Source organism: Salmo trutta, chromosome 18 (assembly GCF_901001165.1).
Source record: "Salmo trutta chromosome 18, fSalTru1.1, whole genome shotgun sequence".
NCBI lineage: Eukaryota > Metazoa > Chordata > Actinopteri > Salmoniformes > Salmonidae > Salmo > Salmo trutta.
Window position 1 is genome coordinate 33,154,722 of NC_042974.1, and position 72,089 is coordinate 33,226,810.

Genomic DNA, 72,089 nt, shown 5'->3' on the forward strand with positions numbered 1-72,089 from the left:
AAAATCGGTATCGGCATTGAAAAATCATAATCGGTCAAACTCTAAACCCAACCCCCAAAAATACCATCACAAATCAATATAGCCTACTACAGCCCGCAAAGACCAGCAAACCTTCATGCACTATAGGGCTTAAACAAACCAACCAAGTCTACCAAACCCTACACACTAACATCACAGAGACCAACAGGGAGGAAGAAGCCGTATACACAGTTCCCTGATACTGTGCAACTCATCTTGGGGAAAAAAGCTTAAGCTGGAGAAAAACAAACAGTTCCGTGAGTCTGGCCCCCTCTGTCACACAGAGATGTCACCAGCCAGCCCGACAGCTGCCTTATTAACACTACAAAAGACATTGATAAAGCTGCCACTGTCTGGAGTTGTGTGTCAAGACAGCCCCGGAATGAAGGAGAGACGGAGAGAAAGAGAGAGAGAGACTTTACGACTTTAAAATGCTCTTTAGTAAAACTAAAAGACAATGAAGGGCATTATGAAATAGGAGAGGACTGACACTGAAGCATCAATGTAAGGAAAAATAAGTCTTCATCAAAAGTAGTACACACAGCTCCATAGCAACACTGTACATAACATTGAAGCTTAAGTCGAAACACAAAACAGCTCTCCAAATCATGGACTGACTAGAAACCTGTTCTGAAACACACCTGAACCCAAGCATTATTCATCAAGCCCAGGGCATCTGCAATGTTTCTCAGGGCTGGGAATCTTGGTTGTTTGATGTATGTGTGTGGTGGCGTTTGGGGGTGATGGAGCCTTACTGTGGTGAATGGTTCAGAACTGCTGCAGCCTGACAGACTTTAACAGTCTCTGACAGGCTCAACACACACACACACACACACACACAGAGCTTCTCTAAGAGGTTTTGTCACAGAGGGAAGATCCTAAGCTGCCACACAGGAGTGTTTCTTCCAGAGCTAAATTAATCTGACAGTCACACACACACACACACACACACACACACACACACACACACACACACACACACACACACACACACACACACACACACACACACACACACACACACACACACACACACACACACACACACACACACAAACAATGTTCACACCCCCTTGAGTCTACCTCTAGATTGTTGGAGAAAGGCCAGGGCCAGTGTTTGGGAGTTGATGTGAAAAAAATGAATCAAATCAAACACACACACACACACACACACACACACACACACACACACTCTTTGTACACGCAGACGCACAGAGCTGATGAGGGGACCATTCAGAAACAGGAGTCAACACGCGTGTGTGCGCACGTGCAAGTGTGTGTGTGTGTGTGTGTGTGTGTGTGTGTGTGTGTTGTGTGAAAGCCTGCCACTGATATCTGTACAGTTCCACACCAACAATGCAGAAAGCTTGCAAATGTGAAAACTGCCAGACAGTGGCTATAAAGCTGGGCTTTAGAGAACTGTGTGTGTGTGTGTGTCTTTTAAGTGTAGCTGCTTGGCTTGGAGGTGAGTTGTTTAGACTGAGCTCACACTAAAGCTACCTCTCTCTCCATCTCTTTGCAGATTCCCACATTAAAGACCTCCGTGATAGGCTCACAGGGCACTGTTCAACGCAAGCGAATGCAGCCCTGTTTTCCAATTTTGCTCTTATTATACAACATTATTCAGCCACCTCGCATAAAGTAATTCGATTTATGTTTTTTTACACCCCATCCCAGCTCACCCGCACAGGGGGGTCACAGAATACTTTCATATAAGCCTGAATTAGAGACTCTTTGGTGTGTTTGTGTGTAATTCGAGTGTGTCTGTGTGTATTGCGATGCTATGTGTGCTATCGCACAAAGGGCAGATACGTGGTCATTCGCTCCCTGTCTGCGAGAGATAAAGTTTTAATTGCGAGTTTTTACACAAAAGGCTTTATAAATGCTTATCTCTTGGCTTCGCAGGAAAAGAGCGAACACAGTTTGAGTCAGTCATGGTGAAAGACCAAACGAGCTCAATGCTGAGCTGACTGTGGTTAGACAAGTCACACATTCAAATCCACACACACTCAGAAAGGACAGAAGGTAGAAATGTAAAGTTCCTGGAAATTCAGCTCTCATTTTTACTGTATTTTCCCAGGGTGTGCTCTGGTTGAGAGCGTTTGAGATATAGCCTACACAAATCTCACCTAGGGCCCCCCAAAAGGCTAGGCCAGCCCTGTTTGTTTGAGTGGGCAAGCAAGGAGGTAAGCTGTTAGTCACAGGGTACTTCTGCTTTCACACCATTTGCTCAAACCAACTCCCATGGACCAGAGATGTGGTGTAGCATGTGTATGGGACGTCTCTCCGTGTGTGTGTACAGTGCCTTCAGAAAGTCTACACACCCCTTGACTTTTTCCACATTTTGTTGTTTTTACAGCCTAAACTAAAAAATGAATTACATTGAGATGTTGTGTAACTGGTCTACAAACAATACCCCATAATGTCAAAGTGGATAAATGTTTAAAAATTAATAAAAAATGAAAAGCTGAAATGTCTTGAGTCCTTTGTTATGGAAAGCCTAAATAACTTCAGCTGTAAAAATTAACAAGTTACATAATAAATTGCATTGACTCACTCTGTGTGCAATAATAGTGTTTAACATTATTTTGACTTGACTACCTCATCTCTGTACCCCACACATACAGTTAGCTGTAAGGTCCCTCAGTTGAACAGATTCAACCACAAAGTCCAGGGAGGTTTATCAATGCCTCGCAAAAAAGGGAACATCAAGTAGGGCCTTTAAATTGTTTTAATAAAATCAATAACTAGGGTACGGGCAGAGCTCAGGGATCACTAACATTTTGAAGCTGTGCCATTTGCTCGTGCTATGCTGCGCAATACAGTCTTATCTGACTAAGATCATAACATTGTCAGAAGTGCTTCAACCTCGTCAAATATAAGACAGGACAGATGATTACACAATAAATAATAATGTTTCTTGAGTTTTGTTGGGGTTTAGAGTGACGAAAAGTAACTGCTGTCTCATGTCTCTTCATTGAGCAATGTTTGGAATCAAACATGCTTTTCATGTGTTTGAAACCATTCCATTTCAGCCATTACTCTCCATTCTAGCCATTATTATGTGCTGTCCTCCCCTCAGCAGTCTCCACTGGTTGCTATGGATACTCACCAACTCAGAGCCACCATGAGCAGCGCGCAGGGAGCGAGTGACAGACAGAGAGAATCTAATGGATTTACTAATGGAGGAAGTGATTTCTGATTTCAGGCCGGGCCTTGAATTTGGCAGAAGCAACCGGGCTTGGGTAGGGTAGGCATGAACATTGTAGGCATGGTAGGGCTAAAATGTTCATGCTGATCTTCCTTCTCCAGCAGTGTATATCCAGGCTATTGATTAGCCTCCCTGTGGCTATGCTATCGATCCATGGCCCGCTATCCCCCCACTGAGAGAAGAGCGCGGTCTCTGTGTGTGAGTGTGTAAAGAGGGGGAGGCAGTTATTAGTCACCTGGATGCTGCTCGTTTGGGCTGCCAGTACATGTGTGTGCATGTGAGTGTGTGTGTGTGAGTGTGCATGCAAGAGGGGTAGGTTGTTAGTCACAGGATACTGCTGCTTTGAGCCCCATTCAAACCATTTGCACAAACTAACTCCCATCAACCAGAGATAGCACATGGTGTATGTGTATGTGACGTCTCTGTGTATGTGTTGCATCCTATCTCCCTCTCAGAGCCCATCCCTGCCCAGATGTGCTGTGCCCCCCTGTCCCTGATACAGTACCCCTAAATCCCCAGACTGTTACAGTAGCTGTCACACACACACACGATCGATGCAGGGAACAGCACTAGTTCTCCTTTGATATTTATTTAAGGACTGAAAAAAAGAAAACATACGCTTCCGCTCCGATGGGAGGGAGACGCCTTGTTGTTTGGCAGGAGGGAGGGAAACAGAGAGCGAACGAGAGAGAGACGGTGAGACAGAAACTGAGAGAGCGCAGAAAATCTTGTGAATGATAGAGTGAGTGGAAAGGATAGATAGAGGGACTGCCTTGTGCATGGCTGTCTATGCACAAGGTAACACACCTGTGTGTCACCCGAAATCACACCACTGTTGTATATGCCATTACCTCAAAATGTACTGCAGTTTGTGTACATGTTTTCCCCTCTCCATCTCTGTACCCTTCCCCCTCCCAATAAAATACACTGCCTCACCACCCCTCTTCCCTCACATCCTACACACTATCACACGCACACACTCACTGCAGGTGTCACACTCTGACTTTGCACTCAGCCAATGAGAATTGACACAGAGAGAGGCCAGCAGATGGCCAGAATCATGGCTAGAGCTTAATTAGGCCTACAGCCCAAAGGCAGTGGACATACAGGGGAGGTGGGGGGGAGGGGGGTTAATAGAGATAGGAGAGAGGAAAAGAGAGTACAGATGGAGAGAGAAAAGGAAGGGCAAAGGGATGAGAGAGAGGGGTGTGATGGATAGATGGAAAGGAATAGGTGAGAAAGCATCTGTGCACGTTGAATTTGTTTATCAAAATGTAGAACTACATAGCCTTCAATAGCGAAGAGAATCATAATAATACTAGTTAAACCCAGTCAGTAGGCTATCCAACTAATCAGATGCTGAGGGAGGATCACTCTGATGCAAGTAAGTTACCTAACAGCAGCCAGATGTTATTCCATACCACTAGTCCACGGATGGGCAACTGGCAGCCTGGACGCGGACCCAATGTTTTTTTGGAACTCAGCCACGGTCTCAATTTACTGTTGAGAGAGAGAATACACAAGTTGCAATTTTGAAATGTGCTTGTGCATCAGCAGTCACTCAATTAGCTCATGTCAGCGATTTTGTTTTTTTTATTGGTAAATTAGTCTTGCGGCCAGCTATCTAAACTTCTAGTAGGCATGGCCAAATTACTGACCAACGTGGGGCCCATGAATCATCAGTTATCACATCACATGGCAAAAGGCGGGGAATTTCATCAAATTAACTTTAAAACGTACATTTTAAAAGGGGGGGGGGGGAATGCAAACCAACGAGCCACTGCGGACCCTCATGACAAGTTCTGGTCTTTTGTGGCCCCCACTCCCATCAAAGTAGACCATCCCTGCTATAGTCTATACAGCTGAGCCTAGGTCTATACGTCCTCATCTAACGTCTTCTATACGTTATCACCCCATCAAAACATTATCTAGTATCTATCTGCTAGTGCTCCCTAATGGAAAAGCATCTAAACCATAGACTGTGCAACGCTTACTGCATCTCATAACATTGATTATACCATATATCTCCCCTATCTCTGAATCATCCTAGAAGACAAAAGTATGTGGACACCTGCTGGTCAAAAATCTCATTCCAAAATCATGGGCATTCATTTGGAGTTGGTCCCCCCTTTGCTACTATAACAGCCTCCACTCTTCTGGGAAGAGTGCTGCGGTGACTTGCTTCGATTCAGCAATAAGATCATTAGTGAGGTCGAGCACTGATGTTTGGCAATTAGGCCTGGCTCGCATGTCGGCTTTCGAATTCATCCCAAAGGTGTTCGATGGGGTTGAGGTTAGGGCTCTGTGCAGCCCAGTCAAGTTCTTCCACACCAATCTCGACAAACCATTTCTGTATGAACCTCGCTTTTTGCACGGGGCATTGTCATGCCTGAAGCAGGAAAAGGCCTTCCCCAAACTGTTGCCACAAAGTTGGAAACACAAAATAGTCTAGAATGTCACTGTATTCTGTAGCGTTAAGATTTCCCTTCACTGGAACTAAGGGGCCCGAACCATGAAAAACAGCCCCAGACCATTATTCCTCCTCTACCAAACTTTACAGTTGGAACTATGCATTCGGGCAAGTAGCGTTCTCCTGGCATCTGCCAAACCCAGATTTGTCCGTCGGACTGCCAGATGGCGAAGCGTGATTCATCACTCCAGAGAAAGCGTTTCCACTGCTCAAGAGTCCAATGGTGGCGAGTTTTACACCACTCCAGCCGACTCTTGTCATTGCACATGATGATCTTAGACTTCTGTGCAGCTGCTCGGCCCCGGAAACTCATTAAAAAAAATCTCCCAAAGAACAGCTCTTGTGCTGACGTTGCTTTCAGAGGCAGTTTGGAACTTGGTAGTGAGTGTTGCAACCGAGGCCAGACGATATTTACGCACTTCAGCACTCAGCGGCCCCATTCTACGAGCTTGTGCGGCCTACCACTTCACAGCTGAGTCGTTGTTGCTCCTAGCCGATGACAAGCATACATATAACATGATGCAACCACCACTATGCTTGAAAATATGAAGAGTGATGTGTTGTGTAAGACATAGTGCTTTGTACTCAGGACAAAAAAGTGAATTTCTTTGCCACATTGTTTTAAGTATTACTTTAACGCCTTACTGCAAACAGGATGAATGTTTTGGAATATTTTTTTGTCTGTACAAGCTTCTTTCTTTTCACTCTGTCATTTAGGTAAGTATTGTGGATAACTACAATGTTGTTGATCCATCCTCAATTCACCTATCACAGCCATTTAACTCTGCAACTGGATTAAAATTGGTGGTTTCCTTCCTCTCAAGCAACTGAGTTAGGAAAGAGTCCTAGATCTTTGTGATGACTGGGTGTATTGATACACCATCCAAAGTGCAACAACTTTCCCATGGTCAAAGAGATAATCATTGTCAGCTTTTTTATTTTTTACCAATAGGTGCATTTCTTTGTGTGGCCTCCCTGGTCTTTGTAGTTGAGTCTGTGCTTGAAATTCACTGCTCGACTGAGGAATCTTAGATATAAATGTATGTGTGGATTACAGAGATGGGGTAGTCATTCACAAATCATGTTAAACACCATTATTGCACACAGAGTTAGTCAATGCAACTAATTATCTGACTTGTGTCATGGCCATGACACTTATTAAGCACATGTTTACTCTTTAAGTTATTTAGGCTTGACATAACAAAGGGGTTGAATACTTATTGACGCAATACATTTCAGCTTTTAATGTATTCATTTGTAAACATTTCTAAAAACATAATTCCACTTTGACATCATGGGGTATTGTGTGTAGACCAGTGACGCAAAATCTAAATGTAATCAATTTTAAATTCAGGCTGTAACAACAATATGTGGAAAAAGTCAGCGGGTGTCACGTCCTGGCCAGTATATAAGGTTAATTGTTTGTAGTTTGGTCAGGGCGTGACAGAGGGTATTTGTTTTATGTGGTTCAGGGTGGTGTGTTTGGTTTAAGGGTGTTTGTTTTAGTAATTCCGGGTGTTGGTTTATGTTTAGGTATTTCTATGTGGAGTCTAGTATGTCTGTTTCTATGTCTGGTGAATTGGTGTTGGGACTCTCAGTTGAAGGCAGGTGTTTTCTATCTGCCTTTGATTGAGAGTCTCATAAATGAGGGTGTGTTTGTGTTTGTGTTTTGTGGGTGATTGTTCTGTGTTCAGCCCTAGGCTTTGCCAGACTGTTAGTTGTTCGTTTGTTAGTTCTAGTAGTTTTGTTATTTTGTATTCAGTTGTTTTTTGTAAGTTAATAAATCTAAATATGAGCATACACGTACCTGCTGCATTTTGGTCCTCATTCACCAACGACAACCGTGACAGAATCACCCACCTCTCAAGGACCAAGCAGCAGAGGAAGGAGCAGACGGTTTTCGAAGAGGACAAACGAGAGAGATGGACTTGGGAGGAGATCTTGGAGGGAGAAGGCTCCTACACTTGGGAGGAAATCCAAGCAGGGAAAGATCGCCTTCCTTGGAAACAGGTGGTACGCGAGAGAGAGGAAAGGAGTAAGGCGGGTATGGACCGGGAACGTTTCCGAGGGACAAGACTGGCGTTGAAGCACGAGAGGCACCCCCAAGAAAATTTTGGGGGGGGGCACACGGGTAGTTTGGCTAGGCCTAGGAAGAGCCGGAGGCCAGCTACCCGTGGTTATATGGAGGAGCGTATGAGGTGGGGAGCGCCATGTTTCGCTGAGAAGCGCAATAGCTCACCCATACGCACGCACAGTCCGGTGCGAGTTATTCCAGCCCCTCGCAGGTGCCGTGCTAGAGCGGGCATCCAGCCTGGTAGGAGGATGCCTGCGCAGCGCATCTGGTCGCCGGTACGCCTCCGAGGACCAGGCTACCCAACTCCCGCTCTACGCACGGCTACCATCAAGCCCCTGCACAGCCCAGTCTGCCCTGTACGAGCACTCCGCTCGTGCAGGGCTACTAGTTCCATCGAGCCAAGGCGGGTTGTGCAGGAGGTAAGATCTAGACCGGCTGTGCACCTCCATAGCCCTGGGTTTCCAGCTCCTGTCTCTCGTGCGGACCCGGAAGTGCGTCCACCCAGTCCGACTCGTCCTGTTCCCGCTCCCCGCACTAAACGGCAAGTGCGTAAACCCAGCCTCGCCAGTCAACAGTCGTCGGAGCTGCCCGCCAGTCAACAGTCGTCGGAGCTGCCCGCCAGTCAACAGTCGTCGGAGCTGCCCGCCAGTCAACAGTCGTCGGAGCTGCCCGTCAGTCAACAGTCGCCGGAGTGGTCAGACTGCGCTGAACCGGGCACCTGAACTGCCGGAGTGGTCAGACTGCGCTGAACTGCCGGAGTGGTCAGACTGCGCTGAACTGCCGGAGTGGTCAGACTGCGCTGAACTGCCGGAGTGGTCAGACTGCGCTGAACTGCCGGAGTGGCCAGACTGCGCTGAACTGCCGGAGTGGCCAGACTGCGCTGAACTGCCGGAGTGGCCAGACTGCGCTGAACTGCCGGAGTGGCCAGACTGCGCTGAACTGCCGGAGTGGCCAGACTGCGCTGAACTGCCGGAGTGGCCAGACTGCGCTGAACTGCCGGAGTGGCCAGACTGCGCTGAACTGCCGGAGTGGCCAGACTGCGCTGAACTGCCGGAGTGGCCAGACTGCGCTGAACTGCCGGAGTGGCCAGACTGCGCTGAACTGCCGGAGTGGCCAGACTGCGCTGAACTGCCGGAGTGGCCAGACTGCGCTGGAACTGCCGGAGTGGCCAGACTGCCCTGAACTGCCGGAGTGGCCAGACTGCCCTGAACTGCCGGAGTGGCCAGACTGCCCTGAACTGCCGGAGTGGCCAGACTGCCCTGACCTGCCGGAGCGGCCAGACTGCCCTGACCTGCCGGAGCGGCCAGACTGCCCTGACCTGCCGGAGCGGCCAGACTGCCCTGACCTGCCGGAGCGGCCAGACTGCCCTGACCTGCCGGAGCGGACAGACTGCCCTGACCTGCCGGAGCGGCCAGACTGCCCTGACCTGCCGGAGCGGCCAGACTGCCCTGACCTGCCGGAGCGGCCAGACTGCCCTGACCTGCCGGAGCGGCCAGACTGCCCTGACCTGCCGGAGCGGCCAGACTGCCCTGACCTGCCGGAGCGGCCAGACTGCCCTGACCTGCCGGAGCTGACAGACTGCCCTGACCTGCCGGAGCTGACAGACTGCCCTGACCTGCCGGAGCTGACAGACTGCCCTGACCTGCCGGAGTTGCCAGACTGCCCAGACTGCCTGGAACGGCCAGAACCTGAGCCGCCTCCAAGATAGGTGGGTTGGGGAGGGGGGGGTGTAGCACAGTGCCGTCGTTGACGGCAGCCACCCTCCCTTCCCTCCCTTTAGTAAGGGGGAATTTTTCTTTTAGGTATTGTTTGGGGGTATTTTTTTTTAGTTTAAGGTGCTTCTGGGGTAGCACCTTTAAGGGGGGGGTACTGTCACGTCCTGGCCAGTATATAAGGTTAATTGTTTGTAGTTTGGTCAGGGCGTGACAGAGGGTATTTGTTTTATGTGGTTCAGGGTGGTGTGTTTGGTTTAAGGGTGTTTGTTTTAGTAATTCCGGGTGTTGGTTTGTTTAGGTATTTCTATGTGGAGTCTAGTATGTCTGTTTCTATGTCTGGTGAATTGGTGTTGGGACTCTCAGTTGAAGGCAGGTGTTTTCTATCTGCCTTTGATTGAGAGTCTCATAAATGAGGGTGTGTTTGTGTTTGTGTTTTGTGGGTGATTGTTCTGTGTTCAGCCCTAGGCTTTGCCAGACTGTTTTGTTGTTCGTTTGTTAGTTCTAGTAGTTTTGTTATTTTGTATTCAGTTGTTTTTTGTAAGTTAATAAATCTAAATATGAGCATACACGTACCTGCTGCATTTTGGTCCTCATTCACCAACGACAACCGTGACAGCGGGTCTGAATACTTTCTGAAGACAAAGCAGCAGGATTAGCTATGGAACAGAGGTAAAACATGTCATGGAAATGTGTGTGTGATTGATTGGTTGATTGATTGATTTGTCGATTGATTAACTGATGCACATACATATCCAGTGCTTCGTGTGACGGTGTGAAACGATATGACTGCATATTCATTCTAAAAGCAGCGTAAGGTTGTTTCTAAGTCCCATCTCTAGGAAATACAGGATGTGCACATCTCCTCCCATCCTCCTTTACCTTGAATTCCTGCTGCTTTGAGAGGAGCAATTATTCTAAAAGTCCCATCTTCCTTTCCTCCTCCCCCTCCCCCTCCTCCTCTCCCTCATTCCCTCCCCCCTCCTCCTCCTCTCACCATCCCTCATTCCCTCCCCCTCCTCCTCTCCTCTGCTCATCCCCCATTCCCTCCCCCCTCCTCCTCTCCCCATTCCTCATTCCCTCCCCCCTTCTCCTCTCCCCATCCCTCATTCCCTCCCCCTCCTCCTCTCCTCTCCTCATCCCCCATTCCCTCCCCCCTTCTCCTCTCCCCATTCCTCATTCCCTCCCCCCTTCTCCTCTCCCCATCCCTCATTCCCTCCCCCCTTCTCCTCTCCCCATCCCTCATTCCCTCCCCCCTTCTCCTCTCCCCATCCCCCATTCCCTCCCCCTTCTCCTCTCCCCATTCCTCATTCCCTCCCCCCTACTCCTCTCCCCATCCCTCATTCCCTCCCCCCTCCTCCTCTCCCCATCCCCCATTCCCTCCCCTTCCCTCATTCCCTCCCCCTCCTCCTCTCCCATCCCTCATTCCCTCCCCTCTCCTCCTCTCCTCTCCCCATCCCTCATTCCCTCCCCCTCCTCCTCTCCTCTCCCCATCTCCCATTCCCTCCCCCTCCTCCTCTCCCCATTCCTCATTCCCTCCCCCTCTCCCCATCCCTCATTCCCTCCCCCCTCCTCCTCTCCCCATCCCTCATTCCCTCCCCCCCTTCTCCTTTCCCCATCCCCCATTCCCTCCCCCTTCTCCTCTCCCCATTCCTCATTCCCTCCCCCCTACTCCTCTCCCCATCCCTCATTCCCTCCCCCCTCCTCCTCTCCCCATCCCCCATTCCCTCCCCTTCCCTCATTCCCTCCCCCTCCTCCTCTCCCATCCCTCATTCCCTCCCCTCTCCTCCTCTCCTCTCCCCATCCCTCATTCCCTCCCCCTCCTCCTCTCCTCTCCCCATCTCCCATTCCCTCCCCCTCCTCCTCTCCCCATTCCTCATTCCCTCCCCCTCTCCCCATCCCTCATTCCCTCCCCCCTCCTCCTCTCCCCATCCCTCATTCCCTCCCTCCCCTCCCTCCTCTCCTCTCCCCATCCCTCATACCCTCCCCCTCCTCCTCTCCCCTTGCTGGTGTGTTCTATAACTGGATTCAGTGCGTGGGAGTGCGGACGTTGGGACGATTAGAGTGAGTGAGTGTGTGTGTGTGTGCAACCACTTGGAGATTGTGTGTGTGTGTGTGAGTGTGGACATTTAGAGAAAGGGCTCGGACGGAGTCATAAAATGACACACTCAAGGAGGGGGATGAACAGAGAGAGAGAGAAGAGCCAGGCTGTCAGCATGTTCCCTCTGCTATCCTCTCTGAGATTAGCAAGCTTTTAGCGTGTCAGCACCACACACACAGACCCTTGAGCTTATACAGTATACGGAAAGAAACACGTAAGCACACACACACACATACATATTTCCCAACAAACACACAGCCTCATAAACATACAGCCCCACACACTAAAATATCTCCTAGACTCCGGGTCCGATCGACAGCAGGAGCCCAGTTGATAAGCATAAGTGAGGAACAGAGATGAGCAAGTGACAGAACTGCAAATCCACTACACACACTGCTGCGTCACACACACACACAGTTGTCATCACATAGACACACACACAGCTGTCATCACACAGCCGGACACACACATATGCACACGCACACACACACACACACACACACACACACACCGTCAATCAATCTGCTCTCAGACTGCAGGTCAGCACAGAGGGCACATTCTCCTGCTTTCTGATTCCCAGCATGCTTTGCCTTGAGTCTGGGTCTCTGACAGGGTCGGGTGGAGTCAGAAAAGGACTAAGCCGGGTCACTCACTGTTGCGTCATTGAAGTTGTTGAAATAAAGCTGTGGATAGCTGGTGTGTGTTCAGTGAGTTGTTTTGGCAGTCTGAGTCACAATTTAGGATCCCTGTGTGTTCAGCAAGAGGGTTGGATGTTCCATGTTCAGTAAGAGCAGTTTATGTTCAGTAAGTGTTCAGCTAAGACTAAGAATACTTAGAGTAGTGTTTCAGACTGTGTTCAGTTTGTGTTGAGTAGCGGGTGTTAAGCAACAGAACTAGAGAATGTTCAGTGTGTGTTCAGTATGGGTAGTGTTCAGTAAAGCCTGGGTACAGTACAGTGTTTTTTTCCAGGCAGTCTCTGTTCCCTGTGGGCAGTGGAGCAGAAAGCCCCATCATCACTATATAAACCAAGACAGAGCACACTATTCCACAGGCCATGGAATTATTCACATAACTAACCTTGACCCAGCAAACACACACACACACACACACAAATCAAATTGTATTTGTCACATGCTTCGTAAACAACAGGTGTAGACTAACAATGAAATGCTTACTTACAGGCCCTTCCCAAGAGTGCAGCGCACAGTCTGTCAGGAGCCTGTCGAAGAATGGCGTGGACGCGCGCAGACACTGCATTATTCACCATGGCCTAGAGCCACTCAGTCCGAACAGGAAAAGCTCCGCAAGCACACGTGCGTGAGTGTGCACATAAAGACATGCACGTGACTCACCATGACATCAAACTACCGTCTTGTCTTTACCTTCCCAGAGGAGTCCTTTCCTCCCTTCTTTTCCTCCTTCTTCTTCTCTCATTCCGTCTATCAAGAAAGAGACACTGGAGGTTAGGTCAGCAATGACAACACATAAAATAACACACCTGGATGGGGCACACTCAGTCTTAATTAAACACACACACACACACAAACAAATTAATCAGAGGTTGAAAAACTCCCTAAAAATAGGTTTACCCCTTATTCACTTTTACACAGTGGCACACGCACGGCAAGAGAAGTGATTCAGCTGCACTCACACCGACACGTGTATAAACTCTCACACCTTCTCTTTCAGACGATTTGCCCTCTTGTGGAACAATTTAGTGTAGCTATGAGCAATTCAAATCTCATATGGAGTTACCGTCTTCTCTTTCAGAGCAAGAAGAGCTTGATGGTTCCCTGTCTGAGTCATTGTGCTTAGTGAGGGGCAGTGGGCTGGTGCCTCCATTAGCAGCCTCCATTATTCAGCCATTCAACCTCTTCACCATGGGGTTCATTCAGGATTGAGGTAGTCGGGGCGGCAGGTAGCCTGGTGGTTAGAGCATTGAGGCCTGTAACCGAAAGGTTGCTGGATCGAATCCCCGAGCTAAGGTAAAAATCAGTCGTTTTGCCCTTGAACAAGGCAGTTAACCCACTGTTCCCCGGTAGGCCGTCATTGTAAATAAGAATTTGTTCTTAACTGACTTGCCTAGTTCAATAAAGGATAAATAAATAAATACAAATTCCCTCATGTCATGCACGTAGGGCTGGCACAATTACTGTATAACCGACGGTTACGGATGAAGATCGCCGTCAAAATGTTTTATTAGAACGGTTATTACAGAGACCGTGGTCAATTGGCTGGCCAATTACCTCCATTCAAAATTCCATGCCCGTCACAGCCCTACAAGCATGCTGCAAACACTCACACACACACACTTGGAAGTGTACTGTGATGGCGCTGTATGTGATGAGGGGGCATTGGAAAACCATTACAAGAAAGAGCACCACAGCATAGCAGAGCCCAGCACACAGAAAGGACCAGCACTGCACAGGTAAGCAGCACAACACAACACCAGGTGGCATGACGGTAAAACGTCAGACCTCCTGCCTGTTCTTGTCAGCAGCATTTGAGGAGGGAGAGGCTGCAGCTTCAGAACACTTCTGCAGGGAGGGAAAGAGGGAAGAGGGACAAAAAAGAGATAGGATTGGGGGGCAGGGGAAGGATGTATGGAGAGAAAGAGAGGGGTATATAGAAAGAGGTGGTTAGAGGCGGAACAGGGAGAGAAAGAAAGAGAAAGAAGAAAGGAGGGAGGCATTAGAGGACATGGAAAAGAAGGGAAAACGCAGGGAGAGCGACAGCAGGGGGGATAGATAAAAAGAGGAGGATTAGTAAGCAGCCAGTTGTGTAAGCTAGGGCATTGTCACTACCCAGCCTAGCAGAGCCTGAGACAGACAGTCGTCATCACATTCACCAGAAGGTCACACACACTCCCACAAGATCTAGAAGCAGAGGACAAACTCATATGGTGAAGGATATGGGGAAATCACACACATGCGCAGGCAAACACACATGCCAAAGGCTAGAACAATTCTGCTGTGATTGAAAGACCTCTGTGGGCCAGAGATTTACTGTGTGTGTGGGTGTGTGTGTGTTGGACACCACAAAGGCCCTTTCTGCCTGGGCCAAGTCAAGTGGCTATATCTGATCACCTGAGTGACAGCCTTACTCAACCTCTACCCTCCCTGAGAGAGAGAGAGCACCTAAAACCCTTTACTATTCACTGCCAACTAGGCTTCTCCTAGCTTCTCTTGGCCAACCTCAGTAGGTCACTGACTACCTGAAGCTGCACTGAGAGCACTTCAACACAGGGGAGCAAAGCTAAGTTATGCTACCTCCCTAGCCAGATCAGCCCTGCATACAGTGCTGTTTAGGCTGTTAGGAAAAAGCCACTAGTGCTCGTTAGCAATCGGCATCTGGGGGTAGGCAGAGTGTGTGTTCAGAGAAAGTGAGAGAGAGCGTGCATCATTTTCCAAATCTGTGTTTATATCCCCCGTCCCTCTCTTTCCTCCTCTCCCCCTCTCTAAACTACCTAAGGGGAAAAACACACACGGAGCAAGTCTTGTTCTATCTGAAGGGAGTTTTTAGCTCTGTCCATGTCTGTTATTCATCAAACCAGCCTTTCTCTCGCTTCTGGATAAAAAGAGGGCCTAGGAGAGATCTGAATTCAGGGTATTTTCTTGAGTGTGACTTTTGTTCTGTCTTTTTTCCCTTCTCTTACTTTGATGCTGAGAACGGAGACGGAGAGGCAGAAACAGCAGTAACAGGCACATCTAGGATGAAGCTGAGGAGTGGTGGAGAGAGAAAAGAAAATAGGGGGTAAATGATAGACAGAAAGCGAAACACAAGATGCAGAGAGAGAAAATAGAGTAGAGGAGACAAAGAGAAAAAGAAAGAGGGAGAGAGGGGGGGGGGTAAATGATAAAAAGAGAAACATAAGATCCTGAGAGAGAGAGAGAGAGAGAGAGAGAGAGAGAGAGAGAGAGAGAGAGAGAGAGAGAGAGAGAGAGAGAGAGAGAGAGAGAGAGAGAGAGAGAGAGAGAGAGAGAGAGAGAGAGAGAGAGAGAGAGAGAGAGAGAGAGAGAGAGAGAGAGAGAGAGAGAGAGAGAGAGAGAGAGAGAGAGAGAGAGAGAGAGAGAGAGAGAGAGAGAGAGAGAGAGAGAGAAGAGAGATAGAGAGAGAGAGAGAGAGAGAGAGAGAGAGAGAGAGAGAAAAAAACTGTGGAGAAAAAGAAAGAGAGGGGAGTAGATGACAGAAAGAGAGACAAGATGCAGAGTGAGAGAAAAGGGGAGAGAGAAAGAGACAGGGATATAGAGGAAGAGACTCAAGAGAGTGTGTGAGAGAGAATGTGAGAGAAAGGACAGTGCTGGTGAAGGATATAAAATATGTTGGTATCAGAGGCAGGTCAGGAGTGTAGTGTTAAAATGGTGACCCATGTGACAGCCTGTTCCCTGCTGAGGGGTGGAACACCAAACTGAGGAGCCCATCTCTAAAGACACCCGGTTTGTTGTTGATTTCATCTAGCTAGGACAGCATGACATTTTCACTATATATAGAGGCTGATTTTGGGATTAGGTGGAACTCTTTATCTTGTACCATTATCTCGTTCTCAAGCCCCTTGTCACTATCTTCTTCTGGGCTTTTGGAGTGAACTGATTGGCCAAGTAGTGTCAGGTGGTCTTAGACAGCGAGCTTGTGAGGTCTTGTTGACTTCAGTAAAATTGACGTAAGGTGACGTGCGCACTTGCCCACTCGCACAAGCACACAGAGGCCGTACCATGTTACTCATGGCAGAACAATGGGCTCATGCATGGACTGCTACATCAGATGTGTTCACCCACAATGCATCATTGTTTTCTGAGTGATGTTGGACTTGACACAAGGGCTCTATTCTCTCTCTCTCTCACACACACACACACACACACACACACACACACACACACACACACACACACACACACACACACACACACACACACAATATAAATTCACATATTCGCAAACGAACACATTAACATGCACATACAGTACACACACTATTCACAATCTATGTACACAACTAGACATATTTTCCGAGCTCTCTTAACACGTACCCTCAACCTCCATCTGTGAAAAACGACTTAAAGGGGAAGTTGACCCAAAAACACTTCTGGGCACTGCTGGCTGTTTGTCAGTACCCAAGACAGTTTTTAGGTCGATTGTTGGAGTATTTATAGTTCTGTATTATTATATCAAAATGCTGAAATTCTAAAATTACCTAAAAAGCATAAAAAACAGTGTAGTTATTATTACATAAAAAATGATTGATGTCTAGGCATTGATTTGCCAAATAAATGTGTTGTTTAATGTAAAAAGTATAAAAAACAAAGACCTACAAAGGTCTTTGCTAGTGCAAAGGTCTTCCATATGGTTTGTAATCTGGTACATACTCTTCTTCGTGGTTCTAAGATGGATAATTACTGGAGGCAGGGCGAATAAATGTCTTACTATCGGTCTTCAAGAAAGGAAATCAGAACTGAAGGGAGTAAAAAACAAAGATGGTAGCTAGCTAGGCTAGCGGTTAGTAATCTCTGAAGTAATGTAAGTGTAGGCGAATAGCGTTAGTAGTCGAGTAGCTGAATGACGTTGGCCAAATGACGTTGGCCGGTTGAAACCTGGTTCTGTTCCCACTGTCTTTCCACCATGGACAGAAAAGCTCCAACCATTCAAGGTACACTACATCACCAAAAGTATGTGGACACCTGCTTGTAAAACATCTCATTCCAAAATCATGGGCATTAACATGGAGTTATTCCCCCTTTGCTGCTACAACAGCCTCCACTCTTCTGGGAAGGCTTTCCACTAGATGTTGGAACATTGCTGTGGGTACTTGCTTCCATTCAGCCACAAGAACATTAGTGAGGTCGGGCACTGATGTTGGGCGATTAGGCCTGGCTCACAGTCGGTGTTCCAATTCATCCCAAAGTGTTTGATGGGGTTGAGGTCAGGGCTCTGTGCAGGCCAGTCAAGTTCTTCCACACAGATCAACAAACCATTTCTGTATGGACCTCACTTTGTGCACGGGGGGATTGTCATGCTGAAACAGGAAAGGGCCTTCCCCAAACTACTGCCGCCAAGTTGGAAGCACAGAATCGTCTAGAATGTCATTGTATGCTGTAACATTAAGATTTCCCTTCACTGGAACTAAGGGGCTTAGCCTGAACCATGAAAAACAGCCCCAGACCATTATTCCTGCTCCACTAAACTTTACAGTTGGCACTATGCAATCGGGCAAGTAACGTTCTCCTGGCATCCGTCAATCCCAGATTTGTCCGTCAGACTGCCAGATGGTTGTTAATATGTGTATGTGAATAACTCACGTCAGAGAGTTAGATAAGATACAAGCATAATCCTTTACTCATGTATTAATGTTACAGGTCACTACACCCTAATCAGACACTCATAATGCACCTGTTTATCTATCCTAGATCGGTGCCCCACTAGCGCCAACTCTAGGTTGGCATTATGTCCATTATCAACATCTTCCTTTTCATATAGAATTAGCTTGAGCACTTTATACCATTTTAATACCACAGTGAAAATACCTATTTACATTATCAACACCTTCTTTTTTTAAATTTTTTTAGATAAAAGAAATTGGCCATCTCTTAAGGGACATAGACAGGGGTGGTCTTATGTTAGCCCTTGTCCTAGTGTGGCACACTGGTAGCATATTGGGCACCTCTGGGAGCTTCAGGGCCTCTCCTTCCTCTTCCACATCCTCCTGAAATTGTCGAGGCACAGTCGGCAGAGATAACTGCCCTGGTGGGGTCTTCCCCTGTCCTGCCCACACCATCCAGAGGATATTTACAGTCTTCCCATGTGGACCTCCTGTGCCCTATGCTCTCCTGAAATGGGCGTATGTCCCTCCGGTTCCTTCGATACTGTCGGCCCTTTACTTCCACTTCATATGACCTATGCATCAGGGATGCAAACTGCTGAGGGCCCAAAAAGGTGACACTTTTTTATTTTTGCACTGAAATATGCAAAAAATCCCTGCTCGGTGGAAATGCAGGTTTTAACTAATTAAACAACAAAGAATATGATCTACATGATCAGTCTCTGTGTGTAAAATAAAAAAAGTGGTTAATGTAAACTCAACTCACAGCTAAAAAAATGTAAAGAAAGCAATCCAATGTGTTGCCTAGACTTTACTGCAAATGACACTCAAGTCTTGAGAATAAACAATACACTAATATTGCAGTTAGCCATGACAGCCTTTATAATAGAACACTTGTTCTATTATACACACACATCTGAATATTGCACTTGGGAAAAAACATCTTAAAGTAGAAATAGAATGAAACAAACAGGCATTCTATTTTTGCTCTATTATAGTGGCCACTATAGACATCGATAAAGTGCACAAGACTACATGTGTGCAAAAGTAACGTTTACCGAGTAAAAGAAAAGTATAATTCCCCCTCAGTCACACGTGTTACTGTCAAGTTCAACACAACAAAAACAATATCTTTGGGCTACAATGCACATTATACACTTTCTGCCTGTGGACATCTGTTCTACAATGTGCCAGCAAAAGTGAGAAAGAGGGAAAGTGTGCGGTGTTCCTTTCACCTCTATAGTGGCTAGAGGTCGACCAATTAATCGGCATTGTCGATTACTTATGGCCGATTTCTAGTTTTCATAACAAATCGGTAATCGGCCTATTTGGACGCCGATTATGGCTGATTACATTGCAATCCACGAGGAGACTGTGTGGCAGGCTGACCACCTGTTACACGAGTGCAGCATCAAAAGGATCTTGTGGCTGCAAGGAGCCAAGGTAAGTTGCTAGCTAGCATTAAACTTATATTATAAAAAACAAATCAATCTTCACATAATCACTAGTTAACTACACATGGTTGATGATATTACTAGGTTAACTAGCTTGTCCTGCGTTGCATATAATCAAAGCGGAAAATCATTGCACAAATGTACAGGCTGGCAGGAACATCAATGCCCTTCATAAAATCAATACACAGAAGTATATATTTTTAAACCTGCATATTTAGTTAAAATAAATGCATGTTAGCAGGCAATATTAACTAGGGAAATTGTGTCACTTCTCTTGCGTTCAGTGCAAGCCGAGTCAGGGTATATGCAGCAGATTGGGCCACCTGGCTCGTTGCGAACTGTGTGAAGACCATTTCTCCCAAACAAAGACCGTAATTAATTTGCAAGAATTTTACATAATTATGACATAACATTGAAGGTTGTGCAATGTAACAGCAATATTTAGACTTAGGGATGCCACCCGTTCGATAAAATACGGAACAGTTCCGTATTACACTGAAAGAATAAACGTTTTGTTTTCAAAATGATCGTTTCCGGATTTGACCATATTAACGACCAAAGGCTCATATTTCTGTGTGTTTATTATAATTAAGTCTATGATTTGATATTTGATAGAGCAGTCTGACTGAGCGGTGGTAGGCAGCAGCAGGCTCGTAAGCATTCATTCAAACTGCACTTTACTGTGTTTGCCAGCAGCTCTTAGCAATGCCTGAAGCACAGCGCTGTTTATGACTTCAAGCCTATCAACTCCCGAGATTAGGCTGGCAATACTAAAGTGCCTATAAGAACATACAATAGTCAAAGGTATATGAAATACAAATGGTATAGAGAGAAATAGTCAACGGGTCATAATTCCTATATTAACTACAACCTAAAACTTCTTAACTGGGAATATTGAAGACTAATGTTAAAAAGAACCACCAGCTTTCATATGTTCTCATGTTCTTAGCAAGGAATTTAAACTTTAGCTTTTTTACATGGCACATATTGCACTTTTACTTTCTTCTCCAACACTTTGTTTTTGCATTATTTAAACCAAATTGAACGTTGCATTATTTACTTGAGACTAAATAGATTTTATTTATGTATTATAATTAAGTTAAAATAAAAAAGTGTTCATTGTTCATTCAGGATTGTTGTAATTGTCATTATTACAAATATATTAAAATCGTATTAAAAAGGTATCGGCTTTTTTTGGTCCTCCAATAATCGGTATCAGCGTTGAAAAATCATAATCGGTCGACCTCTAAAACGGCACCAGCTTAAGTCAGGCCCAGCTCCAGCTACACTTGATCCATGAATCCACTTGTTTAACAAGCAATGCCTCATTTTCACCTAATTCTCTCATTCGGAAAATTAACCACATACTGTAGAGGGAAAACATTAGTTAACAGATAGTTGTTAGTTCGTTAGCTAGTTAACATTTCACAGATTGCCAGGTTCCAGTAAGCAACTAACATGTTACAACTTGAACTGCAAGGCCAGGCACTCCTTTCCAATTTGGGTATATCCTTGCTCCGTGGGTGTCAATGTCCAAATGCAATGGGCTGCCCCTTCTGCAGGAGCGCTGCCCCTAGGCCTTTGTCACTTGTATCACATTGTAGGGTAACTTCCTCAGGAGGTCATAATACCCCAGCATTGGTTGGTTGCTTACCAATTTCTTGATTTGCTCCAATGCAGCATCATGTTGAGGAAGCCATGCCCACAGCACACCTTTATTGGTCAGCTGACGCAATGGCTCACATACGTCAGACAGATGAGGTAAGAATTTGGCTAAGTCATTTACGAAACCAAGCAGTCGCTGCACTGCTTTTGCGTCTGTAGGTGGCGGAATTTTCTGTACTGCCTCCACCTTCTTCGGGTCTGGCTTCAGGCCTTCAGCTGTCAAAATATGTCCCATGTATGTAATACTTGTGACCTGAGCTTAACTGTCTTTATTCATCTTTAGATTAATCTACCTTGCTCTTTGTAAGAGCTGAGTCAGGTTGTGGTCATGGTCCTGCACTGCTTCTTCCATTGTATCCCCACCGCTGTATACCATGATGTCATCAGCTATGGTGCTTATTCCTGGCTGTCCCTGAAGTGCATCATGTCGCCTTCGCTGATATTCCTCTACAGCTGGTTTCACTCCAAAAATGTAACCTTGTCCACCGGTATCTACCATAGGAGGTCCAAAATGTGTTGAGCCAAGTACTCTCTTCATCCAAACGTACCTGCCAGGACCCATTTTTTGCATCCATAACAGAAAATATTTTCACTTTTGCCAGGCTTCGCAGTACCTCTTCAATGGTAGGCATTTGGTAATGTGCCTACATAAGGCTTTGTTCAGGGCACTTGGATCTAGTTAGACTCTTATTTTGCCAGGCTTTTCCACCACAACCATCTTGCTTATCCACTTAGTAGGTTTGGTGACCTTCGTAATGACACCCTGTTATTCCATTGAATCAACAGCCTTTAGTATCTTTTATTTCAGTGGAATGAGGATTTGGCAGGGAAGCTGTTGAACTGGTCTGACAGACTCATCCACCACCAGGTGAAGCTCACATGGCAGAGCCCCCATCCCTTCAAAAACATTCTCAAACTGTCTCAGTATTGCCTCTCAGGTGTTCAAGTCTGATGGGACCTATTGTTTTTCTTTAGTGCTGACATGATGAACGACATGTTGGTGGTTGAGCTGTAGCAACTTAAGCTTTTCACACGTTTCTGCTGAAAGGAGAAGCTTTTGCAAGGTTTTTACCACTTAGAACTTTATCACATACGTTTCCCAATCATGATTGTCTTGTAGTTCACACTCACCTACTGGTGTAATAACCGTGTCTTCGTACAGCCTTAGCCTTGCCTTGCTTGGTTGTGGCTTTGCATCTCCATCCTACATTACTTACATAAAGTCTCTGTAGCCAAGTATATTAACAGTTGAGCCACTGTCTAGCTGGTATTGGATAGTGCTGATTGGATCATAATCACAGTTATCACATGTCAGTGGGTCAAGCTTTAAGTTTGTAAACCATTTATCTTTGCCACTTCGAACAGAATGTACATGTGTCATGTATAGCATGTCAGCTTCTTCATCATCATTATCATCACTGCATCTATCCTGTTGTAGCAGATTGACAGTCTTACTTTGTCTTTGCCTGCACACTTTAACAACATTTTTATTTTTCCCACAGAATTTGCAGAGAACCCCATATGCTGGGCATTTGGTTCGTGTTTGTTGATCCACAGTACATGCACCCATCATTAGTATTTTTCCGTCTTTCATCACTGTCTGACAAATTTTGTTTCCATTTTTTGTCAACATGGTCTTTGTATTTGTTCTGAGTGGCATAATTGACAGATTCTGCCTGTTCAGGGACAGTGTTCATCCAGTTCGAGATGAGTAATCGCTGTTCTGATTTCTAGAAGCTCTTTTCGGTCATAAGAGACGGTAGCATCAACAAGGTGAAAAAAAACACACAAAATAGCACAATTGGTTAAGAGCCTGTAAAATAGCAGCCATCCCCTCCGGTGCCATTCTTTCGCAGAACAGATCTCACCGATCACCATTTCTGGTTATACCCGCCTGGGAGGGAATGGAAGAAGGAGAGGAGTGGTGGAACAGACATGAGGATAGAACAATTAACCATATTGTCTCTGATTTTTTTTATTCACTTTCATTTTCACACCCTTTTCAAAGAGGGGACCCAATGTTCCTCCACTCATGCCTCCTCCAATAATTTTTCTGTTATACATCTTTCAAGAGATCCGAGAAGCCGTGTGGAGTATTCCAAACAGGCCAAGAACTGGGTAGAGAAGAGCGTTTCCGAAGAGAAGACATTCAACTTTAGAATCTGATTGGTCCAGCAGGCTGTCAAGCGGAAGGAAGTTAACAGATCATATACAAAAGACCCAGACTTCAAAGTTGACACACCAGACCTTCCTGAACACCTCCTCTCCTACTCAGCCTCCCCAAAAAAATATTCTCCCAAGAGGCTGACACCCTGTCTGCCCTTGCCTGTCTCCCCGTCTGGTACAGGTACCAACCACCACACTGCCCCCTCTCTCCTGAACTTTTGCTCGCCTCCAGCACACACACACACACATACACACCGCAGACTTTGGACTGATCTGAGTTTTAAATGGCCTAATTAAGTTGTGAAGCTTATTATGTGAGCTTACTCAGAAACTCTTTGATTAACTAGTATAGGCCTACTATTCATTTATTTTATTTCAGACTTGTATAGCCTACTGGATTAATAGAGATCTACTTCCTCAAGTTATATTGTTAGGGTGAGTGACTCAACTTACAATGTCTAGCCCCAAGTCAATTAATTTTTTTCTTGTGCTTTATGCAATTTTCTCCATGACTGCTGCTCGCTTTGTTGACTATGAACTTGCTTGTTTACCCGAACGTGAGACAGACGATGTTTGTTCCCACACTTGCAACTCTTACTCTCTATTGGTTACACAGCCTCACATCCTATTCTAACCGCCTCTTGCCAGCTTTGAATTCATGTTACCTGATGAAATTGCTGTACAATATGATCTTGTTGCCATCTGATGCACACTCAAATGTCATAAAAAAATAAACACTGCAAAGCCTTCCCTGTCCTCTGCCATTCCCTGATTGTATTACTTCTAATGATATCTGGAAATATGTACACCCTGGCCCATCTACTGTCGCTAGCCCCAATTCTGACTTGTGCACTGATTTCTGCTACACTGATTTCTGCTATCGTAAAAGCCTGGGTTTTCTGCACGTTAACACTAGAAGCTTATTACCAAATGTGGATCAATTGAAAGTGAGTGTGGGTTCACAGCTCCAATCCAGATGTGTTGGCCATTACTGAGACGTGGTTAAGAAAGAGTGTTCTAATCACTGATGTGAACCTTTGTGGTTATAACCTTTTTCGGCAAGACAGATTTTTCAAAAGGTGGTGGAGTGGCAAACTTTACCAAGGGGCACCTTCAGTGCTCAGTTGTCTCCAAGTCTTTGCGCCCTCCTGGCCCCTTACACTAAGACTGAATTTTTCCTGCTAGGTGACATAAACTGGGACATGCTTAAACCACCTGACCAAGTCTTAAAACAATGGGACTCCCTCAATCTCTCTCAGATTACATCCAATTCCACAAGGTATGACTCCAAACACACAGAAAAGGCTACTCTCCGTGATGTGAACCTCACAAATAATCCTGATAGTATCAGTCTGATGTTTTCTGTAATGACCTTAGTGATCACTGTTTTACAGCCTGTGTTGTAATGGCTACTCAGTTAAATGACTTGTCCTGATCTGTCAGACACTGTAAAACCTTCCTTAATTACTGTAAATGTGTATAGAATCAGCTTGATCCCCTCTGTCAAAGATGCTTGGACCTTTAAAAAAAATATATTTTCAGTGGTATTGTTAACAAGCACGCCCCATAAAGAAAAGTGAATTAAGTTCAGCTACTGGTTCGACTGTCATCTGGCAGAGTTACTCCACCTTAACAACCCCATTTGGCGAAAGGCTCGGCACTCAAATACTCAGGCTGACTGGCTGTTGTTCAGGCAAATTACAAATAAGTGCACTCAGGCTATCCGGAAGGCCAAAGTTAGTTACTTTAAGGAGCAGTTCTCTCTCTGTGGCTCTAACCCCAAGAAGTTCTGGAAAATGGTGAAAGACCTGGAGAATAAACCCTCTTCCTCACAGCTACCCATGTCCTTAAATGTTGATGATGTTGTTACTGACAAGGAGCGTAAGGCTGAATTCTTTATGCACTACTTCATTAAGTCAGGATTCCTATTTGACTACTCCATGCCTCCTTGCCCGTCCAACATTTCCTCATCTCCCAGCCCTTCTAATGCTCCTCCCTCTTTTTCCCTTGCCCCACTACACAGTTTCTCCCTGCAGGCGGTGCATTCTTTATTTAAAGCAGGAGATCAAGCTGATCCTAACTGTTATATTCCAATTTCTATCTTGCCCTGTTTATCAAAAGGGTTAGAAAAACTTGTCAAAAATCAACTGACTGGCTTTCTTGATGTCTATGGTATTCTCTCTGGTATGCAATTTGGTTTCCGCTCAGGTTATGAACGTGTCACTGCAAACTTACAGGTATTAAATTATGTCACCACTGCTCTTGATTCTAAGCAATGTTGTGCTGCTACTTTTATTGACTTGGCCAAAGCTTTTGAAATGGTAGACCATTCTATTCTTGTGGGTAAGGGAAGGAGTATTGGTGTTTCTGAGGGGTCTTTAGCCTGGTTTGCTAACTACCTATCTCACAAAGTACAGTGTAATTAGTCACAATATCTGATGTCTCAGCCACTGCCCAACACCAAGGGAGTACCCCAAGGCTCGATCCTAGGCCCCACGCTCTTCTCAATTTACATCAACAACACAGCTCAGGCAGTAGGAAGTGCTCACATCCATTTATGTGCAGATCATACAGTCTTACTATATACTCAGCTGGCCCCTCCCTGGATTTTGTGTTAAATGCTCTACAACAGTGGTCAGCAACCTTTTCTGAGTCAAGATCACTTTCACAGTTAAAACGCAAGCTGAGATCTACTGCTCAGATTTTTTTTACATTAACCTCACACAAATATTTTGTAAGAATGAGGTTTGGGCAGTAGCCCTAATACATTATCACAGCATACTGGCTATATGATTGGCCTGCAATATCAGACCATATTATATTTCAAAACTCGAGCTTTGATAACAAAATTGATCAGTTGGTTTAGCACTTGTGAGGCATTAAATGAAATAATTAGCTTTTTTATTTTCCTGGACTGATGGTACCTGCATCTGATGGTGAACGAGGTCAAATCATGACGTCAGTGATCTTCAGGTTGAAAAGTCGGAGCTCTAGAAAGATTCCTGAGTTTCCGACTTGGAATTCCGAGTTGGATGATCTTTCAACATTTTTGCAACCGCCTCTCATGGTCCCTGCTCTCTCCTTCCTTTCCTCCGATGAGACTGACCAGAGAGGGGACACAGTCTTCCACCTGATGGCGAAACTCGAGTCGCACCGCATCTGCCTCATGCACAAATTCATGTTGTTCCTACGACTAGAGAAAGTTCAATATACCTTACTATTAAAATCAACACGACGAGCTGCTAATAATAATAAAACGCAGGGCAATCGATACTTGACTACTCATTCATTGCAGCTGCAGCCGAGCGGAAATATAGAGAAGCGCGTTTTGTAATAGTGTTGAATAAAAACAGTGGCAGTGCTGAATATAAACTGAAACATGAACACACTCAGAAAAACAGCAGCTCTTTGCTGTATTCGTTGACAGTGTCTCTGTGGTCATAGTTTTAAAAGTTATTAAATTAGACTTGGCTGTGGCCTGGGTCATGGAAGCTCTGTAGCCACGTTGATTTGATTTATCCGATTGGGCAGCGCAGTAGGTGCACTCGATTTAGTCACAGATTTATCGGTCCGCCGGGTAGGTGGAGTTTGTCTCATGGGAACACTTTACTTACCCGGTGCGCAGGACTTTTGAATCAAGTGCACCTACCGGCAACAGCTCAACATGATTTTAAAACAGGAGTGCAAGCCTTTATCGTTCGATGGCTTTTCAACAGAAATATTTGGTGATTGACTAGGAATGCCTTGAAGATTGACTGGTTGGCGACCACTGCTCTACAACAAAGCTTTCTTAGTGTCCAACAAGCTTTCTCTGCCCTTAACCTTGATCTGAAGGTTAACAGTAGGCTAGCAGCATATTAACACCTCCAAAACAAAAGGTCATGTGGTTTGGTAAGAAGAATGACCCTCTCCCCACTAGTGTGATTACTACCTCTGAGGGTTTAGAGCTTGAGGTAGTCACTGCATACAAGTACTTTGGAGTATGGCTAGACGGTACACTGTCCTTCTCTCAGCACATATCCAAGCTGCAGGTTAAGGTTAAATTTAGACTTGGTTTCCTCTATTGTAATCACTCCTGTTTCACCCCAACTGCCAAACTAACCCCGATACAGACAATAATACTCATGCTAGATGACGGAGACATAATTTATAGATGGGCAGGTAAGGGTGCTCTCGAGTGGCTAGATTGTCTTTTCCATTCGGCCATCAGATTTGCCACCAAAGCTCCTTATTGTCACGTCCTGACCAGTAAAGAGGTTATTTGTTATTGGTCAGGATGTGGCAGGGGGTGTTTCTTTAATGTGTTTCGGGGTTTGTTGGGCAATGTTCTATGTTAGTCTATTTCTATGTATGTGTCTAGTTTATCTATTTCTATGCTTAGTTTATTGGTTTGACCTTCAATTGGAGGCAGCTGTTTCTCATTGCCTCTAATTACAATTTAGTCATTTAGCAGACACTCTAATCCAGATCAATTTACAGTAGTGAATGCATACATTTCATTTCATGCATTTATTTATTAATTTTTTTGTACTGGCCCCCTGTGGGAATCGAACCCACAACCCTGGCGTTGCACACACCATGCTGGCGTTGCAAACACCATGCTCTACCAACTGAGCCACAGGGAAGTAATTGAGCCACAGGGAAGCAATTGAAGGTCCTATTTAGTAGGGGTGTTTTTTCATGGGTTTTTGTGGGTAGTTGTTCCTTGTGGAGTTGTGTGCCTTACAGGACTGTTTCTCGTCGTTGTTTTTTTGTATTAAGTGTTTTGTTTCGTTTTCTTCTCATTAAATAAAGAAGATGAGCATACACATTCCCGCTGCGCCTTGGTCCCATCTTTACGACGGATGTGACACTTATAGGACACATCACCACTCTATACTCCTCTGTAAACTGGCCATCTCTGTATAACTGGCACAAGACCCACTGGTTGAAGCTCATTTATAAAACCCTCTCAGGCCTCTCTCCCCCCCATCTGAGATACCTTCTGCAACCCTCATATATTTATATATATACACATATATATACACACACCCGTTCTGCCAGTCACAGCCGAGTCACTCCTCTTTTCAGTTCACTGCAGCTAGTGACTGGAACAAACTGAAGAAAAAAAAACATTAAAAGACTCAATCATGGACTCTACCTTTTTGCTGTTGTCTGTGCCCAACAATGTTTTTGCTGCCACCATGTTGTGCTGCTACCATGTTGTGCTGCTACCAAGTTGCGTCGCTGCCATGCTGTGTTGTCTTAGGCCTCTCTTTATGTAGTGTTGTCTCTTTTGTTGTGATGTGTGTTTAACCTACATTTTTATTTTTAATTCCAGCCCCCATCCCTGCAGGAGGCCTTTTGTCTCTTCGTAGGCCGTCATTGTAAATAAGAATTTATTCTTAACGGACTTGCTTAATTTTATAAAGATTTAATAAATAAAAATTGTAAAAAACTCCCAACATCGCCCTGGTTGAAAAACCAACTAAGGTGACATGTTTCAACTTTGCAACTAACTCTAGCTAGCCTAATGATGGCAGTGTGATATTGTGGAATGCCATCAATAACATGTCATGCAATAATTGGTGGTTGCGTTCAGTGTGACTGCTATGTACTGTAGACTACCAAGAACAGCACCATTCTCTACCTCAGGTGTATTCATTCCGGTAAACTCATGAGCATAGAAATCAGAATGAATAGAACAGGCTTGGAACCTCTAAACCTGGCAATTTGACTGGTCAACTCATGGGTACACTTGCAATAGTTGCCTTGTCACATTTTATTTGTCACGTTTCGTGAACAACAGGTGTAGACTAACAATGCTTACTTATGGGCCCTTCCAACAATGCAGAGAGAAAGAAAATAGAGAAATAGAAAAGTAACAACACGTAATAATAACAACATGTAATAATAAAAGTAATAAATACACAATGAGTAACAATAACTTGGCCATATACAAGGGGTACAAGTACGGAGTTGATGTGCAGGGCTACAAAGTAATTGAGGTAGATATGTACATATTACTAGGAATAAAGTGACAGATAATAAACAGTAACAGCAGCGTATGTTATGAGTCAAAATAGTTGGTGCCAAAAGGGTCAGTGCAGATAGTCCAAGTAGCTATTTTGTTAAATATTTAGTAGTCTTATGGCTTAGGGGTAGAAGCTGTTCAGGGTTCTGTTATTTCCAGACTGCATTGGAACCGATTGCCGTTCATGATGCAATAATTTCCATGGTAATGTAGAATGTCCATTCAAATGATGCTAACTGATGTGGCTCATACAATGGAATGTATTTTTTTTATGTCAGTTGAGTTGATTCAACAAATACCAGCATAGATTGATGGCTACACTTCCTGCTTTTACTTCCTGCTTTGCTCCTATGGGTAAACTCACAATGGCCAGCAGTCCACCCATTATGCCATCATTGTCTTGAATGGGTACACCAGTTCTATTCAATGAGGAGATTCGATTAATCTGGCCCGGGCAGGCATGTTTTGCACCGGTGAAGTTTGGAACCGGGCTGCCTCCCAGGCGTGAGCCAGCACATTGAGTAATGAGTAGGATTCTGTGTTTTACATAACCCCACAGTTCTCAAACCTTGTACCTAGAGATCTACTGTCCTATAGGTTTTCAATCCAACCCTAATCAAGCTCACCTACTGGAGTGAAAACCTACAAGACGGTTGCTCTCCAGGAACATGTTTGTAAATCCACGGTCTAACTAATGCTGAGAGTGACGGTGTGAATGGAATGGTAACTGTGTAATTGTTGTTTTATAATAACATTAAATAGTTTCAAATTTTTTTTTAACTAGAATGTTATTTCTTGAAAATGTTATTTGTATAGGACGCTATGAGCCTGCGGTAAGGTTGGCTGGATGTAATTGTTGCCACCACAGAGGCTGAGAGTACCCGTCATTGGCCTGTTCTCCCCCTCAGCATCCACTCCAGGGTGATCCGACGAAGGACCAGTCGGTATTGTCTAGATAGACAGAAAATAAATACATGGCAGTGTTATATACAACAACAAAGAAAATAAATAGGCCTAGGCCTATACAACATAAAATAACAGTCTTAGGGATCATTAAGCATATTCACTTATAAGCCATATTGATGATGTTGCAATACATTTAGCTAATATAGCAGATGCTCTTATCCAGAGCGACTAACAGGAGCAGTTAAGATTAAGTGCCTTGCTCATAGGCACATACAGATTTTTCAACGTGTCGGCTCGGTGATTCGAACCGAAAGGCTACCTGTTGCAATACTATTGACAGCTCTCTTGGTCTTGTATACTTGAAGACTGTATAGCCAACTCAAGTGTGAGGCTTTTTCTTCCTCTTGTGTGTGGGTTTACAGGCTCTTTAGGATATTATTGGTATAAAAGCTAGACTGGCAACTGCAAGCAACATGTTCTTCTCTACTACCAGTATTGACTTTATACTTCTTACACTTTTCGGTAATATAGACCCAGATTGTGAGGTGCTCGTCCCATACATACTATTTCTATGGCGCACATCCACTCGTTCTAGACACTGTTTACCTAGCCAGCATGTCATCATTGTCAGACAAACTTGAGAGGGACTACAATAGCCAGTTACATTATGGGATGCAGGCAGGATACTGAAATATACAGTTGGAAGGGTGTCATTAGGTAGGCTATTTATTATCTTAGAGAGTAATGTAAATATCCTGTGAGTAATATTAGTGAAAACACTTACGCTTCAAAGAGCTTCCCATTTGGAACGCCAGGTGTGGCACGTCGTTTCCAGTTGTTCCTGGGCATTCTGAAGAAAGTCTCCAACACACCAGGTTTGATGAGACACAAGAAATCGGAGTGTTAGTTATATGCGCCATTTTCTGCTGCATCGTCAGTCTGATGTTCTACCTCCTCAATTATCGGAATATGCTGGTCCCATTCAGACTTTCACTGTCTGTTGGTAGAGGTAGGTATCTCCAGCAACTGCACCACCAGTCAATGTGCGTTCTGGGAAGAGCCTGTGTTTCCTCGACATCTGCTCACTCATTTCTCTCAGTCAGCCCGCAAATGAAACTCGGCCTCAGAATAATCGATATGGCACAAGAGTACCATTCCGAAAATAAGGCAGGTCTCCAATTCCCTCTTCATTCTTAGTCTGACATTCTTCACTGTAATTAGATTTGACGATTGTTTACATCCTTCAACCACACCCACCTCGGAAGTCCCGATCTTGGTCAAAAACAACAAAATACATTGGTAAAACTTAGCATACTAAAATAAGTTAGATGAAAAATTGTGCAGAGAAAGTCATTAAAAGGACTATTGGGGTCATGGGAGAGCGTTGTGTTTGGGAGGTATTTATGATGGACTTTGATGTTGCATGTGGTTTCTATGGGGAAGGCAGGGGTAGAATCAGCTTATTACCTACATCTAAATACTCTAGCAATGGACATAAAAACTGTCTGGAGACCTGACAAACAGCCAGGAAATTGTTATAAAGGGCCCAGAAGTGTTTTTGGGTGAACTTTCCCTTTAAATGAATAATGAGTCATTTTTAATAATTAATTTGCAGTGTCTGTGTGGGTGGCAGAGACAGATACTAGATCAGAGTACGCCTGCTAGCAGAACCTGAGAGAGAGAGAGATTTCATTTTTGTTTATCATCTATTCCACTTGCTTTGGCAATGTAAATATGTTTCCCATGTTAATATAACCCTTTGAATTGAGAGAGAGAGAGACCTCTCTCTGTGATGTGAGAGTCTGCATAAAGTGTGCATACGTCATGACTGAGTGTGTGTGTGTGTCAGCTGAGCTATCAAGCGAATGTTAGCTAGCAGGTGTGAGTGGACAGGGGGCCCCTCAGGTGGAAAATGGGCTTTAGACACTCAGTGATCTGAGAGATGTGTGCATATGCAAGCATGAGCATGAGTACAAACAAACACACACACACAGATGGGCATGCATTCAATCACCCACGCATACTTTACATACCAGTACGTAGCCACCCACACAAATAACTCCCATACGCAGCGGATTCACTTTCAAATCTCACACAAATAATGCTACCCCCACACAATGTGCACAGACACACGGCCATTATTCATGCCAATTGCTGTGTAACAGATCAGTGTTGTGGACAGTGTGTGTGCGTGTGTACACTTACTGGAGCTGTTTTGAGGCCATTCTGGTCATAGTATTTCCTCCTTTCATACTTATCCCGGATGAAGAACTCCACTGCTCTGAGATCAGGGGTTAAGGAATAACACTGTGGTTCACACACACACACACACACACACACAGAGAGAGAGAGAGAGAGAGAGAGAGACACCAACAGACACACCACTCGCTCCAGTGGCATTATTGTATTATGGCCTGGGGGTAGAAACTTTGATCATAACACTATAGCACCGCTACTGAACCAGGAGGAAGAGTGGAGGGAGAGAGAAGAGATGGAACTAGAAGAGGCAATGGATAGGGGGCAGAGAAGGAGGATAACAGGAGGCAAAAGGTGAGAGGATGGAATGGCGTGAGGAATAGGGGAGAAGCGAGAGACAGGGGAGGAAAGGAGGAAAGAAAAGGAGAGACTGAAATTCACAACGCGGAACGACAAGAGAAAGAAGGAGGACACTGTCAGAGCAGTAGGAAAAATACAGACCCTTGACAAAAAGTGTGTGAATCTATTTGGGTGCTTCTACTGTAGGCACATCTTTATTCACGCTGGAATGTATATGAGATGAGTCAGAAGCCAGGGCAGTGTGTGTGTGTGTGTGTGTGTGTGTGTGTGTGTGTGTGTGTGTGTGTGTGTGTGTGTGTGTGTGTGTGTGTGTGTGTGTGTGTGTGTGTGTGTGTGTGTGTCAAGACAAATAGAGGGAAACTATCTGACAGAGAAGTAAAAGAAGAGGAGGAGATGGGAAAGATGGGAGCAAAGAAAAGAAAGACAGACAAAGGAACCATGAAAAAGGAATGGCACTTCATCAATACAAGAATTTGAAGGACAACTTGAAAGCTAAGCAACACACAGCCTTACATTTTAAATACTCCAACTACCCACACAGTGAATATACTGTACGTAGGCCTACATATTCTTTCTACCTCTATGCCTTTGAGCTACTGTCAGACCTAGCAGTAGCCACCAAAAACGCAAAACTGATGACCACACCAAAACAAAAGCTAGATATCAGATATATTAGAGAACTATCTTGAAACAAGCTGACGGTGTGAATTCAGTCTGAGTTTGAACAGGAACAGATGCTATTAAGAACACACAGCTGTCCTGTCCTCGTTATCAGAACAGCAGGCAAACCAGATACCATGCTGTCATGCTGCGTTATAACCATGCACTCAAAAGGTGCTGTGTCCAAATGTGTGTCTCATCATAATATTGGAACTGTGTTTTGTAGAGTAGGGTGGTGGTCAAATGCAGATGCACACAGAGGGATTAATTATTATAACTACACACAAAAAGGATACTGGTCTGCCTGTGGCCATCTGAAGTTGTCTGGGAGGAGGGCTTCATACAGCTGTTTGGCCTTGGTGTTTCCTATGTCCACCATACACACACAGGGAGAGTGATCTTAAAGTCTTCAATATGTCATAACAGTAGCACTTTACTTGACACTGTGTCATAACATGTTATGACATGGTCATAGCCATGCAATATGTCATAACAACTGACAACCTGTTATATGATCATAACACTGTCATTACATAAATTCAGACCTGTTGTGACAGTGTTATTTTATGGCTGTTATGACCCCCTACATAAGAGTGTCAAAACTCACAAAACGTACCACGGTAGATATTTTACGGCTGTTATGACACCTACATAAGAGTGTCAAAACCCACAAAACCTACCACACAAGGCAAAACCTTAAATTACACCATAAATATACTGTTGACATGTAGGCTGTGTTATATAAAATGCTTTGAAATTGACCATATTAAATTATCATTGCAATTGCGCACACATTGATGTCAGACATTCACCGTCCTCAGTGCTCTATTGCTGATGACTGGGATCAAATCAAATCAAATGTATTTATATAGCCCTTCTTACATCAGCTGATATCTCAAAGTGCTGTACAGAAACCCAGCCTAAAACCCCAAACAGCAAGCAATGCAGGTGTAGAAGCACGGTGGCTAGGAAAAACTCCCTAGAAAGGCCAAAACCTAGAAAGAAACCTAGAGAGGAACTAGGCTATGAGGGGTGGCCAGTTCTCTTCTGGCTGTGCCGGGTGGAGATTATAACAGCACATGGCCTAGATGTTCAAATGTTCATAAATGACCAGCATTGTCAAATAATAATAATCATAGTAGTTGTCGAGGGTGCAACAAGTCAGTAACACAAGAGTAAGTGTCAGTTGGCTTTTTCATAGCCGATCTTTGAGAGTATCTCTACCGCTCCTGCAGTCTCTAGAGAGTTGAAAACAGCAGGTCTGGGACAGGTAGCACGTCCGGTGAATAGGTCAGGGTTCCAGCAGGTCTGGGACAACAGGTCTGGGACAGGTAGCACGTCCGGTGAACAGGTCAGGGTTCCATAGCTGCAGGCAGAACAGTTAGAACTGGAGCAGCAGCACGGCCAGGTGAACTGGGGACAGCAAGGAGTCATCAAGCCAGGTAGTCCTGAGGCATGGTCCTGGGGCTCAGGTCCTCCGAGAGAGAGAAAGAAAGAAAGAGAAAGAGAGAATTAGAGAGAGCATATTTAAATTCACACAGAACACCGGAAAAGACAAGAGAAATATTCCAGATGTGACAGACTGACCCTAGCCCCCCGACACATAAACTACTGCAGCATAAATACTGGAGGCTGAGACAGGAGGGGTCAGGACACTGTGGCCCCATCCGATGAAACCCCCGGACAGGGCCAAACAGGTAGGATATAACCCCACCCACTTTGCCAAAGCACAGCCTCCACACCACTGGAGGGATATCTCCAACCACCAACATACCATCCCGGGGCAAGGCCGAGTATAGCCCACAAAGATCTCCGCCACGGCACAGCCCAAGGGGGGGCGCCAACCCAGACAGGAAGACCACGTCAGTGACTCAACCCACTCAAGTGACGCACCCCTCCCAGGGACGGCATGGAAGAACACCAGTAAGCCAGTGACTCAGCCCCCGTAATAGGGGTAGAGGCAGAGAATCCCAGTGGAAAGAGAGGAAACCGGCCAGGCAGAGACAGCAAGGGCAGTTCGTTGCTCCAGCCTTTCCGTTCACCTTCACACCCCTGGGCCAGACTACACTTAATCATAGGACCTACTGAAGAGATGTGTCTTCAGTAAAGACTTAAAGGTTGAGACTGAGACTGTGTCTCTCACATGGGTAGGCAGACTATTCCATAAAAATGGAGCTCTATAGGAGAAAGCCCTGCCTCCAGCTGTTTGCTTAGAAATTCTAGGAACAATTAGGAGGCCCGCGTCTTGTGACGTAGCGTACGTGTAGGTATGTACGGCAGGACCAAATCGGAAAGATAGGTAGGAACAAGCCCATGTAATGCTTTGTAGGTTAGCAGTAAAACCTTGAAATCAGCCCTTGCCTTAACAGGAAGCCAGTGAAGGGAGGCTAGCACTGGAGTAATATGATCAAATTTTTTGGTTCTAGTTAGGATTCTAGCAGCCATATTCAGCACTAACTGAAGTTTATTTAGTGCTTTATCCGGGTAGCCGGAAAGTAGAGCAATGCAGTAGTCTAACCTAGAAGTAACAAAGGCATGGATACATTTTTCTGCGTCATTTTTGGACAGGAAGTTTCTGATTTTTGCAATGTTACGTAGATGGAAAAAAGCTGTCCTTGAAACAGTCTTGATATGTTCTTCGAAAGAGAGATCAGGGTCCAGAGTAACGCCGAGGTCCTTCACAGTTTTATTTGAGACGACTGTACAACCATCCAGATTAATTGTCAAGATTCAACAGAAGATCTCTTTGTTTCTTGGGACCTAGAACAAGCATCTCTGTTTTGTCCGAGTTTAAGAGTAGAAAGTTTGCAGCCATCCACTTCCTTATGTCTGAGACACAGGCTTCTAGCGAGGGCAATTTTGGGGCTTCACCATGTTTCATTGAAATGTACAGCTGTGTGTCATCCGCATAGCAGTGAAATTTAACATTATGTTTTCGAATGACATCCCCAAGAGGTAAAATATATAGTGAAAACAATAGTGGTCCTAAAACGGAACCTTGAGGAACACCAAAATTTACAGTTGATTTGTCAGAGGACAAACCATTCACAGAGACAAACTGATATCTTTCTATCAGATAAGACCTAAACCAGGCCAGAACTTGTCCATGTAGACCAATTTGGGTTTCCAATCTCTCCAAAAGAATGTGGTGATCGATGGTATCAAAAGCAGCACTAAGATCTAGGAGCATGAGGACAGACGCAGAACCTCGGTCTGACGTCATTAAAAGGTAATTTACCACCTTCACAAGTGCAGTCTCAGTGCTATGATGGGGTCTAAAACCAGACTGAAGCGTTTCGTGTACATTGTTTGTCTTCAGGAAGGCAGTGAGTTGCTGCGCAACAGCTTTTTCAAAAAGTTTTGAGAGGAATGGAAGATTCGATATGGGCCGATAGTTTTTTATCATTTCTGGGTCAAGATTTGGCTTTTTCATGAGAGGCTTTATTACTGCCACTTTTAGTGAGTTTGGTACACATCCGGTGGATAGAGTGCCGTTTATTATGTTCAACATAGGAGGGCCAAGCACAGAAAGCAGCTCTTTCAGTAGTTTAGTTGGAATAGGGTCCAGTATGCAGCTTGAAGGTTTAGAGGCCATGATTATTTTCATCATTGTGTCAAGAGATATAGTACTAAAACACTTTAGTGTCTCCCTTGATCCTAGGTCCTGGCAGGGTTGTGCAGACATAGGACAACGGAGCTTTGAAGGAATACGCAGATTTAAAGAGGAGTCCGTAATTTGCTTTCTAATGATCATGATCTTTTCCTCAAAGAAGTTCATGAATTCATCACTGCTGAAGTGAGAGCCATACTCTCTTGGGGAATGCTGCTTTTTAGTTAACTTTGCGACAGTATCAAAAATAAATGTTGGATTGTTCTTATTTTCCTCAATTAAGTTGGAAAAATAGGATGATCGAGCAGCAGTGAGGGCTCTTCGATACTGCATGGTACTGTCTTTCCAAGCTAGTCGGAAGACTTCCAGTTTGGTGTGGCGCCATTTCCGTTCCAATTTTCTGGAAGCTTGCTTCAGAGCTCGTGTATTTTCTGTATACCAGGGAGCTAGTTTCTTATGACAAATGTTTTTAGTTTTTAGGGGTGCAACTGCATCTAGGGTATTGCGCAAGGTTAAATTGAGTTCCTTGGTTAGGTGGTTAACTGATTTTTGTCCTCTGACGTCCTTGGGTAGGCAGAGGGAGTCTGGAAGGGCATCAAGGAATCTTTGGGTTGTCTGAGAATTTATAGCACAACTTTTAATGTTTCTTGGTTGGGGTCTGAGCAGATTATTTGTTGCGATTGCGAACGTAATAAAATGGTGGTCCGATAGTCCAGGATTATGAGGAAAAACATTAAGATCCAAAACATTTATTCCATGGGACAAAACTAGGTCCAGAGTATGACTGTGGCAGTGAGTAGGTCCAGAGACATGTTGGACAAAACCCACTGAGTCGATGATGGCTCCGAAAGCCTTTTGGAGTGGGTCTGTGGACTTTTCCATGTGACTATTAAAGTCACCAAAAATGTGAATATTATCTGCGATGACTACAAGGTCCGATAGGAATTCAGGGAACTCAGTGAGGAATGCTGCATATGGCCCAGGAGGCCTGGAAACAGTAGTTATAAAAAGTGATTGAGTAGGCTGCATAGATTTCATGACTAGAAGCTCAAAAGACTAAAACGTCGTAGTTGTTTTTTTTGTTGGTAAATTTAAATTTGCTATCATAAATGTTAGCAACACCTCCGCCTTTGCGGGATGCGCGGGGGATATGGTCACTAGTGTAACCAGGGGGTGAGGCCTCATTTAACACAATAAATTCATCAGGCTTAAGCCATGTTTCAGTCAGGCCAATCACATCAAGATTATGATCAGTGATTAGTTCATTGACTATAACTGCCTTTGAAGTGAGGGATCTAACATTAAGTAGTCCTATTTTGAGATGTGAGGTATCACAATCTCTTTCAATAATGGCAGGGATGGAGGAGGTCTTTATACTAGTGAGATTGCTAAAGCGAACACCGCCATCTTTAATTTTGCCCAACCTAGATCGGGGCACAGACACGGTCTCAATGGGGATAGCTGAGCTGACTACACTGACTGTGCTAGTTGCAGACTCCACTAAGCTGGCAGGCTGGCTAACAGCCTGCTGCCTGGCCTGCACCCTATTTCATTGTGGAGCTAGAGGAGTTAGAGCCCTGTCTATGTTCGTAGATAAGATGAGAGCACCCCTCCAGCTAGGATGGAGTCCGTCACTCCTCAACAGGCCAGGCTTGGTCCTGTTTGTGGGATGAATTCAAGGGCAGATTTCAGGAGCAGGACAAGACACCCTATTTTTGATTGATGACTGATATCAGGGCATGTACGTGGCTTATATAATTATGATGGTCACAATGCTTCTTGACAGTGTCATGAAGTGTATATTCTTAGTCGAAGTGACACAGGTTGGTCACGTGTCATGACAGTGTCAAAGTGTATTTCTACAAGATATTTAATATATGATGAACAAAAAAGTGACTGTAAAGAATTAATTACATCAAAAGGATTTAAGAAAAAAACTTTGAAACAGAAAGTGTCATAGCCGTGTGTGTAGGTGGCAGGAAAGTCAGGCGCAGGAGAAACCAACTTGGTTAAACTGGAGTATTTTAATTAATAGAAAAACACAAACGCCAAAACCAAAATATAAAAATAACATGGGTAAAAATAACCCGTCGCACAACGATACAAAATGCACGCGTACATAACACACAAACAATCACTGACAAGGACATGAGGGAAAACAGGGGGTTAAATACACAACATGTAATGAATGGGATTGGAACCAGGTGTGTAGGAAGATAAGACAAAACCAATGGAAAATGAAAAACTGATCAATGATGGCTAGAAGACCGGTGACGTCGACCGCCGAGCACCACCCGAGCAAGGAGGGGCATCGACTTTGGCAGAAGTCGTGACAGAAAGGAAACTTCTTGGCAGGGAAAAAACGAATTTGAATAAATGTGGGTGTTGACACTTTTGCAGGTTTTGTAACCAGTCATAAAATAATGCAATAAAGAATCAAGTCAAATTTATCAGTGACATACACACGTTTAGCAGATGTTATTGCAGGTGTAACAAAATGCTTGTGCTTCTAGCTCCAAAAGCGCAGTAATATCTAATAATTTACAACAACACACTCAATAAACAAACCTAAAAGTAAAAGAATGGCATTAAGGAATATATAAATATTAGGATGAGCAATGCCGGAATGTCATAGACTAAAATACAGTAGAATAGAATACTGTATTTACATATGAGATGAGTAAAGAAAAATGTAAACATTATTAAAGTGACTAGCATTCCATTATTAAAGTGACTTGTGATTTCAAGTCTATGTATATAGGGCAGCAGCCTCTAAGGTGCAGGGTTACCTAACCGTGTGGATGCCACCTCATGATGGCTATTTAACAGTCTGATGGCCTTGAGATAGAAGCTGTTTTTCCAGTCTCTCGGTCCCAGCTTTGATGGACCTGCACTGACCTCGCCTTCTGGATGATAGCGGAGTGAACAGGCAGTGGCTCGGTTGGTTGTTGTCCTTGATGATCTTTTTGGCCTTCCTGTGACATCCGTTGCTGTAGGTGTCCTGGAGGGCAGGTAGTTGTGGATAGGGGCATGCTCCCTCTGCTGTTTCCTGAAGTCCACAATCAGCTCCTTTGTTTTGTCGACATTGGGTGAGAGGTTATATTCCTGGCACCACACTCCCAGGGCCCTCACCTCCTCCCTGTAGGCTGTCTCGTCATTGTTCGTAATCAGGCCTACTACTGCTGTGTTGTCTGCAAACTTGATGATTGAGTTGGAGGTGTGCGTGGCCACGCAGTCGTCGGTGAACAGGGAGTAAAGGAGGGGGCTGAGCATGCACCCTTGTGAGGCCCATGTGTTGAGGATTAGCGAAGTGGAGATGTTTTTTCCTACCTTCACCACCTGGGGGCAGCCGTCAGGAAGTCCAGGACCCAGTTGCACAGGGCGGGGTTCAGACCTAGGGCCCCGAGCTTAATTATTTATTTATTTTATTTCACCTTTATTTAACCAGGAAGGCAAGTTGAGAACAAGTTCTCATTTACCATTGCGACCTGGCCAAGATAAAGCAAAGCAGTTCGACACCTACAACAACACAGAGTTACACATGGAGTAAAACAAACATACAGTCAATAATACAGTAGAAAAATAAGTCTATATACAATGTGAGCAAATGAGGTGAGATAAGGGAGGTAAAGGCAAAAAAGGCCATGGTGGCAAAGTAAATACAATATAGCAAGTAAAACAGTGGAATGGTAGATTTGCAGTGGAAGAAAGTGCAAAGTAGAAATAGAAATAATGGGGTGCGAAGGAGCAAAATAAATAAAATAAATAAATACAGTAGGGGAAGAGGTAGTTGTATGGGCTAAATTATAGATGGGCTATGTACAGGTGCAGTGATCTGTGAGCTGCTCTGACAGCTGGTGCTTAAAGCTAGTGAGGGAGCCAGTGGGTTTGGCGACGAGTATGAAGCGAGGGCCAGCCAACGAGAGCGTACAGGTCACAATGGTGGGTAGTATATGGGGCTTTGGTGACAAAACGGATGGCACTGTGATAGACTGCATCCAGTTTATTGAATAGGGTATTGGAGGCTATTTTGTAAATGACATCGCCGAAATCGAGGATCGGTATTATGGTCAGTTTTACGAGGGTATGTTTGGCAGCATGAGTGAAGGATGCTTTGTTGCGAAATAGGAAGCCAATTCTAGATTTAACTTTGGATTGGAGATGTTTGATGTGAGTCTGGAAGGAGAGCTTACAGTCTAACCAGACACCTAGGTATCTGTAGTTGTCTACATATTCTAAGTCAGAACCGTCCAGAGTAGTGATGCTGGACGGGCGGGCAGGTGCAGGCAGCGATCGGTTGAAGAGCATGCATTTAGTTTTACTTGTATTTAAGAGCAGTTGAAGGCCACGGAAGGAGAGTTATGAGAATTATGAGCTTGGAGGGTTCTATGGTGTTGAATGCTGAGCAATATTCAATGAACTTACATAGGTATTCCTCTTGTCCAGATTGGACATGGCAGTGTGATGGCGATTTAATCGTCTGTGGATCTATTGGGGCGGTAAGCAAATTGAAGTGGGTTTAGGGTGTCAGGTAAGGCTAGGTAGAGGTTATATGATCCTAAACTAGCCTCTCAAAGCACTTAATGACGACAGAAGTGAGTTATACGGGGCGATAGTAATTTAGTTCAGTTGAATTGAATTTATTTGAGGTAACAGACATATACAACAAAATGTACAATGTGGATCCAGAGGATATCACCTGAAAGTATTAATTTAAACGCTAGTCTCCAAAGTGGTCCTCGATCGTAAAAACAATAACACATAATGATTAGAAGGCAAGACCAAATTAAACAACAAATACATTCATTTATTGAGATCCTAAAAAGTGGCACTATTCACTGCACTTCTCCATAACCTTAAAAATCAACCATATTCATTTCACATCATACCGATCCTTCAAATAAATACACCTGACCAACAGTAAGGGGCACAAGGGGCAGTGGAGTGGTTTCTCTTATTTAGACAAACTTGTCCAAAAGAGGAAGACTTTTCCATAGACCAATGCCTGTATGGAAAAACGTGCGCCTCGCAGTACTGTTTACTCTTTTACAAGACATAACACTAGCTCTGGTATTGTGACTGTTGGTTATAGACCATATCAATGTGGTTTTTCATGTAACCTGGGGCACATTCATTTAAGACGTCAAACATATGATTAAGTTTAAGTTGTGGCCTTCCCTGTGGCTCAGTTGGTAGAGCATGGTGTTTGCAATGCATGGTGTTTGCAATGCCAGGGTTGTGGGTTCGAATCCCACGGGGGGCCAGCACAGGGGAAAAAGTATATAAAATGAAATGTATGCATTCACTACTGTAAGTCGCTCTGGATAAGAGCATCTGCTAAATGACTAAAATGTAAATGTGAGTTGGTCCACTCTGGACTCCAAAGGCAACAAGCCCACCCCCTGGAACTCCTGTACCCATAAGTGGGTCTTAAGGGGGACATTCAGCATATACCTCTATTTCAGCTTTGTTGATAGCCCACTATACCAAGCAGAGCAGGCATAATCAAAATTACACTGGATCAAGGTTGCGATAAGCAGTTTCTTAACTTTAATGTTAAAATATCTAGTGTTACGATATAGACATTTATATTTGTTCGCCGTTTTAGAAACATTTTTAGCAGCAATCAGATCTCCAGAAAAGGTTTGATCTAGGGACACCAAGACAAGATACACTTGTTTTAGACTCAATCTCCTTGCCTGCACAGTTTACTGTCATCTTGTAAATCGATTCACTTTTTCCCAAATGTAGTGACAATTTGTTGTCAGACAACCAATCTCTAACAAAATGTAATTCCTTACTCAGGGTGTCCTCTATGTAAACTGTGTCCTTCCCTGATACCAGTATGGATGACTCATCAGCACAAAGCAAGCGTTTGCACTTTATTGTATCTGGCATATCATTAACGGATATAAGAAATAAGAGAGGCCTTAATATTGATCCCTGCGGTACTCCATGGGATATTTCTTTGGCCTCTGACAGGACATTATATACAGTTGAAGTCGGAAGTTTACGTACACCTTAGCCAAATACATTTAATCTCAGTTTTTCACAATTCCTGACATTGAATTCAAGTAAAAATTCCCTGTCTTAGGTCAGTTAGGATCACTACTTTATTTTAAGAATCTGAAATGTCAGAATAATAGTAGAGAGAATGATTTATTTCAGCTTTAATTTCTTTCATCACATTCCCAGTGGGTCAGAAGTTTACATACACTCAATTAGTATTTGGTAGCATTGCCTTTAAATTGTTTAACTTGGGTCAAACGTTTCAGGTAGCCTTCCACAAGCCTCCCACAATAAGTTGGGTGAATTTTTGCCCATTCCTCCTGACAGAGCTGGTGTAACTGAGTCAGATTTGTAGGCCTCCCTGCGCGCACATGCTTTTTCAGTTCTACCCACGTGTTTTCTACAGGATTGAGGTCAGAGCTTTGTGATGGCCACTCCAATATCTTGACTTTGTTGTCTTTAAGCCATTTTGCCACAACTTTGGAAATATGATTGGGGTCATTGTCCGTTTTGAAGACCCATTTTTGACCAAGCTTAAGCTTCCTGATTGATGTCTTGAGATGTTGCTTCAATATATCCACACAATTTTCCTTCTTCATGAGACCATCTATTTTGTGAAGTGCACCAGTCCCTCCTGCAGCAAAGCATCCCTACAACATGATGCTGCCACCCCTGTGCTTCACGGTTGGGATGGTGTTCTTTGGCTTGCATCAGACCAGAGGACATGGTCCTACCCAAAGTTGCAAAGACAATGTTGTGATCTATTTAATAAACATAAGAAACCAGCAAAATGGATAAAGGGTGTGGCAGTTGCAGGAACAGCAGCATCTAGCGGGCAAAACCTGTTACTTTCACACTAATTTATGGTAAATAATGTAATCGACTTCAATAGCAAATTTTTCTGAACTGGGGAAAAAAAATTACATTTCCAGATTCACAGGGAATACATAACATATGATGAAGAAGCAATAGCCTACTCCAAGCCTCAGCTCCATACTTATTGTTAGACATAGAGAACTGATACTGTATACTGGCTGTTGGATTAGGATTGGCGTGGGGGGTCCGTGGGTGGCTTCTGATCATTTTAGTGGATTCCTTATCTTACTCATTGTTAGGAAGAATTATGGTCCAAATCGGATGTTAGGTACTATATTTATTGAAGATTATATGAATCCTATCAATTAAAAAGAGACAATTTGGATGCAATCTCTTTAGCTTAATTTCTCAGAGATCAAATTATACTTAAATAAAATAATCGTATATGTTTTGAACTACAGAAACAATTTCAGCACAATTTCAGATGATGGGTGTTGAAATCCTCTTGTGCTTTTGAGGTAAAATGACTCACATTCAAATGAAAGGCAAGGTCTTCAAATCAAATGGAATGAAGAGAAACTGAAAAAGTCACAACCTGACTGCTTTGAAATGTTATACTTACATTCTAGGCAGTTTGTACTTGGTAATGACACACACACACACACACACACACACACACACACACACACACACACACACGATGGCACCCGGAAACCACACACACACACACACTTGCCAGACAGATGCGGATGATGGCGTTGGGAGGAGGAATGAATGAGCTGGAGTTGGAATAATCACCCATCAGGAATTAATTAGGGTTAGCAATTAACATTGAGAGAGAGAGAGACTCACGCTCTATCTAAACCACAGATAACAGCTATGCACGCTCTTCAATAAACCACAGATAGGCCTACATTTTGCGTTTGCGTGCACAAATATTTTATTTTTCCCCCCCTCACAAATATACACACACACTCCCCCCCCCCACATCGGTCTTACTCACACTGCCTCACATCCTCCCATACTGAACACCCCCAAAACTACCCACAGACCACACTGTTCTTCACACACACCCATTTTATTTATTTATTTTGCTCCTTTGCACCCCATTATTTCTATTTCTACTTTGCACTTTCTTCCACTACAAACCTACCATTCCAGTGTTTTACTTGCTATATTGTATTTACTTTGCCACCATGGCCTTTTTTGCCTTTACCTCCCTTATCTCACCTCATTTGCTCACATTGTATATAGACTTATTTTTCTACTGTATTATTGACTGTATGTTTTTTTTAACTCCATGTGTAACTCTGTGTTGTTGCATGTGTCGAACTGCTTTGCTTTATCTTGGCCAGGTCGCAATTGTAAATGAGAACTTGTTCTCAACTTGCCTACCTGGTTAAATAAAGGTGAAATAAAATAAAATAAATAAAAATACACACATTCCCATGTTACCTGGATCTGTTCTTGGGTCCATTGGTCCAGGTTGACAGATTTGACTCTGGAGATGTGGACGCCCAGGTTCCTGTGGATGCCAGCACAGCGTATAAACATGAAGACCCCCAGGTTCCATGATGCCCACCGCAGACCTACGCAGACGTACATAAACTCAGCAAAAAAAAGAAACGTCCTCTCGCTGTCAACTGCATTTATTTTCAGTAAACTTAACATGTGTAAATATTTGTATGAACATATCAAGATTCAACAACTGAGACATAAACTGAACAAGTTCCACAGACATGTTACTAACAGAAATGGAATAATGTGTCCCTTAAAAAGAGGGGGTCAAAATTAAAAAAGTAACAGTCTGGTGTGGCCACCAGCTGCATTAAGTACTGCAGTGCATCTCCTCCTCATGGACTGCACCAGATTTGCGAGTTCTTGCTGTGAGATGTTACCCCACTCTTCCACCAAGGCACCTGCAAGTTCCCGGACATTTCTGGGGGGAATGGCCCTAGCCCTCACCCTCCGATCCGACAGGTCCCAGACGTGCTCAATGGGATTGAGATCCGGGCACGTCGATGGCCATGGCAGAACACTGACATTCCTGTCTTGCAGGAAATCATGCACAGAATGAGCAGTATGGCTGGTGGCATTGTCATGCTGGAGGGTCATGTCAGGATGAGCCTGCAGGAAGGGTACCACATGAGGGAGGAGGATGTCTTCCCTGTAATGCACAGCATTGAGATTGCCTGCAATGACAATAAGCTCAGTACAATGATGCTGTGACATACCGCCTTAGACGATGACAGACCCTCCACCTCCAAATCAATCCAGCTCCAGAGTACAGGCCTCAGTGTTACGCTCATTCCTTCAATGATAAACGCAAATCCAACCATCACCCCTGGTGAGACAAAACCGCGACTAGTCAGTGAAGAGTACTTTTTACCAGTCCTGTCTGGTCCAGCGACAGTGGGTTTGTGCCCATAGGCGACGTTGTTGCTGGTAATGTCTGGTGAGGACCTGCCTTACAACAGGCCTACAAGCCCTCAGTCCAGCCTCTCTCAGCCTATTGCGGACAGTCAGAGCACTGATGGAGGGATTGTGCATTCCTGGTGTAACTTGGGAAGTTGTTGTTGCCATCCTGTACCTGTCCTGCGGGTGTGATGTTCGGATGTACCGATCCTGGGCATCTTTCTTTAGGGTGTTTTTCAGAGTCAGTAGAAAGGCCTCTTTAGTGTCCTAAGTTTTCATAACTGTGACCTTAATTGCCTATCGTCTGTAAGCTGTTAGTGTCTTAACGACCGTTCCACAGGTGCATGTTCATTAATTGTTTATGGTTCATTGAACAAGCATAGGAAACAGTGTTTAAACCCTTTACAATGAAGATCTGTGAAGTTATTTGGATTTTTATGAATTATCTTTAAAAGACAGGGTCCTGAAAAAGGTCTGTTTCTTTTTTTGGTGAGTTTAGTAATTATTCTGGTACTGTTTTTGTTCCAGTCCAGCATTGACACCAATTCCTTCAACTATGCGTGGTTTTGTCTGAAGAGCATTGATTAGCCGATTAGTCAGAACCCCCTGCCATAGATCAACCACTGACGGACTACAGACCTAAAATCAGCCAACCTAACAAACACATCCACTAAAACGCACACACACAGGGCCCTGGAGCCTCAATGAGTGACAGTGGCTCTTTCCAACTTGGGGTGACAGGCAGTCGAGCTTGAAATTAAAGCCCCTACCGTCAACCTGAGGACAGGGCCTTACGTACGTGTGTGTGTGTAACAGGGGAGCTGGTGGCCGTCAGGGATAGCAGACAGTTCTCCAGAAGACACTGACAGGTTGTCTCAGGAGCTTCTTACTACTGGCCTTATCTGTGACACCATTGTTCAAAGCTGTCGAAAATTAAATCCACACTGAAAGTGCTTGAGGAACAAGTGGCTGTAGATAAAGTTGCACTCAACTACTCAAACAGGGTTAGGCTCGATATTTGTGTCATACCCATGATTTTATGATTGGCATGCCTATCTGATCCTAGATCTGTGGTTAAGGGGACAACTTCTACCTCTGGAGCTGAGGAACAGTGCTTTGCTGCTCCCTGGTGGGGGCTGGATGCTGTACAGTCCAGGTTAGGTCGTGGCTAATCTCATTCCCAGACACTTCCACCCAAATGTGTGAATAGGTCTGGTGGACCAAAGCATCAGACTTGGCCAATACAGAAAGATCGGGAAAAACTCCAGATGCATAGGCATTGGCTTAAAAATCGGCTTCCCCTTAACCCTCCCAAGTATGTGTCTTCTGCGCACCACAAGTTTCTGCCTCCATTTGGAGCCACGCCTCGCTGTCGTGTGATTCGCTAAAATTAAAGACAAATAGTTTACTCAGTAAGGTCCCACTAAGGCCTATTTTTAATCGTTGATGTTCCAGGCTTTTGTGTGCAATAACCCGGTGGACGAGGTTTGGTTGTAGCACTAGCTCTCACAGAAGACCAGCCGTGTTCAGATTAGTAAAGGACTGCCAGCAACTCACACAGCACATGCAGTACATATTCTACAAGCAAGAATGCCACATGCATACACACTAGGGGTGTACATCTTCCCTTTCAATAACAATTTGATACACATCTAGATATATGGGCTCCGATATGATACAGCAATGATACGTTTTAGTTCAAAGCGATTTGGTCGATTTGGTTTCATTAGAGGAACAAAACGAGGAGATTTGGTTCGATATGATGCGGTTCGATGCACTAACATCCATTTTCCATTCAAAATTGTAATCTGCTGCTGACGGAGCTCTGGAGCTGGGGCTCTCTAAACTGGATCTGTGTGTGTGTGTGTGTGTGTGTGTGTGTGTGTGTGTGTGTGTGTCAATATATATGTCTATTGTGAATGTAGGCACCTGGGCCTGTATCCATAAATAGCCTGCATCTTATGTGGGGATACCACCCACACATCACACTCCAATTCTTGCCCATAAGTCATCAGGGAAGCTCAGAGCAGTGTGGTAAGTGAACAGAAATAGAATTCATTGATATCCTCTCAGACCAAATTAATCAAATTACTAGGCTACTTCTGTCACCTGAAGAAAATGAAGTGCAGTGGTATTATGGATAACACAAAGTACTGTTTGGTTGAGAGATTATCAGATTGGGCCTCTGTCAATTCCCTGACTCTCTTTCTCTCACAGAGTTAATGGGCTTATGTCACCACCTGTTGGCGATGACAGGAACAGTCGGCAGGTCATGATGAGGACACAGAGAAGATGGCTTCTCTGACTATTTGGAGCAACGTTTCCCAAATGTTGAGAGTTGTTGCAGAAACAAGTCTACCTGCAGGACATCAGACAAGGTGTTGTGTGAGGCTAATATCCAGTTCCACTGGATCTGGCTCTCACAGGTTGGCCACAGATAATACGTTCTAAATTGATGCATCTATCACCATTATCACCAAGCCAAGTGGCGGGAAGAGGAAGAAGACAGATCTAGATTAAACTTGTCTGACATTCTGCTTACTTCCTCATCGATGAAACATTCCATCTCAATACAATTCTGTTCCCAAAACTAGAATCTGTTACGAACAGAGTGCACTAGGTTTTGTAGACTTGACCCTTTCTAAAAGTTTCAAAGAATTTGATTGTTCAGAAGGAGTGCAAGAGTGAATTGAGTTATTGCACAGGTGCACTTCACAGAGTAGGCGTTCCCTAATGGAAATATGCAAATACATGTTAAAATGTGCCACTAGGATCTTACGAGCTCATGCTTGGCTCTGCCCACCTCCTTGCTTGTTCTGCCCACTATGCTTAATTTGCTCCCAATTGGAAACAACACTGGTGGTGTTGGGTTAGTTACTAGTGTCTTTAGGTTTACCTTGGCTAGGCCTACATTTGGTAGCGACAGAAGTTGGCTGCCCTCTCCTTCATACAGCAGGCTGAGAGAGAGAGAGAGAGAGAGAGAGAGAGAGAGAGAGAGAGAGAGAGAGAGAGAGAGAGAGAGAGAGAGAGAGAGAGAGAGAGAGAGAGAGAGAGAGAGAGAGAGAGAGAGAGAGAGAGAGAGAGAGAGAGAGAGAGAGAGAGAGAGAGAGAGAGAGAGAGAGAGAGAGAGAGAGAGAGAGATCAAAACAACCCTCTGTGCCAAGCTGGCCTTCTTGCCAAGCTTGCTGTACCAACACAGAGAAAATCATGCCAGTTCAGAGAGAGAGAGAGAGAGTGCCACTGTTATGAACATGACATGCCATGCTGGGTTGGCAGGTAGCCTAGTGGTTAAGAGTGTTGGGCCAGTAACCAAATAGTTGCTGGTTCAAATCCCAGAGCAGGCTAGGTGAAAAATCTGATTATATGCCCTTGCACAAGGCACTTAACCCTAATTGCTACTTTAAGTCACTCTGAATAAGAGCTTCTTCTAAATGATTCAAAACGCAAAATGTAGACAATACCCCTAGGAACACGTGCCAGTCCCAGCACAAGGGAGTAGGCTAGTTTAATGAGATAAAGGTCGGCACTCTTTTTTAGCATAGATAGGCTTACAAACCTCAACACATAGCAGCAGAACACAAAAAGACTGGTTCAGGGCAGTGTGCACACTGTACAGGCACGGAGACACAGGCAGGCAGGGTGAAATTACACCTGAGCAGCTCTGTCGAGTCACTACACTTTAGGTGACAAATCTGCCGACCAACATCCTGTCTAATCACCATTATTACAGGTCTGTTACACATAGTCCTCCTGGGTGTCTAGGAACACACACAGCCTAGCACTGGCCCTTGTCAGTGTGGTCAGTAGAGGTAAAGGACACAGATTTGGAGAACAAAGAATGACAAAAGTTGATTGAAGGAATATGAGTGTGCATAGCCGTGGGAAGTAAGGGTGCAGAGGGTGCTGCAGCACCCCCTGAAAAATCTGAATACCATTTCCTATGTTGCAGAACAACAGTGAAGACTTCAAAACTATGAAATAAACACATATGGAAACATGTAATAACCAAAAAAAAAGTGTTAACCAAATCAAAATATATTTTATATTTGAGATTCTTCAAAGTAGCCACCCTTTGCCTTGATGACAGCTTTGCACACTCTGGGCACTCTCTCAACCAGCTTCATGAGGTAGTCACCTGGAATGCATTTCAATTAACAGGTGTGCCTTGTTAAAAGTTCTTTCCTTCTTAATGCGTTTGAGCCAATCAGTTGTGTTGTGACAACGTAGGGGTGGTATACAGAAGATAGCCCTATTTGGTAAAAGACCAAGTCCATATTATGGCAAGAACAGCTCAAATAAGCAAAGAGAAACAACAGTCCATCATTACTTTTGACTGACCTTCATGTATTATCCGGAACATTTCAAGAACTTTGAAGGTTTCTTCAAGTGCAGACGCAAAAACCATCAAGCACTATGATGAAACTGGCTCTCATGAGGACCGCCACAGGAAAGGAAGACCTAGAGTTACGTCTAATGCGGAGGATAAGTTCATTAGAGTTACCAGCCTCAGAAATTGAAACCCAAATAAATGCGTCAAAGAGTTCAAGTAAGAGACACATCTCAACATCAACTGTTCAGAGGAGACTGCGTGAATCAGGCCTTCATGGTCAAACTGCTGAAAGGAAACCACTAACAGACACCAATAAGAAGATACTTGCTTGGGCCAAGCAATGGACATTAGACCAGTGGAAATCTGTTGTTTGGTCTGATGAGTCCAGATTTGAGATTTTTAGTTACAACCGCCGTGTCTTTGTGAGACGCAGAGTAGCTGAACGCATGATGTCCACATGTGTGGTTCCCACTGTGAAGCATAGAGGAGGTGTGATGGTGCTTTGCTGTTGACACTGTCTGTGATTTATTTAGAATTCAAGGCACACTTAACCAGCATGGCTACCACAGCATTCTGCAGCGATATGCCGTCCCATCTTGTTTGCGCTTAATGGGACTATAATTTGTTTTTCAACAGGACAACGACCCAAAACACAACTCCAGGCTGTGTAAGTGCTATTTGATCAAGAAGGAGAGTGATGGAGTGCTGCATCAGATGACCTGGCCTCCACAATCACCCAACCTCAACCCAATTGAGATGGTTTGGGATGAGTTGGACCACAGAGTGAAAGAAAATCAGCCAACTAGTGCTCAGCCTACACTACCGTTCAAATGTTTAGGTTCACTTACAAATGTCCTTGTTTTTTAAAGTAAAGCTATTTTTTTGTCCATTAAAATAACATAAAAATGATCAGAAATACAGTGTAGACATTGCTAATGATGTAAATGACTATTGTAGCTGGAAACGGCTGATTTTTAATGGAATATCTACATAGGCGTACAGAGGCCCATTATCAGCAACCATCACTCCTGTGTTCCAATGGCACGTTGTGTTGGCTAATCCAAGTCGATCTTTTTAAAAAGGCTAATTGATCATTATAAAACCCTTTTGCAATTATGTTAGCACAGCTGAAAACCGTTATTCTGATTAAAGAAGCAATAAAACTGGCCTTCTTTAGACTAGCTGAGTATCTGGAGCATCAGCATTTGTGGGTTTGATTACAGACTCAAAATGGCCAGAAACAAAGACCTTTATTCTGAAACTCGTCAGTCTATTCTTGTTCTGTGAAATGAAGGCTATTCCATGCAAGAAACTGCCAAGAAACTGAAGATCTCGTACAATGCTGTGTACTACTCTCTTTACAGAACAGCGCAAACTGGCTCTAACCAGAATAGAAAGAGGAGTGGGTAAGAGGACAACTGAGCAAGAGGACAAGTACATTAGAGTATCTAGTTTGAGAAACAGACGCCTCACAATCCTCAACTGGCAGCTTCATTAAATAGTACCTGCAAAACACCAGTCTCAACGTCAACAGCGAAGAGGCGACTCCAGGATGCTGGCCTTCTAGGCAGAGTCGCAAAGAAAAGGCCATATCTCAGATTGGCCAATAAAAAGAAAATAATACGTTGGGTAAAAGAACACAGACACTGGACAGAGGATGATTGTAAAAAAGTGTTATGGACAGACGAATGTAAGTTTGAGGTGTTCAGATCACAAAGAACAACATTAGTGAGACGCAGAAAAAATTAAAGGATGTTGGAGGAGTGCTTGACGCCATCTGTCAAGCATGGTGGAGGCAATGTGATGGTCTGGGGGTGATTTGGTGGTGGTAAAGTTGGTGATTTGCACAGGGTAAAAGGGATCTTCAAGAAGGAAGGCTATCACTCCATTTTGCCATGCCATACCATACCCTGTGGACAGCGCTTAATTGGAGCCAATTTCCTCCTACAACAGGACAATACCCAAAGCACAGCTCCAAACTATGCAAGAACTATTTAGGGAAGAAGCAGTCAGCTGGTATTCTCAATCTCAACCCTATTGAACTGTTGTGGGAGCAGCTTGACCGTATTGTACGTAAGAAGTGCCCATCAAGCCAATCCAACTTGTGGGAGGTGTTTCAGGAAGCATGGGGTGAAATCTCTTCAGATTACCTCAACAAATGGACAACTAGAATGCCAAAGGGCTGCAAGGCTGTAATTGCTGCAAATGGAGGATTCTTTGACGAAAGCAAAAGTTTGAAGGACAATTATTATTTCAATTAAAAATCATTAATTATAACCTTGTCAACGTCTTGACTATATTTCCTATTAATTTTGGAACTAATTGCATGTATGTTTTCATGGAAAACAAGGACATTTCTAAGTGACCCCAAACTTTTGAACAGTAGTGTTTATGGGAACTCCTTCAATACTGTAGGAAAATAAATCCTCATGAAGCTGGTTGAGAGAATGCCAAGAGTGTGCAAAGCTGTCATCAAGGCAAAGGGTCGCTACTTTGAAGTATCTCAAATATAAAATATATTTGGATTTGTTTCACCATTTTTTGGTTAGTACATGATTCCATGTGTCATTTCATAGGTTTGATGTCTTTGCTATTATCTACAATGTAGAAAATAGTAAAAATAAAGAAAAACCCTTGAATGAGTAGGTGTCCAAACTTTTGACTGGTACTGTGTGTGTGTTTACATACACCTTAGCCAAATACATTTAAACTCCGTTTTTCACAATTCCTGACATTTAATCCTAGTAAAAATTCCCTGTCTTAGGTCAGTTAGGATCACCACTTTATTTTAAGAATGTGAAATGAATGTGAAATGTCAGAATAATATTAGAGAGAATTATTTATTTAAGCTTTTAATTCTTTCATCACATTCCCAGTGGGTCAGAAGTTACATACACTCAATTAGTATGCGAAATCCAAGATGGCATAGCAGTCAGACATCCATTGTCCTTGTCTTGTCGTGTCCCGTGTATATATATATATATATTTACATATTTTCTTCGCATATTTTTTTATATATATTTTTTCTAACAACTCAACTTCAAAACACTCTCCTGCAACCCGCCTCACCAATTGTTTTAAAAAAAGTATTATTCACCTCAAATCTGAAATCCACAACAGTTCACCGGCTAATGTTAGTATTCAGCTAACCACGGTTGGCGGTCATCAGCTATCCTTTAGCTCGAAAAGCTATCGCCAGTTTTTTTGTACAACGTGACTCAGACCAGAGCATACCGGACCTATTTTCTCTCCATATCCACGGATTTCTACCGCAAGCTCTGGACATTGACACCTGGATCTTGCAGCTAGCTAGCTGCTATCCGAGTGACTATTGGCTAACGTCGGTCCCGGAGAAAACATCAATTATTCCGGAGTTAGCCAGCTGAAGAGTTCCATCAGCCACTCCTGGGCTACAGTCACCTATCCGGACCAGTTTTACTGCCGATGCGGAGCCCCACCGGGCCTTCACGACTGGACGACCGACGTTATCTCCCCGAGGGAGTTATCCAACTGGTCCCTCCGTCGCAACGAAACCTGAATGCCCATCTGCGGCCCGCTAATCGTTAGCTGTCTTATCGGCTGCTAACTGAATAGGTCTATCGGACAATTTTCTTGGGCCACTATAACTATAACTATTTTGTCAATTGGATTGGTCCCCTCTACCACACGGAACCCCACTAATCTGGCGACGGAAACGCACGAAGTGGCTAAAAACAGACCATCTTATGCCAGCTTGCTACCCATGGCCCGGCTAGCTGTCTGAATCGCCGTGACCCCAACCAACCTCACTACTCACTGGACCCTTATGATCACTCGGCTAAGCATGCCTCTCCTTAATGTCAATATGCCTTGTCCATTGCTGTTCTGGTTGGTGTTTATTGGCTTATTTCAGTGTAGAGCCTCTAGCCCTGCTCATTATACCTTATCCAACCTTTCAGTTCCACCACCCACACATGCGATGACATCACCTGGTTTCAATTATGTTTCTAGAGACAATATCTCTCTCATCATCACTCAATGCCTAGGTTTACCTCCACTGAGTTCACATCCTACCATACCTTTGTCTGTACATTATACCTTGAAGCTATTTTATTGCCCCCAGAAACCTGCTCCTTTTACTCTCTGTTCCGGACATCCTAGATGACCAATTCTCATAGCTTTTAGCCATACCCTTATCCTACACCGCCTCTGTTCCTCTGGCGATGTAGAGGTGAATCCAGGCCCTGCAGTGCCTAGTTCCACTCCTATTCCACAGGCGCTCTCTTTTGATGACTTCTGTAACCGTAATAGCCTTGGTTTCATGCATGTTAACATGCATGAACAGCCTCCTCCCTAAGTTTGTTTTATTCACTGCTTTAGCACACTCTGCCAACCCAGATGTCCTAGCTGTGTCTGAATCCTGGCTTAGGAAGACCACCAAAAACTCTGAAATCTCCATCCCTAACTACAACATTTTCAGACAAGATAGAACGGCCAAAGGGGGCGGTGTTCCAATCTACTGCAGAGATAGCCTGCAGAGTTCTGTCCTACTATCCAGGTCTGTACCCAAACAATTTGAACTTCTACGTTTAAAAATCCACCTCTCTAAAAACAAGTCTCTCACCGTTGCCACCTGCTATAGACCACCCTCTGCCCCCAGCTGTGCTCTGGACACCATATGTGAACTGATTGCCCCCCATCTATCTTCAGAGCTCATGCGGCTAGGTGACCTGAACTGGGACATGCTTAACACCCCAGCCATCCTACAATCTAAGCTTGATGCCCTCAATCTCACACAAATTATCAATGAACCTACCAGGTACCACCCCAAAGCCGTAAACACGGGCACCCTCATGGATATCATCCTAACCAATTTGCCCTCTAAATACACCTCTGCTGTTTTCAACCAAGATCTCAGCGATCACTGCCTCATTGCCTGCACCCGTAATGGGTCAGCGGTCAAACGACCTCCACTCATCACTGTCAAACGCTCCCTGAAACACTCCAGCAAGCAGGCCTTTCTAATCGACCTGGCCCGGGTATCCTGGAAGGATATTGATCTCATCCCATCAGTAGAGGATGCCTGGTTATTTTTTTTAAATGCCTTCCTCACCATCTTAAATAAGCATGCCCCATTCAAGAAATGTAGAACCAGGAACAGATATAGCCCTTGGTTCTCTCCAGACCTGACTGCCCTTAACCAACACAAAAACATCCTCTGGCGTTCTGCATTAGCATTGAACAGACCCCGTGATATGCAACTTTTCAGGGAAGTTAGAAACCAATATACACAAGCAGTTAGAAAAGCCAAGGCTAGCTTTTTCAAGCAGAAATTTGTAACACAAACTCAAAAAAGTTCTGGGACACTGTAAAGTCCATGGAGAATAAGAGCACCTCCTCCCAGCTGCCCACTGCACTGAGGATAGGAAACTCTGTCACCACCGATAAATCCACTATAATTGAGAATTTAAATAAGCATTTTTTACGGCTGGCCATGCTTTCCACCTGGCTACCCCTAACCCGGTCAACAGCACTGCACCCCCCACAGAAACTCGCCCAAGCCTTCCCCATTTCTCCTTTTCCGAAATCCAGTCAGCTTATGTTCTGAAAGAGCTGCAAAATCTGGACTCCTAGAAATCAGCCGGGCTAGACAATCTGGGCCCTTTCTTTCTAAAATAATCTGCCGAAATTGTTGCAACCCCTATTACTAGCATGTTCAACCTCTCTTTCGTGTCATCTGAAATTCCCAAAGATTGGAGGGCAGCTGCGGTCATCCCCCTCTTCAAAGGGGGGGACACTCTTGACCCAAACTGCCAAACTATCCTACCCTGCCTTTCTAAGGTCTTTGAAAGCCAAGTCAACAAACAGATTACAGACCATTTCGAATCCCACCGCACCTTCTCCGCTATGCAATCTGGTTTCAGAGCTGGTCATGGGTGCACCTCAGCCACGCTCAAGGTCCTAAACGATATCTTAACCGCCGTCGATAAGAAACAATACTGTGCAGCCGTATTGATTGACTTGGCCAAGGCTTTCGACTCTGTCAATCACCACATTCTCATCGGCCGACTCAATAGTCTTGGTTTCTCAAACGATTGCCTCGCCTGGTTCAACAACTACTTCTCTGATAGAGTTCAGTGTGGCAAATCGGAGGGCCTGTTGTCCGGACCTCTGACAGTCTCTGTGGGGGTGCCACAGGGTTCAATTCTTGGGCCAACTCTCTTCTCTGTATACATCAATGATGTCGCTCTGCTGCTGGTGAGTCTCTGATCCACCTCTACGCAGACACCACCATTCTGTAAACTTCTGGCCCTTCTTTGGACACTGTGTTAACAACCCTCCAGACGAGCTTCAAATCCATACAATTCTCCTTCCGTGGCCTCCAACTGCTCTTAAATACAAGTGAAACTAAATGCATGCTCTTCAACCGAACGCTGCCTGCACCTGCCCACCCATCCAGCATCACTACTCTGGACGGTTCTGTCTTAGAATATGTGGACAACTACAAATACCTAGGTGTCTGGTTAGACTGTAAACTCTCCATCCAGACTCACTTCAAACATCTCCAATCCAAAGTTAAATCTAGAATTGGCTTCCTATTTTGAAACAAAGCATCCTTCACTCATGCTGCCAAACATACCCTTGTAAAACTGACCATAATACCGATCCTCGACTTCGGCGATGTCATTTACAAAATAACCTCCAATTGTATGCAGTCTATCACAGTGCCATCCGTTTTGTCACCAAAGCCCCATAAACTACCCACCACTGCGACCTGTACGCTCTTGTTGGCTGGCCCTCGCTTCATACTCGTCGCCAAACCCACTGGCTCCAGGTCATCTACAAGACCCTGCTAGGTAAAGTCCCCCTTATCTCAGCTCGCTGATCACCATAGCAGCACCCACCTGTAGCATGCGCTCCAGCAGGTATATCTCACTGGTCACCCCCAAAGCCAATTCCTCCTTCGGCCGCCTCTCCTTCCAGTTCTCTGCTGCCAATGACTGGAACGAACTACAAACATCTCTGAAACTGGAAACACATCTCCCTCACTAGCTTTAAGCACCAGCTGTCAGCGCAGCTCACAGATTACTGCACCTGTACATAGCCCATCTATAATTTAGCCCAAACAACTACCGCTTCCCCTACTGTATTTATTTATTTATTTAGCTCCTTTGCACCCCATTATTTCTATTTCTACTTTGCACTTTCTTCCACTGCAAATCTACCATTCCAGTGTTTTAGTTGCTATATTGTATGTACTTTGCCACCATGGTCTTTATTTGCCTTTACCTCCCTTATCTCACCTCATTTGCTCACATTGAATATAGACTTATTTTTCTACTGTATTATTGAATGTATGCTTGTTTTACTCCATGTGTAACTCTGAGTTGTTGTATGTGTCAAACTGCTTTTCTTTATCTTGGCCAGGTCGCAATTGTAAATGAGAACTTGTTCTCAACTTGCCTACCTGGTTAAATAAAGGTGAAATAAAAATGTAAAAAAATTTAAATTTGGTAGCATTGCATTTAAATTGTTTAACTTGGGTCAAACATTTCAGGTAGCCTTCCACAAGCTTCCCACCATAAGTTGGGGGAATTTTGGCCCATTCCTCCTGGCAGAGCTGGTGTGACAGTCAGGTTTGTAGGCCTCTTTGCTCGCACATGCTTTTTCAGTTCTGCCCACACATTTTCTATGGGATTGAGGTCAGGGCTTTGCGCTGGCCACTCCAATACCTTGACTTTGTTGTCCTTAAGCCATTTTCCACACCTTTGGAAGTATGCTTGGGGTCATTGTCCATTTGGTAGACTCATTTGCGACTAAGCTTTAACTTCCTGATTGATGTCTTGAGATGTTGCTTCAATATATCCACATAATTTGAATTCCTCGTGATGCCATCTATTTTGTGAAGTGCACCAGTCCCTCCTGCAGCAAAGCACCCCCACAACATGATGCTGCCACTCCTGTGCTTCACAGTTGGGATGGTGTTCTTCGGTTTGCAAGCCTCCCCCTTTTTCCTCCAAACATAACGATGGTCATTCTGACCAAACAGTTCTATTTCTGTTTCATCAGACCAGAGGACATTTCTCCAAAAAGTACAATCTTTGTCCCCATGTGCATTTGCAAACCGTAGTTTATCTTTTTTATGGCGGTTTTGGAGCAGTGGCTTCTTCCTTGCTGAGCAGCCTTTCAGGTTATGTCGAGACAGGACTCGTTTTACTGTGGATATAGATACCTTTGTCCCTATTTCCTCCAGCATCTTCAAAAGGTCCTTTGCTGTTATTCTGGGATTGATTTGCACTTATCGCACCAAAGTACGTTCATCTCTAGGAGAAAGAACGTGTCTCCTTCCTGAGTGGTGTGACGGTTGTGTGGTCCCATGGTGTTTATACTTGGTACTATTGTTTGTACAGATGAATGCGGTACCTTCAGGGGTTTGGAAATTGCTCCCAAAGATGAACCAGACTTGTGGAGGTCTACAATTCTTTTTCTGAGGTCTTGGCTGATTTGTTTTGATTTTCCCATGATGTCAAGCAAAGAGGCACTGAGTTTGAAGGTAGGCCTTGAAATACTTCCACAGGTACACCTCCAATTGACTCAAATGATCTCAATTAGCCTATCAGAAGCTTCTAAAGCTATGACATCATTTTCTGGAATTTTCCAAGCTATTTAATGGCACAGTCAACTTAGTGTATGTAAACTTCTGACCCACTGGAATTGTTATAATTGTGAATTATAAGTGAAATAATCTGTCTGTAAATAATTGTTAGGAAAATTACTTGTGTCATGTTCAAAGTAGATGTCCTAACCGATTTGCCAAAACTATAGTTTGTTAACAAGAAATTTGTGGAGTGGTTGAAAAACGAGTTTTAATGACTCCAACCTAAGCGTATGTTAACTTCCTACTTCTTCTGTAACATATATAAATAATACGCAGCACCCCCCATCCAACTCGGAATTCCAAGTCGGAAACTGTGGCATCTTTCTAGAGCTCCAACTTTCCGACATGAAGATCACTGACGTCATGATTTGACATCTGTTTTTTTTCCCCCCCTGAGTTCCAATTTGTCTTGAAATCACTATCACAGCTTTGTCAACTTGTGACTCACATCTCAAATGCCTGAGACAGACCAGAGAAATTCTTCAGGGCAATAGGGACACGTCATGCTGTTGACTGATCATTGCTCACATGGACAAAAATACTTGTTTGGTGTGCCGACCTTGTCCATAGGCCGGCAGATTGCGATATTGAGTAGTTTCCATCTTACCGTTCAAATGCATTGTATTCAGCCGGCAATACACTCGTATCCCCCATGGACCAGTTCGTACCTAAAATTCTACCTTCAGGTTGCAAAGGTGTCGAGTTCCTCCTTACCTAGATTTAATGGCATGAAGGTGAAAAAAAATTGGAAAATATCCACACTTTCTATATGAAACGTCATTGTCCATTACCATACTAAAGTGGTTAATGACTAGGAATGCTAGTCCCAGATGTTGCGTATCGCTTTCAGCCAATCAGGTTACAGCAGTCTTGTTTAACACAACATCAGGAAGTATCATTAGCCACTAGCATCACAGATAGAACAATGAGACAGGTATTTCACCGGATGTATAAATGGGAAGGATCTGCTTGGCGTTTCCACTCACTACCAAATAGGGTAGTGAGAGGAAGCCCAGTGGCCGGCAGCGGGAGAAGATGGAATGAGGTGGATTTTGGTTGACATTCTGCAAATGTTCTCATTGATGAAACATTTTATGTCAATACAGTTTTCTGTTCCCAAAACTAGAATATGTAATGAACAGATTAAAGTCTACAAAACGTAGTTCAATCTTTGCCAAAGTTATAAAAATGTTTTTTTAAATGGTGTTGTTTAGGAGCGCAAAGGCAAATTGAGTTTTTGCACAAACGCACTTCAGAGTAGGCGTTCCCTAACGGAAATATGTAGATGTCTGCTAGAACGGGCTAATAGGAACTTGCTAGCTCATGCTTGGCTCTGCCCACCTCCTTGCTTGTTCTGCCCCTTTGTTCCCATTGGAAACGCCAGGCTGTGGTCTATCTTGGTTAAGTTACAAAAATCTTTGCTAGCATGACGGTGGAAAATGGTGTTTCATAAAGAAAGTACGCATATTTTCCATGTTTTTTTCCACCATTAGAGGAAATCAACACCTTGCAGCCTGAATGGAGAAGGTTTTAGGTATTAACCGGTCCACGGGGATACCAGTGATTTGCCAGCTGCATACAACACCTTTGGAAGGTAGATGAAACCATCAATACCAGCTCAATATTGCCATCTGCCGACCTTTGAGCTCGTGTCGAACATGCATTTGCAGCTAATAGTGAAATTAAAATTGACTGGCAATAAACGAGGGGTAATGTCACGTTCAAAACAACTGGAAACTCAGAAAAATATGAGATCAAATCATGACGTCAGTGATCTTCAGGTCGGAGCTCTAGAAAGAGGCCAGAGTTCCCGAGTTGGATGACCATTCAAATCGATTTTTTCCCAGTTGAAGTTCGTTTTTCCCGAGTTGTTTAGAACGCACTGAGGTCGGAGATTACCGAGTTCTAAGTTGTTTTGAACACGACATAGATGCTAGTAAAACCCATCGTAAAGATGCAGGCTTTTATTAATCACAGGTGAGTGGTTCGCTGAGCTGAAGCAAAGCCTGCTTGACAGTCAATACTGGAGAGGCTGATTACTCTTATCATAGACTGCTCTCAGACAACGTGTATTCCGCTCATAATTAAATTAGAGGAAAGCACATCGGAGCCATTACATTCTATTCTCTTTTGCTTCCATCGTGCTAGGCTAGCAAGCTAACAAACCTGTCAAAGGGAATGACCAGTGTAGCTTGACTAGGTAGCCATTGTGTCTGTGTTATTAGCTTGCTCGTTCACACTCAGTCAGAAGTCGAACTCCATGGGTGGCTAGTTGGGATGGCGTATGTGGAACACCACAACCTTTCATTTCCAGAACATCGTTGACATTCGCTGATAGAATCCAGGTAGTTATTAGCGTCAACTGTCTATATTCCAGAAACTGAGATTACCTTTCGCCACGCAGTCAGCGCAGTATTTGTTGTCGTTCTCTCTGAGCATTTAAAACAGAAGACACAGAGACAGTTCACATATGGTGTCCAGAGCACAGCTAGGCGGCAACGGTGAGAGACTTGTTTTTGGAGAGATGGATTTTTAGAAGTAGAAGTTCAAATTGTTTGGGTACAGACCTGGATAGCAGGACAGAACTCTGCAGGCTATCTCTGCAGTAGATTGCAACACCGCCCCCTTTGGTCGTTCTATCTTGTCTGAAAACGTTGTAGTTAGGGATGATGATTTCACAGTTTTTGGTGGACTTCCTAAGCCAAGATTCAGACACAGCTAGGACATCCGGGTTGGCAGAGTGTGCTAAAGCAGTGAATAAAACAAACTTAGGGAGGAGGCTTCTAATGTTAACATGCATGAAACCAAGGCTATTACGGTTACAGAAGTCATCAAAAGAGAGCGCCTGGGGAGTAGGAGTGGAGCCAGGCACTGCAGGGCCTGGATTCACCTCTACATCCCCAGAGGAGCAGAGAAGAATAAGTATGAGGGTACGGCTAAAAGCTATAAGAATTGGTCGTCTATGACGTCCAGAATAGAGAGAAAAAGGAGCAGGTTTCTGGGGGCGATAAAATAGCTTCAAGGTATAATGTACAGACAAAGGTATGGTGGGATGTGAGTACAGAGGAGGTAAACCTAGGCATTTAGTGATTATGAGAGAGATATTGTCTCTAGAAACATCATTGAAACCAGAAGATGTCATAGCATGTGTGGGTGGAGGAACTGAGAGGTTGGATAAGGTATAATGAGCAGGTCTAGAGGCTCTACAGTGAAATAAGCCAATAAACACTAACCAGAACAGCAATGGACAAGGCATATTGACATTAAGGAGAGGCATGCTTAGCCGAGTGATCAGAGGGTCCAGTGAGATTCAGACAGCTAGCCGGGCCATAGGTAGCAAGCTGGTGGAAGATGGGAGGGAGGTCTGTTTTTAGCCACCTCGTGCGTTTCCGTCTGTGGGTTAGTGGGGTTCCGTGTGGAAGGGGGGACCTGTCCAAGTTGGCAAAATAGTTAGTTATAGTGGCCCAAAAAAAGTGTCCGATAGACCTATTCAGATCGCAGCCGAAAAGACAGCTAACGATTAGCCGGCCGCAGATGGGCGATCAGGTTACGTCGCGACGGAGGGGCCAGTTGGATAACTCCCTCGGGCAGATAACGTCGGTGGTCCAGTCGTGAAGACCCGATGGGGCTCCGCATCGGCAGTAAAACGGGTCAGGATAGGTGAGTTGTAGCCCAGGAGACACTTCAGCTGGCTAGCTCAGGAACAGCCCACGAGTGGCTGACGGAACTCCTCAGCTGGCTAGCTGGCCAGCTCCGCAATAATGTGTGTTAATTCCGTGACCGACGTTGCCAATAGTCACTCAGGTAGCAGCTAGTTAGCTGCAAGATCCAGGTGTAAATGTCCAGAGCCTGCGGTAGAAATCGGGGAAAGGAGAGAGAATAGGTCCGATATGCTCTGGTCTGAGTCGCGCTGTACAAAAACTGCCGATAGCTTTTCGAGCTAATGGACAGCTGAGGACGGCTAACCGTGGCTAGCTGAACTTCAACGTTAGCCAGTGAAAATGGCTAACCTCTGGCTAGCTTCTGTTGTGGAATTCAGATGAGGTAAATAATACTTTTTTTTGTTTGTTTTTTTAAAATTGGTGAGGCGGGTTGCAGGAGAGTGCTTTGAGGTTGAGTATTTGAATAAAAAAATGTAAAAAGATAAGTGAAGAAAAAAAAATATGTAAATATATATATACACGAGACACGACAGGACGTCTGAACTGCTACGCCATCTTGGATGCGAATGACAATGTACATTGTCTTAGGGGTGTTGGCAGACACAATGTAAGTAATTTATGTCCCCCTAATTGCCCTGAATACCTCTGATCCTACAGCTATTGTAAGCAGTAATCATGAGCCTATGAACCAGAGTTACACTGTTAGCACTGAGGTGGTGTGTCCTAGTGGGAAGACCACTTTGTGCAGCTCAACCTGCACTATCAGCTCCAATATAAATAACATGAGTAAGTCTACTTCTGATTATCTTCCCAGTAAAGCATTAAAAACAATCAAGCAACCCAGAAAAGTGCAAAAAATAGCCCATATTAACATATGCAGCCTGAGAAACAAGGTTCATGAAGTCAACTTGCTTGTAACAAATTGCATTCATATTCCGACTATCTCTGAAGCTCACTGTATGCCTTTGATACAGTGGTAGCAATACATGGTTATAACATCTACCGAAAAGACAGAAATGCCAACGGGGTGATGTTGTGGTCTATATTCAGAACTGCATTTCTGTAGAGATAAGAGACAATCTAATGTTAGATATTGTTGAGGTAGTATGGCTACAAGTTCATCTTCTTCACCTAAAGCCCATTCTTGTGGGAGGCTGCTGTAAACCACCAAGTGCTAACAGTCAGTATCTGGATAATATGTGTGAAATGCCTAATGGTGTATGTGATATCAACAGAGAGGTATATTGACTGGCTCTCAGCAAGCTGCCCCCTCAAGAAAGGACTTCAAACTGTTGCCAGTGCCTGCAACCTGGTTCAGGTAATCAATCAACCTACTGGGGTATTTAGTAGCACAGGAATGAAATCATCAACATGTATTGATCACATCTTTACTAATGCTGCAGAAATTTGCTTTAACGCAGCATTCAAGTCCATAGAATGTAGTGATCACAATATGGTAGCCATGTCTAGGAAAACCAAAGTTCCAAAGGCTGGGCCTAATATAATGTATAAGAGGTCCCTATGTAGAGATTCTTATGTAGATGATGTAAAGAATATTGTCTGGTCTGTGCTGCGTAATGAGGAGAAACAAGACGCTGCACTTGACACATTTATGAAGTTGTTTTTTCCAGTTACTAATAAGCACTCACCCATGTCATAAAATTACTAACAACTGTTAAATATCCTTGGATTGATGAGGAATTGAAAAATTGTATGGTTGAGAGGGATGAAGCAAAAGGTATGGCAAATAAGTCTGACTGATTGGCAAACATACTGCAAATTAAGAAATCATGTAGAAAAGAGTGTTCTTTAAAGGAAGCCTCTCAAACATAATCCAGGTAGAATCAGGGATTCACCAGGGTAGCTGTTTAGAACCCTTGCTTTTTTAAATTCTTTACTAACGACATGCCACTGGCTTTGAGTAAGGCCAGTGTGTCTACAGTTTGTATGCGGATGACTCAACACTATACACGTCAGCTACTACAGCGACTGAAATGACTGCAAAGAGCTGCAGTTAGTTTCGGAATGGGTAGCAAGGAATGAGTTAGTCCTAAATATTTCCACAATTAAAATCATTGTATTTGGGACAATCATTCACTAAACCCTAAACCTCAAGTACGTCTCGTAATGAATAATGTGCAAATTGAGCATGTTGAGGTGACTAAACTGCTTGGAGTAACTTCCGCCGAAGTCGGTCCCTCTCCTTGTTCGGGCGGCGTTTGGCGGTCGACGTCACCGGCTTTCTAGCCTTCGCCGATCCACCTTTCATTTTCCATTTGTTTTGTCTTGTCTTCCCACACACCTGGTTTCAATTCCATCATCACATGTTGTGTATTTAACCCTCTTTTGGGTTTTGGGGTTTTTGTTACCCATTGATTTATTGTTCTGTTATCCTCTAGAGGACCCCTTCCCGCTCTGATCCCGCTAACGGGATTTATTGACAAGATACCATGGCGGGAAATTCAAAACTGCAAGAATGTAATAATTTCAATTTCTCAAACAATCAACTATTTTTCACCATTTGAAAGATAAACATCTCCTAAATCCAACCACATTGTCCGATTTCAAAGAGGCTTTACGGCGAAAGCATAAAGTTAGGTTATGTTAGGAGAGTACATTGAAAATAGCTGTGTGTAATATTTTGTCAATTCAAAGACAGGCGTCACCAAAAGCAGAAAACCAGCTAAAATTATGCACTAACCTTTGACAATCTTCATCAGATGACACTCCTAGGACATTATGTTATACAATACATGCATTTTTTGTTCCATCAAGTTCATATTTATATCCAAAAACAGCATTTTACAGTGGCGGTGAAATTCAGATTTTTTTTTCTTCCCTCAAATGCTTCCGATGAGTCAGCGTTACAATTTACAAAATTACTATTCGAAAACATTGGTAAATTATAATATTGTCATTCAAAGAATTATAGATTAACATCTCGTAAATGCTACCGCATTGCCAGATTTCAAAATAACTTTACTGGGAAATCACACTTTGCAATAAACGGGGTGCTATGCTAAGAACAATAGGCTAGGCTATACAGGTTAGCACCATCTTGGAACCATCTAATATCAATAATACTATTGTAAATATTCCCTTACCTTTGATTATCTTCATCAGAAGGCACTTCCAGGAATCCCAGGTCCACAACAAATGTGGTTTCTTTTGACAAAGTTCATAATTTATGTCAAAATAACTCCAAGTTGTTCCATGTTGTTAGCGCGTTCAGTAGGCTCCTCAAAATGTAGGGCGGGGGAGGGAAAAGTCACCACGAAAAGTTAAAAAAAAAATCTATTTACGTTCGTTCAAACATGTCAAACGTTGTTTAGCATCAATCTTTAGGGCCATTTTTAATGTGAAACATCAGTAATATTTCAACCCGACCTCTCCTGTGTCTTGAAAAACGTTTTGAAAAATGTCTCGCGCATGAACGCGCATGTGCGCTCAATAATGAAGTGACGACATCCCAGGGACGTCAACTTCCCTTCCTTGTCATCCGGTCTCTGTTCATCATAGACGCTTCAAACAACTTTATAAAGATCGTTGACATCTAGTGGAAGCCGTAGGAAGTGCAAAATGAATCCTTTGTCACTGTGTGATCTATTAGCAATGACTCGAAAATAGTACAGCCACAAAATTCTCATTTCCTGCTTGTATTTTTTTCAGGTTTTTGCCTGCCATATGAGTTTTGTTATACTTACAGACACCATTCAAACAGTTTTAGAAAATTCAGAGTGTTTTCTATCCAAATCTGTTAATAATATGCATATCCTAGCTTCTGAGTTGGTGTAGGAGGCAGTTAAAAATGGGCACATATTTTTTTTTTATTCTCAATACTGCCCCCTAGCCCCAACAGGTTATGGTGGTTTTATTTATTAAGCTGCGCCGTTGTAAATCAGTTTTTGCTCTCCTGCGCCTGACTTCTCTGCCGCCAGTATGCACCTCCTACAGGATTGTAAACTGTCATGGTCAAAACATATTGATACAACAGTACGAAGATGGGGAGTAGCTGCTGAGTGAATGGTCTGTATACTTATGTAAATGTGATATTTAATATGTTTATTTTTAATACATTTGCAAACATTTCTAAAAACCAATTTTTGCTTTGTCATTATGGGGTATTTTAGAATAATGCTGTAAGTAACAAAATGAGGGAAAAGTCAAGGGATCTGAGTACTTACTGAATGCACTATAAGCTGTGCCTAGTAGTGTCCTTTTTTGGCATGGTAGCAACATGATTTTACTAGGATACTACCTCAAAAATATTTTCTTTGTAAGCCCAAGCGATTGACCTGATGCATTTCTTTACACGTCAAGACAGGTCTTACACTGATTTTAAATGTGTTAATGTGCAGCCACTACTAACAACATTAGGTTAATCTGATGAAATTGCTGTACAATATGATCTTGTTGCCATCTGATGTGCACATTCAAATGTCATTAAAAAAATCAACACTGCAGAGCCATCCCTTTTCTCTGCTGTGCCCTGATTGCTGCTGACGATATCTGGAATTGTGCATGTACACCCTGGCCAATCTACTGTTGCTAGCCCCAATTCTGACTTGTGCTCTGATATCTGTTTCATTGATTTCTGCTCTCGTAAAAGCCTGGGTTTTCTGCATGTTAACACTAGAAGCTTATTACCTAAAATTGATCAATTGAAAGTGTGGGTTCACAGCTCCAATCCAGATGTGTTGGTTATTACTATAACATGGTTAAGAAAGAGTGTTTTGAATACTGATGTTAACCTTTCTGGTTATAACCTTTTTCGGCAAGACAGATCTTCCGAAGGTGCTGGAGTGGAAATCTTTACCAAGTAACACCTTCAGTGCTCGGTTGTCTCCACCAAGTCTGTCCCCAAACAATTTGATTTGCTGGTTCTAAGCATTAAACGTTCAAATCACTCTTTGTTGACTGTTGCTGTGTGTTATTGTCCACCATCAGCACCGGCCTGTACCCTAAGCTCTCTCCTGGCCCCTTACACTAAGTCTGAATTTGTCCTGCTAGGTGACTTAAACTGAGACATGCTTAAACCACCTGACCAAGTCCTAAAGCAATGGGACTCGATTATTACCAATCCCACAAGGTATGACTCCAACCACCCAGAAAAGGCTACTCTCCTTGATGTTGTCCTCACAAATAATCCTGAAAGGTATCAGTATGGTGTTTTCTGTTATGACCTTTATGACAATGTTTTTACAGCCTGTGTTCGTTTTGCCTGCTCAGTGAAACGACCTGTCCTGATTTGTCATAGACGCTTGCTAAGACGCTTGCTAAGACGCTTGCTAAGACGCTTGCTAAGACGCTTGCTAAGACGCTTGCTAAGACGCTTGCTAAGACGCTTGCTAAGACGCTTGCTAAGACGCTTGCTAAGACGCTTGCTAAGACGCTTGCTTCATGACCTGTCCTCTGTAAATTGGTATAGAATTGCTTTACAGAGACGCTTGGACCTTCTTTTTTATATTTTCAGTGGTATTGTTAACAAACACGCCACCATAAAGAAAATTAGAATTAAAAACGGGTTCAGCCCTTGGTTCGACCGTGTTCTGGCAGAGTTAATCCACCTCAAGAATTCCATTTGGCGAAAGGCTCGGCACATGCATACTCAGGTTGACTGGCTCTCGTTCAGGCAAATGAGAAATAAGTGCACTCGGCCTGTCCCGAAGGCCAAAGTTAGTTACTTTAAGGAGCAGTTCTCTCTATGGGTCTAACCTCAGAAGTTCTGGAAAATGGTTTAAGACCTAAAAACCCTCCTCCTCACAGCTGCCCATGTCCCTTAATGTTGATGATGTGGTTGTTACTGACAAGGAGCATATGGCTGAGCTCTGCAATCACCACTTCATTAAGTCAGGATTCCTATTTGACAAAGCCATGCCTCATTGCCCGTCCAACATTTCCTCATCTCCCACCCCTTCTAATGTGACTATCTCCAATGCTCCTTTTCCCCTGCCCCGCTACAAAGCTTCTCCCTGCAGGCAGTCACTGAGTCTGAAGTGCTAAAGGAGCTCCTTAAACTTACCCCCCAAAAACATCTGGGTCAGATGGTTTAGATCATAATTTCTTCTTTAAATTTGCAGCCCAAATCATCACCAAGCCTATCTCTGACCTTTTTAACCTGTCTCTCCTCTCTGGGGAGGTTTCCATTGCTTGGAAGGCATTCACTGTGCGTACTTTATTTAAAGGGGGAGATCAATCTGATCCTAATTGTTATAGGCCAATTTCTATTTTGCCCTGTTTATCAAAAGTGTTGGAAAAACTTGTCAAATAATCAACTGACTGGCTTTCTTGATGTCTATAGTATTCTCTCTGGTATCTGGTTTCTGCTCAGGTGATGGATGTGTCACTGCAACCTTAAAGGTCCTAAATGATGTCACCATTGCCATTGATTCTAAGCAATGTTGTGCTGCTAATTTTATTGACTTGGCCAAAGCTTTTGATACGGTAGACCATTCCATTCTTGTGGGTCGGAAAATGAGTATTGGTGTCTCTGACGGGTCTTTGGCCTGGTTTGCTAACTACCTCTCTCAGAGTGCGGTACATAAAGTCAGAACATTTGCTGTCTCAGTCACTGCCTGTCATCAAGGGACAGAGATGTTCACAAGCCTTTGAGGTAGAGTCCAAGTCAAGTCTCAAGTCCCTTTTGGCAATGGCTTTCTGCCTGTCTATAAACTTTGTAAATTATTTGAAGAGACTCTCTTGTTCATTAGTCCATACTTGTATGAAAGAAAGCACATCAGGCACTATTTAAATCAAAATAAATGTCATTTTAAAATGTAGACAGTTTACATTAATAAAAGTAATTGTACCTTATATGAAAAAAGCAAACATAACATTTTGAAGTGCATGTTTTTTTGTGTCAGTCATTGTCTATGTTTCACTTCATTCTGTCACACAAACAGAACATTATTGGCGAGGGAAGATAAATGACAAGCATGAATGTAACCCAGAATGACTGACAACTGTTCAATAACTGCACTACTAAAGTGGCCTATATATCAAATGTAATGACCTTTATCCCTAAAATATACTTACTGACCTGGACACAGAAATACGATTTCCTGTAACAAGTAGCAAATTACATCCTGTGCCCTTAGACGGAGAACATTTATGTTGCAGACAGGTTACATTTCAGAAAGATCAAGTTTGTCAGCGTTCTTGCACGGAGCCTGGCACAATGAGGGCGCATGATGAGGCCTCCATGGCTAAACAGTCTCTCCACTGGGGCACTGGTGGGAGGCACAGCCAACACTGTCATTGCTACCTGCTTGAGCCTTGGAAAGTCTTTTGCATGGATTCTCCAAAAATCCAAGCAATCAACTTCATTTTCATTAGCAGAGTTTTTTCACTACACTGAAGTATCTTCTATGACAGATCATTTTATGTGTTGCGGTAGCCAGAGAACAATCTGGAGGTTTTGGCAGGTGGTTCTTCTTCTCCACTACTGCTCTCCGTAACGGTGACTTTCTGTGCCTCAGCCAAAACAAGGTCTGAAATGTACCAAAAAAATGTATATGATCAAGAATATAACAGTATTCATTATACATAAAAAAAACATTATTTGAATGCAAGTGACATAGAAAACGTTGCATGTTGCAATGCATTGTACCTACCAATCAGACTCTCCTTCAATTCAGCTTTATCTTCATGTGGTATGAGGACATCATGATCAAGCCAGAACAGGCAGAAAGATGGGTCCAGCAGTGCAGCCATTATGTATACATTGTCACCAAATTGAAGTTTTGTTGCCTGTTCATCCGAGTGCTCCATTCTGACGTTCACAAACACCCCCTGGAATCTGCGTTTGAGTGACTGCTGCAGTGCTTTTACTAGACTGACTAGGTGACGACTTGTGCTCAGTATACTTTGCAGATGACAGTTGAGTGTCAGTACACAAGGAAGGGCAGCACTGAGTCACCACTTTCTCCCCCTGAGTAAGGTCGGTGGCCAGGACAAAAGGGTCCAAAATGTCCACTAGCTCCAATAGCTGGCTCCATTCCCCTGGTGATAAGCAGAGCTCCTTGTGTCCTTGGGCCTCAAGTAGAGTATTGAGACTTTGTTGATTCAGATTGGTGACTGCTTTAACAAGCCGGAGGGTGGAATTCCATCTGGTAGACACAGCAGCAGGAATACTACGATTGGCTCCGAACTCGGCATCAAATGCTTCTTTCAGACCACAGGTAGTATGTCGTAAGCTGCAACGTTTAGTTACCTTAGCCATCACACTGTTTATGATTTTTGGTTCCTTTAGTCCATCTGAAAGCACTGTAAGCACGGTTGCCTGCAGTAGGTTTGGGTAGCTTCTACATCAGCATTGTACCCATCACCAAATTCTTCCCATAGGCTGGGGTTATCCACATCATCATCATGATCATTGCTTGCTTTGGGAAAACAAACTGTGAAGGCCTTTTTCATATTTGCAGCATTATCACATATGTTATCTAATTTATGTTTTATGCCAAAATTATCACATACTACTTCAAATATATCACTGATTCTTTCCCCACTGTGACCCTGTAAATCTATCACAGCTCAACAGAACTGACTCCAGTCTGGGAGTTTTTTTCTCTTCTATGGCCATGTAATGGGCCGTTACTCCCATGAAGCCGCTCATGGTCTTGTCAGTCCATATATCCTCAGTGACAGACACTGATTTTGTCTTCTCTAGGGCACTTTTGATTGTAGCCTCTTTGTTCAGTGTTAAGTCATGCAGGCACCTGGTCAACGTGGGCCTACTTACTGGTCTATATTTGTCATCTACCACTGACATGAAGTGAGAGTTGTCCACTAAGGACATAGGCAGGTTTTAGGAAATGATCAGGTCTTGCAGTATAGCCTCTGCTATGGCCTTCAGCCTGGGGTGGCCCTGGCTGTACACATGGACACCTGTGGTGGTCAAGAATGAGTCAATGCTGCTTTGTCCTTCTGTCCCTGCGCAAAGGTGGTCACCTTTGCTTTGCAGAATTCAGTGAACCTGCAGATGAACAACATGATGGATAGTTGTTGCTGACTTGAGATGGAATTACAAGGACTCAAACAAATATATATGGTCTATGGGATTTTTCAGCAGAAATGTCCAAGAAGCTGCATGCTTTGAACTCTAAGTTACTTCCTAGGACCAGACTACAACAGAAGGTATATTAAATCTCAGAGTGATATGCATATCGCTGAGATGTAATTTAATAATCTCTGCTAACAAGTAGGCCTAGCTATCTGACAACCCACCACTTAAACTTTCAAGAAATATTCCAAAGTAATACATTTCCAGTTAGCAAAAGATGACACACAAG